Raw genomic sequence first — 72,089 nt, 5'->3', positions numbered from 1 at the left:
TGAAAACTGGTGGAAATCGTTTGTTATCTGTAAGAATTTCAGCAGTACCTCAAATTAGCTACAAACATAGTTGGATGTTAGTGGGGATTACGAGATTAAAGGGACAAGTATGCCATTTTTTCACCAATCAAACTTTAGTCTCAGAAACGGGAATTTTTTTAGCTAAGCCAATCAGTTATAGTGTTCAAAGTTCACCGTCGAAATTTGATCCTTCAAATCCATGTGTGTCCAGAATTGAATGTTAAAATGACGACTCATCAAGTAAACATACTCTGTGATATATAGAAAAGACATACATAAGAGTAAAGTATAGAGAGTAAAATTCCTAGTTTGAGGTATTTTTAATGGAATTGCACGATTTTCGTATATTTCTAGTACTTCTGAAGACAATTTACATATATTCTACCCCCCAAAATGGCGCATCTGCACCTTTAACACGGACAGATGAAAACGCCATCTGATTATTAACCTTAGAGTAATTCCAATGATGCACCTTGACCCGAGAGACATACTCCCCATGCCACCTATTTCTCATCCCGAAGCCATAATGACGCTCATAGAACTATTCAATCTAGATAGATAATGGTAGAATCTAGACGAGCATTCGGGAAGTAAATGAAGATATAATAAAATGTAAAATCCGTACAAGCGAGACAATTCCGTTAATCAAAATCTCGTCCAATTTATGGCAAAATGGAGAGTTAAAGCTGTAATTGTTATACATTGTGGGTGGGACAAGTAGCCAGCCAGACAAATTGATATAACAAACATCTTGCATCACTAAACTTCTTCCCTGAATAGAATCAGGAATGTTATGTAGATTATACAATTTCCGGTATCCGGTTTTTCTTTATAAATAGAAATTAGAATTATATGAGGCTTCTTTTATTGACGTCTTGGCTCTGAAAAGAACTCTGGCGTCTAAATCATTTTCTATGGTTTAAACAATAAGCATATGCAATTTTCAATATAGGCCTACATACAAATTTATGGACATTTATAAGGAAATTTAGGTATGGTGTAGACAAATCCAGTCTCCTTCATTAAAGGTATACTACCTCTTAGGATGACCAATAAAATGAAAGTTTTAAACTTCTAAAATGAGTCTTTGTTCATCAGACGACTTACCTGGTGTCATAACTATACAACAGAATCTCTCTATAATCTAATAAATCTATAAAACTAAGTAATAATTCATTAAACTAAGTAATTTTAAAACATGCTTTGAAGCACCATTTTGGGGGGTTGATTTTAATCTTGAATATATGTAAATAGTCTTCAGAAGTACTAAAAATGTACGAAAATCGCATAATTCCTTCAAAAATACTAACTAAGAATTTTACTCACTTTTTCTGTATATGTCTTTTCTGTTATATCACAGAGTATCTTAGATTGACGAGTCGTCTTTTTAACATTCAATCGCGGATAATTCTGGATACACATGGACTTCAAAGCTCAAATTTCGACGGTGAGCTGTGAACACTATAACTGATTAGCTTAGCTAAAAAATTCCCGTTTCTGTGACTAAGATACGATTGGTCCAAAAAATGGCGCACCTGTCCCTGACTTGATATATTGTGTTATATAGAGATTCTTTTCTTTTGTCATGGTACCTGGTTAGTCTGATGAATATATAGTTCGGTATGCTCCAGTCGATTCACAGAAAACTGCCATTGTACTAAGCAATCTGCTACCTAGACGGACATGATAGTTTGGTAAAATCTAGTCCCATTCTGACCATAGGAAATTGTTATTGTACTTTGCAATCTGCTAGATAGTTGGACATGATAGCCTGGTATGCTCCATTCCCATTCTGCCCACAGAAAAATATCATTGTACTAAGCAATCTGTTAGCTAGCTGAACCCGATAGTTTGGTATGCTCCAGTCACATTCCGACTATAGAAAACTATCATTACACTAGGCAATCTGCTAGCTAGTTGAACCCGATAGTTTGGTATGCTCCAGCCCCATTCTGGCCACAAAAACCTGTCAGTTTACCAAGCAAATTACTAACTTGACCGACACGATAGTTTGGTAAGCACCACTCCCATCCTGACCATGGAAAACTATCATTACACTAGGCAATCTGCTAGTTAAGGTAGTTGAACCCGATAGTCTGGTAAGCTTGGCCATAGAAAACTGTTATTGTACTAAACAAATTAGCTGGTTGGACATGGTAGTTTGGTATGCTCTAGGACCCCAGAAAACTGCCATTGACATTGTCCTAATACGTTACACACGATATGTTCGTTGGGGAAATCATGCAGGGTGGTGGTTACGGATTGGTTCGTGAAGCACGTACCGGACACCACACTGTACACCATACTTGACACTACATTGTACACCGTACTGGACACTACACAGTACACCGTACTGGACACTACACTGTACACTTTACCGGCCCTTGTCTGTACACCTTACCACGTCTATTCGCGGCTTTAAACAGCAGAGGAATACTTGCGTGCGACATAAAAACCTACTTTAAACCTAGATTAGGTTGCCGGGAGTAATCTGACAATGTTGATAAATGGACGACTTGAATAATGTTCTGTAATGGCCTTATAGCCTGTCTTGTATAATATAACATCAAAAATCATATCCGAATTCGTGACTATAATTTATATACACTCAACACGCAACATGAAAGCTAATCTACATAAATTCATATTCATACCAAATATCATCCGCAGAATATCAAGCAATATTAAGAACTTCGTCTTATACCTTTCTTGCATCATGGAAGTTCGTAAATGTAGCGATATGGTTAGCGATTATACGTAAGTGAATATAGCCAATCACAGTCCTCGACAGAATATCATCGCCACGATATCATACTACTAGGAACTTGGTCTTATACCTTGACTGCAATAATCACCTTTCTTGTATCACGGAATTTCATAAATGCAGCGATTTGGTTGGATTGTACGTTTACAAATACAGCCAATAAGAGCCCTCGACAGAAAGTCTGTAAATTGTAAGCAATAAAGTTTCTGTTGAGGACTCCAATTGACTGTATTCTGCGGCGAGCAATCCAATCAAATCGCTGTATTTTGTGATACAATAAAGGTGACTCATGCAGTCAAGGTATAGGACGAAGGTCGTAATAAATTGATATTGGGAAGATGACCGAATGTCAACAACGTTGTTAATTCACTAGTGTACATCTCCTGTTACTGGTTACAGACATAAAAATCTGATTTAAATTCACCATTATTAAAGGGATTGTAAAGAGGTTTTCTAACTTTTCTATGTGTATCTAGAAAACTGATAACATTGCACCATTCCAATATTCAATCAGACGTCTGTGGTTCCTACAATTCCACTAAAACTGGGTGTTTGATGACGTCATATACCGCCCAATAATATGCTTTTTACGATTAGTGACGTCACCAAACACTTAGTTAAAATGGAATTGCTGAAACCATAGACGTCTGATTGAAAATTGGAATGGTGCAAATTGATGCTATCATGCAGTGTCCCAGATACACGTACAAAATTTAGAAAAATCACTTAACAATCACTTTAAGACAAATACTTTTGAAATGAATGAAATTTCACTTTCCAAAAAGGACTTTAAACGTTGAGTTAAGCAAGCAAACACACGGAACAGAAACGTGAAGTCAACCATGATTATAGTTGAAGATATTCAAATACAAGAGCCATACGGTGCCAAAGGCATGGAATAATTACTGTTTCAAACTCCAGTAGGTCTTTCATAAAGTTAAAGGGACAGATTCGCCATTCGTTTGACCAATCGTACCGTAGCCTCAGAAACGGGAATTTTTCAGCAAAGATAATCACTAATAATGTTCCCAGCTCACCGTCGAAATTTTAGCCTTCAAATCCATGTGTATCCAGAATTATCCGCGTTCGAAAGTTAAAAAGACGACTCGTCTTTCCTTGAAACTGCCATTATATAGAAAAAACATATATATATATACGGAAGATAAAATCCTAATTTGAGATATTCTTGAACGAATTTGCAAACTTGTCCCTTTAAATCCTTATAACAACCTGTATTAAACAATGAATTCAAATCAGATTTTTTTTATGTGAATCTGTCCCTTTAAGTTAAATATTGGAATCATTTGACGTCTTAACTAGGGATATGGCACCAGCTGACAACTATAGCGAGGATGTTCCGGTAATAATTGAAGCTTGCCTGATACTTCAGTGATTAATTATTGATACCTTTGTGATTTCAATTCTGTTAATTACAGGAATACCGAGTGACCATAATTAAGGACAATTCGTGACCGGAATCTGGAGTCTGATCTTCTATTCATAGAATTACAGGCCTTACTTGTTTTTCAAGGAAATAGAGTTTTACACCCCACATAGGGTTTAATTTCAATTGACAAAACTGATTAGCAGTCTATCACAGCAGTCTAATTAAAATTACACAAAACTTTCGTTCCGTTTTTTTTATCAGTTTTTATTTTTAATATAGCCACTTCAATTAGGGTCTAACGACAGCCCTCTCAAACGTTTGTAAAATTAACATTAACTAATGAATTCCCAGGTAAAATTTCGAGCAGAAAAAAAACAAAGGCCTTAGAGACTACTTATGATGGTATAAAGTGGCAAAATCCCAAGGCAAAAAAGTAACATTAACCTATTATCCAAATCAGTCCAAAAGCCGAGGCTAAAATCTATCATAGATCAATTAAGATGGAAATGAATGTCTATCAAACAACCAATCACTTTTAGGATCCTTGTACCAGTTGGTCCTTGATCAAACCTCTTGGCAATTGATCTTTCCCGGATTATCCGTATCCATTTACAACTCGGACGACTAGATGAGTAGAGAATGATGACAAATTCAAGGTCAGCAGATTTTCACATACCGACCGGAATTAGAACCCACGACCACGATTAGTCCGCCGTAACTAAGCACATGGCGTCGTGTTAAGTTTTCAACGCTCTAAGGGACTGTACCACAGAACCTCTCAACATAAATGTAACTAATTCAAAAATCTAAAAAAAAGATCTTTTATTGATTCCTATTCAGTTCCCACTGTCAGTGATGCAGGTCGGAGGGGCCAGTCGTTCAGATGGGACAAAAACCAGGCCTCCGCGCGCTACAGGCTGTGCATGTTAAAGATCTTTCGATAGGTGAAAATTGAAAGAGAGTAGGTTAATGCCACTGCCCGGGAAAAATTTCCCTCATTGCACACTGTATGGCGTTGCCCGTCTCTAACATGGAGCAGAGACGTAGGTCGTATAACTGTATTCATTTCATTTCATTTTTACGGATTCCTGTTGGTTTCTTTTAATCTATAATCTCTAAAAACAAACATCTTAACTTAGATAAACCCTGAGCCCCTCGGGGATTAAACAAAACATTTTCTTGTGTCTTAAATTAATCTTTTTCAATAATGCTAGGATGAGTTGGGAAAATAAATATTATTTCAAACCAATAAGCCCAAAATAGGTATTGTTTAAAGTCTATGGAGATATAAAACAAACAAATTGAAAGTTTAATTAAAAATAAAATCCATAATTATAACAAGATTATCAATAAAGATTAGATAGAGACATCTATATATTTTGATATTAAAGGGGCAGATTCGCCATTTTTGGAGGTTGATTTGGGTCTTGAATATATATGTAAATAATCTTCATAAGTACTAGAAGACGACTCGTCATTTTAATTTTGAAATGCAGATAATTCTGGACACGCGTGGATATTTAGGCCCCAATTTCGACAGTGAGCTGTAAATACTATAACTGATTCGCCTAACTAAAATATTCCCCGGTCAAACGGATCGTTCGTAGTTTGTTGGTTTGTACTTATAAACTGTCAACCCGTCAGTCATTTAACTATGTTTGTCAGTTAAATCTAAAAGGTGTCTTTTGACAGGTTTGTTGGTTTGTAAATCCAACCTACCACTACGAATGATATCTTTTTCCACTGACACTAATTAATGTAAAAAATCTTAAATATAAAACTATGTGTGGCCAATAACACGTCAATTCTATTTTAAATCTCGTTAGTTTAGAGTAAATCAGGTTGAATTAAAAGAGATTGGCATCATAGGTTGCAATTTAGTAGAAAATCCCATAAACATAGTACTAATCACACTACTTATCGTTGATATAAAAAAAACAGTGTTGACTTATCTTAATTTAACGAGGAATGTTTGGCAGTAGTCCTTTTCGCTGAACGACAGTGGCGGGTTGTTGTTTGTTAACTTAAAATTACGAAAAACAACTTCGATAACTACAGAGTAAATAAATGTTTGGTTGAAATATTTTCAGATTTTTTTTTCTTTTACTCGGAAACGCACAAGAAACGTTAGCATTTATTCTCAATTTTCACGCCCGTGTTTTTAATGGATCAATTAACGAGTTGAAACAGCCTATACACTGGAATCAAATTAAAACTGTATCCCCGTTTGATGATTATATTTTAGCCAAATGAAATGAATGGAGTTTTACGTCCTACTTTTCTGCACCATGTTGGCTAATGAAGACGGACAACGCTATATGCAGAGTGCTATGAGGAAAATTTTGCAAGGACAGCGGCATTAGCCTGCTCTTTTTCGATTTCCAACTGTCAAGGGATCTTTAACGTACATAGCCTGTAGCACACGGGGCCTCAGTTTGTTGTCCCGTTTGAACGACTAAACGCTTTTTCCATGTCAGCCCATCTCACCTGCATAATAGTCTAGATTAGGATGACAGGAACTTAACGAATTCTTACTAGAAGTCTAATCAGTTGCTCAGACGTGATATACGAATGTGATATCGTCACAGTTCAGAGCCAGAAATTTAAGTTGTATATGGCCAGAATTTGATAACTTATCTCATCCTGCTTTCGTTCTCTTGACAAAAATTAGCTTAAAGGGATTGTAAAGAGGTTTTTAAAGTTTGTATGTGTATCTGAGACACTGATATCATCAATCTGTACTACTCCAATTTATGATCACACGTATGTGGTTCCTTTAATTCCACTAAATCTATGTTTGATTACATTACCAATCACAAAATTATATGTTTTATCACATAGACCTAAGGCCCTCCCTGATAAGTGACGTCATCAAACACTTAGTTTTAGTAGGAACCACAGACGTCTGATTGAAAATTGGGATGATGCAAATTGATGCTATCGGTGTCCCGTTACTCAATCCTTTTTTTTAAGAAAAAACTCTTTACAATCCCATTAACATCAAGCAAATTTGAATTTAGATGGAAACTATTAAAAAAAAATTGACTGTGCGACTGAGAGATAATGACCCACATTTAGAAAAACCATCTATTTCTGTCATATATCTCCAACCTTAGTATTAAAAATACAGTGATCACCACAAAAAAAAACAGGCAAACATCTCTCCAATTTAGAGATTAAAGGGGGGGATTCGCCATGTTGACAACGCTATCAATCTTAAAGACGAAGAAGATTTCGTGTTTAATTCGACAGATATACTGACCTTAATTGCAGTTTTAGTCTAGATTCAAATATTTGTGCACTTGTATCATTTCAAAGCATTCCTAATGCGTTTCGGATTAACTATAAAGACATCAAAACACCAAACTCCAAATAGTAATAGCCCACTATGGTACAGAGAAGTAGGCGTAAAACTAAATTTCATTTCATTAACAAATGAGGCACAAAATGTAGGACATAAAACTACATTTCATTTCATTAGCAAAAAAAGGTGAAAAAACACGGAACAAGAAGGAGGACATAAAACTCTATTCAATTACTCTAAAGATACAGAACAGTAGGACATAAATCTCTATTCAATTACTCTCAAAGAAAATACAGAACAGTAGGACATAAATCTATATTCAATTACTCTCAAAGAAAATACAGAACAGTAGGACATAAATCTCTATTCAATTATTCTCAAAGATAATACAGAACAGTAGGACATAAATCTCCATTCAATTACTTTCAAAGAAAATACAGAACAGTAGGAAATAAATCTCTATTCAATTAGTCGAATATGGTACAAAACAGTAGGACATAAATCTCTATTCAATTACTCTCAAAGATAATACAGAACAGTAGGACATAAATCTCTATTCAATTACTCTCAAAGATAATACAGAATAGGACATAAATCTCTATTCAATTACTCTCAAAGATAATACAGAACAGTAGGACATAAATCTCTAATCAATTACTCTTAAAGATAATACAGAACAGTAGGACATAAATCTCTATTCAATTACTCTCAAAGATAATACAGAACAGTAGGACATAAAACTCTATTCAATTAGTCGAATAAGGTACAGAACAGTAGGACATAAATCTCTATTCAATTACTCTTAAAGATAATACAGAACAGTAGGACATAAAACTCTATTCAATTAGTCGAATATGGTACAGAACAGTAGGACATAAATCTCTATTCAATTACACTAAAAAACCTCCTATTCCATTCGATTTAAGTTACTTGAATTTCGACACGATTGTCTAATCGGAATCACATCATCGCTTTTAACACTATTTCCTCATTTCATCATCATCACTCTTTCGTTTGCTTTTAATTTTCTCAAAAAAACCAAATTAATCTTCGAGATTTTCTGTCGGAAATTGATTTAGAATTCGCTTCACTTTTTGAGTTTTTTTTTTTAACGTGCAACAATTATATGTTCGTGAAAGGATAACGTGACGCACGTAAAAATTAAAATAAAAAAACAGTACAAATTGTATTGAAATGGTTTGGAAATTGATGCAAAGTCAGAATTTATCAAATGAAACGATCGGATTATTCTAAAATCAAAACAACAGCTGTATCGATGCTGGTTCAAGATAGCAGATAGAATGATAGAGACAGGTGTTAAATTAAAGGGAAAAAATGTGTGTGTATCGGAGACACTGATAACATCAATTTGCAATTTTCATCATGCGTTTTGTTAGATACGTGACATTTTGTTGATCGCTGCAAAACATACATACATATGCGAACTGAAATTATAATAAATAGATTTTATTACAATAGTTCATCAATATAATCAATCCCATAATTGAAATACCACTGGTTCTTACATGGAAATGACATACACGAACGCAGTTAACAGCCATTTTGAATTTCTCATAAGTCGAAAATTTTTTCAACTGAGCCTGTTAATCACACTGAAAGGTTTAGAAATGGATTTAAATGTAATTTGAAGGCTTTGTTGAAATATTATAGGCTTTATAGGCTTAAATCAATTCCCTAAAATGTCGAATCTGTCACGTTGACGTATACAGACTGTAGAACACAGGGACTAAAAAAGAGCGGTCAACGACAGGATAAGAAGGGTCACTGTCCGCCTGGATACTGCAAACTAAACTGCTTTGTTCCGCAGGTTATAAAATTGCTAATTCAGTCAGTTAGTCAGTACTAATAAAGAGGAATACTGTGTTCGTTCAACCGGAAGTTAATATTTGTACCTTGAGGAACCAAATAACATTTTCCTGGCTCATTATAAAAATACCATACTCAACCCACTGAAGGTTAGGATGAAGATCAAGGCGACAAAAAGTCTTGAAGCCATAAAACCATTCGTATCTTCATACAAAACGACTTTTTTTTATCAATGTTGTGTCTGATAACGGTAAAGCCAGAAAAGATTATTTTAAAGTTTAGTCAACGACCAGATAATAAACAGGATCCTTGAGAACCTAAACTGTCTTCCTTGTCAAGATCAACTGGTAAACAGTTTGCTAAAGGATCAGCTGATAAACAGGGTGCTTGAGAACCTAAACTGTCTTCCTTGTCAAGATCAACTGGTAAACAGTTTGCTAAAGGATCAGCTGATAAACAGGGTGCTTGATATTATAACTTTCGCTCAAGGACCAGTCGGTAGACAGATACTCAAAAACCTATGGTTTTATTCTAAATAAAATCATTGCCAAAAAGTTTGCTAAAGGATCAGCTGATAAATAGGATCCTTGAGAACTTAACTAGTTATTCTTATCAAATCATTGCAAGAAAATTTGCTGAAGGACCAGCGGGTAAACAGATACCCAAATACCCAAATTTATTCTAATACAATCAATGCCAAAACGTTTGCTAAAGGATCAGCTGATAAATAGGACCCTCAAAAAACTGTGGTTTTATTTTAATAAAATCATTGCCAAAGGATCAGTGGGTAAGTGCAAATGGTTTGCTAAGGATCAGCAGGTAAACATGATCGCCCAAAACCATTGTCCTTGGTCGTTATTCTTGTAAAACCATTGCCAGGATGTTTGGTCCTCAAGCACATTACTGGCAGTAGGGAAGATGTAAGAATGCACCATGCACTTCTATAATACCTTTTAATGCAATATGAATATCATTAATCCTGCTTACTGTCTTAAGCGAAACCTGAATTTAATGAAGGTTATTTTCGGTATTGAAACTTTTTCAATTTTCATCGCCTACGACGTTCCCTTCTAGCCATATTGATGGCTTGCGAAGGAATTGGATTAAAAGGAGTCAGGTTCGGGGTTGATTTGTCCCTGGAATATATGTAAACTCAATTACCTCTATAATCTAAAATATCCATAAAACTAAGTAACAATGCATTAAACTAAGTAATTAAGCTTACCAGCGTTTTTTTCGCCTTATATAGAGATTCTATTCTTTAGTCATGGTACCTGGTAAGTCGGTAAGTCCAACTGATGAATATATACTCTTATTGACCAAGTTTGAGACTTTAAATTGCATGTCCATTATAAGAGGTAGTATACCTTTAATGCGTAAATTGTAACATATTTTTTTCTAACATTTCATTACGGGTATTATAATGCATAATGGGGTGAAACGAGACAAAATGTAAATTGATAGAAAAAAATCATTAAACCTTACTAGTTATGTAATGAGATGGAAACTTAGACAGAGAACTGACCGACTCTTGATAAAATAGGCTGATTAGGATGAGAGGAATTGAATTATTATCACATCAAGCAAATAAACCAGAACATTGGGCCCGTCGGTGGATTTTCCACTCTTTTAACCTACTGCGCAAGTCGTCTGTATTGCAATAGAACATTAACTATTCTGCACTCTTTTATCCTCTGTAATAAAATGTAGTTTCATGAAGAGCTTACCGTCACTAATCGCGAAGGGCCTTATGTGATTAAGCAAATTTCGCGATCAAACACATAGTTTTAGAGGAATTTCAGGAATGGTGCAAATTAATGTTATTAGTGTCCCCGATACACTTAAAAAATTTAGAAAACCTCTTTAAAATCCCTTTACTATTTTACACTTTTTTCCTCTGTAATAAAATTCAGGTTCATTGCCTGTCGCTCTGCACCTGACGAGACTAATGAAATGTAACAGAGTTTTACGTACAACACTTTCACGATTTATTCGTACGTATTCTGAAAGTCAAACTTAAAGGGATTGTAAAATGATTTTCTGACTTTCTTATGTGTATCAGGGACACTGATAGCATTGATTTACACGATTCCAATTATCTATCAGACGTCTGTGGTTCCTGCATTTCCACTAAAACTTAATATTTGATGACGTCACTAATCACAAAATATCCTTTATCACATAAGGCTATTATGATAAGGTTTCGCGACGTCATCAAACACTTCGTTTTAGTGGAATTTCAAGAACCACAGACGTCTGATTGACAATAGGAAAGGTGCAAATTGATGCTATCAGTGTCCTCGATACACATAAAGTCAGAAAACCTCTTTAAACCCTTAAAGATATATGCCAAATCAGTTTTACGGCCTAAACTTATAATCTAATAGATGAAGTACGGTATACCTCAAGTAGTATAAGCGTTTATAATAAATTGAACAAGGCTAAATTACTAACTAGAACGGTAAAATCTACATTTCCACCTCCGGGCAACAATAGACAACATAATCATGAAAATTCTACCATAAATATCTCTGTAAATTGTCGATAGCTGCCAATCTTTATAATTGGTAGTAAATTTCGTGATTATAAAAGTGTAGATCGTATAAAGTCGCTCCTGAAAATATGCCCCAGAGTCGGAGACGACTGGAAACTTCCGGCACAGGGTAAAACGTTGGTTAGGCCTATTATCCAATTCCATGATAGCTGAGTGACCAAATTGACTATTTAAAGGGATTACAAAGAAAAAAAAGTATGTATATCGGAGACACTGATAGCATCAATTTGCACCATTCCAGTTTTGAATCAGGCATCTGTGGTTCCTGCAATTTCACAAAAATTTTGATGATGTCACTTATCCAGAAGGCTCTATTGTGATAAAACATAATTTGCTATTAGTGACGTCATCAAACACTTAGTTTTGATGAAATTTCAGAAACCACAGATGTCTGATTAAAACTTGGATTGGTGCAAATTGATTCTACCAGTGTCCCCAATACACATAAAAAATTTGGAAAATCTCTTTACAATCCCTTTAAAGTAGAGTGATCTTTCGTACTTTGACCTTATTTGTCTGTCATAGAATAAGTTGACCATTTATTCCAATTACCTCGTTTTTACTCTGTCTTTAACAACCGTTCCATCATATAACTGTCATAGTTGAAGTAAAATCTTAACCAAGTCGTTCAGTCAGTTGACCATTTATTCTAATGACCAGCTTGGTTATTCTTAGTGGCGGCGCAAGCCTCTCTCTCGAGATTGAGGTACAAAAAGGGGACAGTCTGACTCAATTTGGGAGGGGGGGATAAACCGGACAACTATCGAGGCTGAATTCGAAAAGTGGTAACTCTCTGGAGGCGTTATGGAGCGACTAAAAATTGAATTGATTTGATGCATTCATTCTGACGCAGATCTTGAGACAAAAACGTATAAAAATCATATTTTCAAATTTGTTACAAATAAATTGGGGTACAATTTGGGCGCAACTCATTTTTGTTAGAGCAACCGCCTCCCCTTGTACTCTCACTGGCGCCCGTCACAGTTTCTTCTAAACTATTTCCATCATTTTCTGTCACAGTTATCTGTCATAATTCAATCTTAAGACGAAAAACTAATCCAAAACATCTGACTCTATTCCAGCCCCTGATAGATAGGCCTACTTTGACATTTAAATCGGCCACTGTAGGCGGATTATGATGGTATGGTTGAACTTAAAAAATATCCACCTTTCCGAATATATCTACGTTTGGCGGATCATATTTGAATAAATAGGTTTAAATCCCCCGCTTTAAGTGTCCATAAAACTGGGCCTAATTTTTCTGTCTCTACACCAGCCGACAACTTTCGAAATAGCTATTAGAGGCTAAAATAGACGCAGATGTTTCGGTGTAACTAAAAAGACTAATCAACTAAAAAAGGACATGAATTACAAACCTCCTGAACTAAGCTTTAGCCTACATCATTACTCTCAAAACTTCTATTTGTTAAGTGTTGTTTTTAAAATGTTCAGCATCTGTAAAATATCGTAAGATTTCTTTTAGTGTTGTTGCATACAAAATGGAATAAGATGCTTAACAGGCCTCTGGCCAGACTTGATTGTTCGGAGGGGGCAAGTAAAATATCCGGAGGGGCAATGAAGCACGGAAATTGGTCGGTAGTCAGAATTTTTCTGGTGGGTAATCCATTCTTTCGGGGGAGGTGGAAGTGGTGAAAATTAATGCTATCCGCGACAAACATACAAAATTAAGAAAACCTTTTACAATCCCTTTAAATGGCGAGCATTTTAGTTTTAGCAAAATCTGAATATGAATAAGGCGTAGGCCTACAGAATGGAATAATTGAAGCCAACTGAGTCAATCTTGCTCACATTTCAACTGTCAACTGGAAATTGAAGCTTATGTTGAAAATTAGCGCATTAAATCCCTATGCTTTTAGGGCACTGTTGCAGTTTCGACCCCTTTCTCATCCCGTTGAGCTATCGATTTGGCCTAGAGGAAATTTTCTAATTAAAACTTTTACACTACTAACACTTTCCTCTCCGACAACTTATTCCATCCAACCAAACGATCAAATTTAATGGCGTCCATTTCTCTTACCTACTATATCATTCTAGTCTTTTATATTGGAGAGTTGACACGGGGACATAACTCTAACAATATACATGACTTAATACTTGAATAGGAACTAATGAAGTAATAAAACTCTCGGCTATTGAATTTAATTACATCTTATTCTTCCGTCCCACTGGACAATCTAAATTTATCCCGAATCACGGGAAAATTAGAATAAAAATCAGTACCGGTACATGAAAGACAATTTCGTCAATCGAAAATCTCGTTCAAAGAATGCCAAAATCGGGCGTAGAAGTTGTATAGCATTGAACTCCTCCAAAGTGAAGCACCGTACCATCAGGTGCTTCGAAAAGAGTAAGAATGTTATGCTTCGCTCTTGACACCCGCCGTTACTGGTCAACATCATGAGACGCAACCAGATCAATTCATCCCTGACCAAACAAATCAGCCAAAATACTAGAAGCAGATTTATTGGACTTATGAAGGAGTTCTCCATAACGACTATAATATTTCCTACATAACATTTGAAGTTTGTGTGTCAAGTAACCCTGTTTCAGCAATTCCAAAGTTAACACTCAATCACTAGCTAGAAAGTCCTCATAAATAGAACAAGCATAGAGTCCACCTAGCATAGCGGATGAGTTGTGAAATGTATTCTCCTTAAGCTGGTGATTGTGGTATGTTACTGCACATGAATGAGAAATTAACAATAGGAAAATCAAAGACGTCACATTTGTCAGAAAGTATAACACAAAGATCGTGGTAGTTGACAATTTCGAGTAGCAAATCCAAGTCGGACACCATTCTTTAACTAAATTTTATTTTCAATATAGCCACTTCAGTTGGGGTCTTAAGACGGCCTTCTTGATCGTTTGTTTAATGACACTGCCAATTGAATTCCTGCCCTCTCCAACGCTGGGATTTTGTGACGCTAACAAAAGGTGTATTCTGAGAAGCCTTAGACAAAGAATGCATCGTTTGTTCGAGTCACATTAAAAAAAAAAGCTAATAAAAACGGAACGAAAGTTTTGTCTAATTTTAATAAGACTGAGTAGGAAGCTTTAGTCATACAATCAGTTTGTCTTTAATTTCCAATAATATGGCTGAAGAAAGGAAACCATACAAAAGAGGTCTTACTAATAACACAAAACATCATCTGTGCCATAACTAGAAACTTTAATCAGAGTAAATTAAGTTTTATTATCCTATAGATTTTACACCGTAAGCTTCTCATATTACTTCTCGTCCTTATAGAGCGATGGCAGAACTTTCACGGTAGACCGTTTGTCAATATAGCTCAGAGATCCGGAACTAGCTTTGCTTCAAGTTACAGCTTAGTTCCTCAGTATTAATTTCCACTTCCTGCTTTGCAAGGCAAGGACATATGGGTACAAAATAAACGGGAAGTTAAAATGTTAACACATGAATACACGCCGTAAATAATGTTAGATTTTAACTGAAATGTTAAAGATGGTAAATAAGTCAATTATTGGTGAGATTTCACAGTTTAAATATGTGGCGATTTAAAATTGGAATTAGATTTCACCTGCGTCGTTTAATTCCCCACTTCAGTCCCCGAGCTCTTTATAAATTAGGAAAATGAAAGGTTTAATAGGCCATTTCTCACGATCCTCCTTCCGCTCTAAGCCCATAATTTCGAAACTTTTCTACCTAGAGGCCTGTTTATCATTATTACCAAAAGTAACGACTTCCTTTCTGATTGGTACTGATCGTTTTCCTTTTCTTGAACTGTGTGCAAACTGTGCGCAGGTGGGGCTAACTAGAGGATGACAACAAACAGAAGTTCCTTTTGGTCGAGACAAACACGAGAGTAACTGTTGTATTGGACTATTATAAGTACAACAGAACTTACAAATCCAGGAAGTCCAACTCATTAAAACAACTTTATGATTATTTTATTGTCTGCAAGACAGAGCTTTATCATCCAATCCGATTCATTTCCTGTCAATTGCATGATCCACACGTGATTATCAACATAGTGGAAAACGACCGACTGGAGATTTCTGTCTACGGGCACACTATATATATGTTTTGAGGGGATTTGCACCATTCCAATTTCAAATCAGACGTTTGTGGTTCCTGCAATTCCGCTAAAACCAAGTAATTTGGCGACGTCAATAATCGCATGGGCCTTATGTGACACATGCATATATATTTTGCTCAAAAATAATGTCTACAATCCGTTTAAAAACATTGTCTTGCTTGTACAGATTTTTATCAAAAAGTTATGGAAGGCGGCATACAAATCAAGGTTATTATTTGGGCTTGTATTATTAACTGGGGGATGTCAACTTTAAGCTTGATCACGACATTTAGTTTCGTCTGCTTTCCGACAATATTGGAAATTCAACACCCCTTTATCTGAACCTGTCTGTAAACTTGACTGATTATTGACATAAGTGGCATGGAAAAAAATACGATTGAAATCATGTCAGACCTAACAAAATTTTCTGCTAAAAATTCAAAGGTTTCTTTTAAACCAAACAAAATTTGGTTACTTTGTCCCCGGGCAAAGTTTTTAGTTTACAAGATTACGTCTATAAAAGTAATTTCTACAGAGTTTATAAGGTTATTTGGCATTTTGGTTTTTAGATAAATCTCGATCTTTTACATTTTACCATTAACTCTTTCCTTTTTTTATCATAATCTAAGAGCCAGATTAAACAAAATGATGATATCGTCTCGAAACGTCAGATCATTTTAAATCAGAATGGAAGCCAAGGGCATTGTTGACAGGCACGCGCTATATTTGCGTGTACGAACGGATAAACGACCTACGCTTTGTAGTAAATAGATTTCCACGGGTGAGTTTTAAATCCCAACCACCATACCGACCTACTGCCCCAACCGCTAATAAAACTTGCGCTACTATTAGTATTGTTTATTTCAAGGAGCTCAGATTTCATACTACGAAACGAAACTTTCCGTCAAGCAAAAATCGAGCCCTTAGAATGGAAAATTCCGGAGTAAAATTTGTATATTACTGGACTCCTCCAAAGAGAAGTATCATCAGGTGTTTCGAAAAAGAGTAAGCATGCTCAAATCCCTCGGTACAAATTTGCGCAAAAGAATGTGCCTTTAAAGCCGAGATGCTTAAGAATAATCAACACTAATCGTAAGTTATTAGCATCAACCGTAAAATAATTACTTCAAAATATACCCGAGGGGAGTGACGATTGATAAATACTACCCTGGGAGTCTGCACGATCTGGACGAAGGCCAACACTATCAGCCGTTGACATTCTATGAGGTTTCAGAGAAGATCGATGTCAAATCAACTGAAAACTTTATGCAGTCAATTTGACGAACGTTCAAGAGGTCTGTCGTTAGACGCTAACGGAAGTAGCTATATAAAAAATAAAAGCTAATAAAACGAAAGTTTGGTGCACTTTTAATTAGACTTAACTTTATGTTATTCTATTTTGTAGACCTCACGTCCCGATTGCTGCAAGGTATATAGATTTTTCGGATAACGTTGATAGACTGCAAATTTGGTAGCATTGTATATGGTTCGCCATCCGTTTGAACAATCGAACCTTAGTCTCAGAAACGGGATAAACTACTTAGTAATAGTGTTCACAGTTCAAATCAAAAGTATGTGTATCCAGAATTATCCGCGTTTGAATGTTAAAATGACGACTCGTCTTTTCTTGAAACACTGCCATCTATAGAAAAGACATACATGTATGTACAAATAGAAAGTGAAATTCATAGTTTGAGGAATATTTTGAAGAAATTATGCAATTTCGTACACTCCTAATACTTCTGAAGCCGATTTACAAAAAATTCAAGACTTAAATCAACCCCTGAAAATGGTGAATCTGTCCCGTTAAATGTTTAAAATCTTTACAACAAACATTCAATAGCAACCTCAAATAGCGAACAATGATTAATAATGGTTACAGACATAATTACAGCAAGTCTAGAGAATTATTGTATGTAAACTAACAATTCTATCTTTCCAGTCGTCTTCCATCTTCCATCGTCGAAATCCCATGTTCCGCTCATTACATGTCAGTTAGCCGTTGATCCAACCAGACTGAATGGAACGACTTAAAGGTAAACTACCTCTTTGAAAAACCCAAAAAATGAAATTTTAAACTTGGCCAAAATGAGTCTTTACCTTGTGTCATAACTATAAAACAGAATCTCTCTATAATCCTATGAATCTATAAAAATAAATAATAATTCATTAAACTAAGTAGTTAGAAGCGTGTTTCAATAATTATTTAGTTTAATGGATATATTGTCTTATATAGAGATTCTATTCTTAAGTCATGGCACCTGGTAAGTCCAACTGATGAATATATACACTTATTGACCGAAATTGAGACTTTCTGTCCATTCTAAGAGGTAGTCTACCTTTAATCTCCTCATCCGACAATAATGAGTAGATTGTATCCACGGCTTAGTGACAGACAAAGAACCCCTCTTCCTCGATGGTTTTCAACCTTTCTATTAGGAACCTTTATCGATTGGGTTACCCCCTTCCTCCTATAAATGCCCCCACCCCCTCTGATGGCTATTTTGAAAGTTGTCGGCTGGTGTAGGGACAGAAAAACTAGGACTATTTAGATACCTCGGATATGCAAAACCCAGATATATTTAGAAAGATTAATATTTTTGTAAATCAGCCATACCATCGAAAAATTTTGTTAAAGAAACTGACCTTTCGTCGGTCATTTAAAACTGCGTGCGCAGCCAAATTTAAAGGGTCACAGAGTCACGTGATGCTAACAAACCGAAAGTTAAGGTGAAGTCCAACACTAATTTATAGCCATCGAAGAGGTAATTTAATATTATATTATCCTCTGAGGTGTTGAAAACTCCCATTAAACAGGCCCTGTTTTTCTAACTCTACTCCAGTCGATAACTCTCAATATAACTATCAGAGGCAGGTACAGCAGGTACAGACAATAAGAAACTATTTTTCTTATCCGAAATCGTTCCAAACTGTAGTCAAAGACAATCAGCTTTCATAATAGATATATTCTCTTTCACAATATTCTAACATTAATTATCTATATATGAACTACACTTCATTAGATTTATTTAAAAAAGATCCAACATGGAATCAAGTACAACACATTATACTATCTTCAAATGGGGAGCTTAAAAAGTACAATTCTATAGTTCGGTTCCCTTATTTTCATTTATTTATATATATAATAACATTATTGGACGGCTAATACTTATATAAATCGAAAGCAGGGGTGTTCTAATGATTGGGAAAAATACCAGTTTGTCTCAGAAGTCAATAATTAACTCGTAATTTTCTAATTACAAAGAGATTCCAATGATCGAGCGGTCACTTAATAAAGATTATCAGGTCTCACAATTTCTATAAGGGGGGTAACTCTATTTGTGCCTTTTCACAGCCGATTATTACAAAAACAGCCCAAAACCATCGAAAATTTTCAAATTTCAATGGTTATGCTTCCAAAATAGGGAAAATGACGATGTTTTTCATTTTCTAAATACACAGTGTATTTAATACTTATCTTTTAAACATGGTTTGGCTAATAATTTTTTATACGAAATTATGGCAAGATTATCACGATCTATTTTAGTCAGTGAATAAACAAGGAATCTATTTTTAGCTTTTTCAATCGGATTTCAGTAAATTTGACCCCAAAGTTACTCACACAATCTTAGCACTGAAGAGTACTTGATTTAGTCGTTAGAAACATCAATTAATCAAACAATAAGCATGATTTGACCAAGAAAAAAATATGTAACGGCAACTTTAAGATGCAGTACAGCAAAACGTAGAACTCTAATCTATTGATCAAATTAAAGTCAGATGTAAAACTCCATTTCAATTCAATAGTGTGACGAGGTACAGAACAGTTAGATGTAAAACTACATTTCAATTCATTAGTCCGACAAGGTACAGAAAAGTCAGATGTAAAACTCCATTAGAGTCAGATGTAAAACTACATTTCAATTCATTAGTCCGACAAGGTACAGAAAAGTCAGATGTAAAACTCCATTAGAGTCAGATGTAAAACTACATTTCAATTCATTAGTCCGACAAGGTACAGAAAAGTCAGATGTAAAACTCCATTAGAGTCAGATGTAAAAGACCGTTTCAATTCATTAGTCCGACAAGGTACAGAAAAGTCAGATGTAAAACTCCATTAGAGTCAGATGTAAAACTACATTTCAATTCATTAGTCCGACAAGGTACAGAAAAGTCAGATGTAAAACTCCATTAGAGTCAGATGTAAAAGACCGTTTCAATTCATTAGTCCGACAAGGTACAGAAAAGTCAGATGTAAAACTCCATTAGAGTCAGATGTAAAAGACCGTTTCAATTCATTAGTCCGACAAGGTACAGAAAAGTCAGATGTAAAACTCCATTAGAGTCAGATGTAAAAGACCGTTTCAATTCATTAGTCCGACAAGGTACAGAAAAGTCAGATGTAAAACTCAGATTTTCTATTTCATTATAAAAAAATGTATGCTCAATAATTTATGAAGCAGACAGGTTTAAATTATCTCCAAATCTAAGTTCAATTCTATTTCGTTTTTCTTCAAACCTAACTATTATTTCGTTATTAACTAAATTTCTACATAAAAAATTCTGTCTTTGGTTCTATTCGATTTTAGGGAGGTTATTGGAAATTAAATGAATGGAGTTTTACGTCCTACTATTTATGCATCTAATATGGCTAATGAAGACGGACAACACCGTTCAGCTTGCTCTTTTCGATTTCCAACTGGCGAGGGATCTTTAACGTGTACGCAGCCTGCAGCACACGGGGCGTTATCAAACACTTATTTTTGTGGAATTACAGGAACCGCAGACTGGCAAATTGGAATAGTGCAAATTGATGCTATCAGTGTCCATGATACACATACAAAATTTAGAAAACCTCTTTACAATCCCTTTTAACCATGATGCATAATAGAGCTGCTTTGTTGTCAATCAGAGATTAGAAGCAAGGATCAAAGGTTTTTTGTCAAGGACCTTTTTACTATCTTTGACGTATCAAGCTGTCAATGTCATTGTATCGGAATGTCGAAGCTCACTGATTAATTTGTTACAGATGATAATATCCTTGTATCGGCTTGTTTTTATATTGAAATGAAGTAGTTCTAAACATTCTGTGAATATTAAACAGTAATCATTCTGGATAACATTAATGTCGAAATGCGCTTTAACATATCTTATAACACTTAAAGGGATTGTTAAGAGGTTTTCTAAAAATTTTCTGTGTATTGGGGACATTGATAGCACCGATTTGCACCATTCCAATTTTCAATCAGACGTCTGTGGTTCCTGAAACTTCACTAAAACTAAGTGTTTGGCTTTATGTGACAAAGCATATTTTGTGATAGTGACGTCATCAAACACTTGGTTTAGGTCCCTAATAGCAAATGTGATACAAGCATATTTTACTGACGTCATCAAATACTTTGTGGATTTGCAGGAACCACAGACGTCGGATTGGATATTGGAATGGTGCAAATTGATTCTTTCAGAGTCCCCGATACATCTAAGAAATATAGAAAACCTCTTTACAATCCCTTTAAACAGTGACCATTCTGGATAACATTAATGTCAAATTGCGCGTTAACATATCTTATTACAATTAAAGGGATCAAAATGTCTCAATATTTATCTTCCCGACGGCTGGAGATTATTCTAAGTAGGGGAATTACCATACTTTATAAAACTAAGTGATACAGTCGTCTAAATATTTGACTTATCAATAAAATTAGCTCAGTTTTCAGTTACTTGTTTTTAGCTCAGTTTTCAGTTACTTGTTTTTAGCTCAGTTTTCAGTTACTTGTTTTTAGCTCAGTTTTCAGTTACTTGTTTTTAGCTCAGTTTTCAGTTACTTGTTTAGGTGGTTGATTTGAGTCTTGAATATATTTAAATAGTCTTCAGAAGTTCCAGAACTGTGCGAAAATCCTTTATTGGATTGACTCTCTATCCGTTTGACCAATCGTACCTTACCCTCAGAAACGGCAATTCTTCAGTTAAGCTAATCAGTAATCACAGCTCACCATCGAAATTTGAGCCTTCAAATCCATGTTTTTTCTGCAATCATCCGCGTAAGAAAGTTAAAAAGACGACTCGTCATTTCTTGAGACTCGGCCAAATATATAGGAAAGAAATTAAATGAGAAATCGTGCGATTGTCGTACTTTTCTAGTACTTCTGATGACTATTTACATAGATTCAAGACACAATCAACCCCCGAAAACGGCGAACCTTTCCCTTTAAAATGGGAATTTCATTTAGAATTTAAACTCAGGCATCTTCACACTAACAAGCTATTACGAACATGTATATCAGGGTCATTGTTATTCATATCTTTTAACAAGATCTATTTCTGTTTGTCTCAATCGATTCCGATTCGGATGTACAGAAATTAACCTCGGCAAGATCGAAAGTCACGATTCGATGATTAGACAAATGTCAGTATAGATTTCATGGTCTGCTGTTTAATGTCATCGGAATAATTAGGGATGAAGTTTTACTGTTTTACCATGAGTACATAATAGACCGAAACATCTGCCTCTATTCCAGCTTCTGACAGTTATTTAGGAAGTTATCGACTGGTGTACAGACAGAAAAACTAAATAATGTTATGTGAAAAGGGTTTTTTTAACCGATTTATATAAATCTTATCCGCCAAATCTACATATATATATGTTTGGAAAGATTCTTACACTTAATGTCCCAAAATCTTACTTTATATCTCAAAATCTTACTCTATATCTCAAAATCTTACTCTATATATCAAAATCTTACTCTATATCCTAAAATATTACTCGATATCTCAAAATCTTACTCGATATCTCAAAATCTTACTCTATATCTCAAATCTTACTCTATGTTTCAAAATCTTACCCTATGTCCGAAAAGCTTACTCTATGTCCCAAAATATTACTCTTTGTCCCCAAACTATTACTCTATATCCCAAAATCTTACTCTATGTCTCAATATCTTACTCTATGTCCCACAATCTAACTCTATATCTCAAAATCTTACTGTATGTCCCAAAATCTTACTCTATATCTCAGAATCTTACTTTATGTCCCAAAATCGTACTCTTCATCCCAAAATCTTACTCTGCATCTCAAAATCTTACTCTATATCTCAAAATCTTACTTCTTACTCTATATCTCAAAACCTTACTCTATATCCCAAAATCTTATTCTATGTCCCCAAAATCTTACTGTATATCTCAAAATCTTACTTTATGTCCCAAAAACTTACTCTATGTTTTAAAATCTTACCATATATCTCAAAATCTTACTTTATGTCCCAAAATCTTACTCTATGTCCCAAATTATTACTCTTTATCCCAAAATCTTACTCTTTGTCTCAAAATCTTATTCTATATCTCAAAATCTTACTTTATGTCCCAAAATCTTACTCTATATCTCAGAATCTTACTCTATGTCCCAAAATCTTACTCTATATCACCAAATCTTACTCTATATCCCAAAATCTTACTCTATGTCACAAAATCGTACTCTATATCTCAATATCTTACTCAATATCTCAAAATCTTATTCTATATCTCAGAATCTTACTCTATGTCCCAAAATCTTACTCTATATCCCAAAATCTTATTCTATATCCCAAAATCTTACTCTATGTCCCAAAATATCACTCTATTTCTCAAAATCTTACTCTATGTCCCAAAATCGTATTCTTTATCTCAAAATCTTACTCTATGTCCCAGTACCCTACTCTATACCCCAAAAGTTCACACATTCAAATACATCAAGGATATCATAGTATTGGTAGGTCGTGCCACCTGGAGGCTGATTATAATCGAAAGTATTGCACATAATGAGTGCTTGAAATAACTGGAATGGAGTTTTACATCCTTTATTTCAACTCTAGATTCGCCTAATTACGATTGTCTGAGTACTTGAAAATATTGTTGAGAAAATAGCTTTGTATATAATGTTCCTGAGGAACAATAGGACAGAATTTTCAAAGTTTATGAATTGTGTGTTTTTTAAAGGGACAGATTCGTCATTTTCGGGCGTTGCGAATGGATGTAAATAATCTTCAAAGTAATAGAAATGTACGATAATCGCATATTTCCTTCAAAAATATCTCAAACTTTTCACTTTCTCTTTTCACGTCTATTCTTTGTATGACTGTATATCAAGAAAGGCGAGTCGTCATTTTAACTTTCAAACGCGTATAATTCTTAACGCTCATGGATTTGAAGGCTCAAATTTCGACGGTGAGCTGTGAACACTATTACTAATTAGCTCAGCTAAAAAATTCCGCTTCTGAGATTAATGTTCTAATGGTCCAACAGATGGCGACTCTGGCTCTTTAATTGATAACAGCGTTTATAAAATGTCAACTTCACAATATCATGGACACAAAGCCACTTGAAGGGTTTCTCAACATCCTGTTCCCATTAATAAATTGAAGGTAAACTTGATGGACAAATTCGCCGTAAGCTATGATAGCACGAGATCCTACTTTCAACTGATACGTCTTTCTCCCAGACCCAGGAAAGATTCAATAAAGAATTGATATTACCATTGGTGTTATTGTAGTAAGGATTTATAGGGGGAATTGGGGAACAGTGTGAATTTATAGGTGAAAGCCGGTAATGCAATCGATCAAGGACCTGAAAAGGGGTCATAGAGAGAAAAAGGTTGAAAACCCCCGAACTAGGATGAATAATGACATTATATTTACACAACCAAAATATAAGCTGTAAGTCTTGTTAAGAAGCCACTTACAACATTCAACACTTGCTACTAGATTACCTTGCTCGTCAAATTCTTTTTATTATATGATGTTTTATTTTCTCAAACGACTTCAGGTTGGAACATTAAGTGAGTGCGTGACAAGATGACCGCCTTCTAGAATTATGACAGTCATTCGAGTACCTACTTTCACTTCATTTCCATGATACTTGAATTAATGTAATGTGCACGACGTCTTGTCATTCAGCATTTGGCAGTAAAGGGTTGCATTTTGTTGCTGTAATTTCCTCCCGTAATTGTGTGTGTAGGTTGTCATTTCAAAGTCTGGCTTAAAGGGACAGTTCCGACGTTTTCGGGGGTTGATTCGGATCTTGAATATATTTATGTAAATAGTCTTCAGAGATACTGAGTCTCAAGAAATTACGAGTCATCATTTTAGCTTTCAAGCGCGGATAATTCTGGACATAGATGGATTTGAAGGCTCTAATTTAAACTCTCTAATTTCGACGGAAAGCTCTTAACACTATGACTAATTAGCTTTGCTTGAAAAATCCCGGTTCTGAAACTAAGATACGATTTGGAATTTGGATTTTTAAGAGATACCATTGGAAATAATAAACTCTTTAAAATCAAATGAATTCAACTTAATACGTGTTTCTGTTACAATTATAACAGAGATATTGATTTCAGAACGATCCCCTCTGTTTTCAAAACTCGCTTAAAAGTTTATTATTCCATGGTTTTTCTTACAGAGTCAAGGACAATAACGGCAACACTAAACCTTTTATGCAAATTTTTTTTCAATCTTTTCAGTTGATAATATAATCTATTATTCAATTTAATGGTGTCTTTATTATTTCAGAGATATCGATCAAAATATTACCAGAAGCTAGAACACCAAAGACAATATAAAGTCAACACAAAACCGTATCACAACGTCAGGTTTACCCACTACTTCAACAGGAATACCAAATGGAGTATAGTAGGCCTATAGTAGTAAAACAATGAACAATAGCTGCAAATTTCAACAACTGAGAGTTTTCTAGATGAATCTTATCATTTACAAACTAGTGGAACAGTGGTGTGACAAGCGGAGGTAAAAAAAAAACAGTTTTAAATCAGTCCCACGAGCTTGTTACTTATAGATTTTCATAAGAAATTTAATTTCCACAGCTGATAACTGCTGTATATTTTATATTATATAAGGATATAAGGATTAAAACAGGTTGGTTTCTTGACGAACTTGAAGAAGAGAAAAGTGCGCGCGATAGAAATATTAGAAAGTTTCAAGTGAAAAACAGAGTTATTTTGGTTCGAGTAAGAACGATCAGATAAAAAAGTCTTGTGGCAGTTTTTCAAAATCGGAAAATTTCTTCCCACAGGAAAACATGGAATACAAAGTGCTGTTTTCAGATAATCTGGTCGATATAACGGTGTGGAGCGAATAATTCATAAAAATATTGTGTTACTGTTAATAGGTAAAAGTGCATAAAAAAAATTGTTTTGCCCCGTGTAATGGTTAGAAAGAAAGTGAGCGAATCTTATTATATTTTGCTTGAGTGGTTTACATGATCATTACATTAAAAGGTGGTGTGCTTTTGAAGAAACAAAAAAAATAAGTTACAATTATCTTTGAGTAAAACCATCTGACGTTGGTTTTAAGTAGCGAGGAATATTCATTCACACAATCGTACTAAAATCGTTAAGAGAACTGTGTTACAGCCAAAGCAGAAAATTAAATGCTAATTTTTTTCGTAGAATCAACTCTTTCGACGTCGTATTCCTGCGATCTTACTTGTGATACAACCTCGACAAAAGGTAAAATAATCTTATAAGAATTTTTTTTTCTTTTTATATCGTCCGTCAATCTGCAGCTTATAGCGTTTGTGATTAAAAAAAATTTAATTCTTGCCAGACGAATAATCGGAAGTGTAATATTAATATTTGAATAGAAAGACATTACAGCGTTAATTTATCTCCTCGGCTACGACAAAAAGAAAATACCTTTCGAAGACAATTTGGCAGGTATTCACATGAGAGTAGAAAAATCTGCCATATAATCATCATAAATTGGAGACATTATTTCTGTCTGACCCAGTGAAATCTGTGATCATCTTCCTCTCGGGGTCGAATTACAGATTTACGGGAAATATCAAGACGGAAGAACAATTTTAACCAAAAAAGAACAATCAGATTGTGATTTGACGACGCAACGTAAACAGTAATTTTAGCTCAAAAACACTGCCAGATTGTGATCAGACGGCGCAATGGATACAGAAATTTAGGCAAATTAACACTATCAGATTGTGATCAGACAACACAACGGATACAGCAATTTTCGCTTATAAACACAACCAGATTGTGATAAGACGACGCAACGGATACAGCAATTTTAGCTTATAAACACAACCAGATTGTGATAAGACGACGCAACGGATACAGTAATTTTAGCCATATATCACAAGCAGATTGTGATCAAACGACGCAACGGATACGGTAATTTTAGCCAATAATCGCAAACAGATTGTGATCAAACGACGCAACGGACACAGCAATTTTGGCCAATAAACACAACCAGATTGTGATCAGACGATAAAGCGGATACGACAATTTTAGCCATTTATCACAAGCAGATTGAAATTAGACACTTTTGAGTCAAAACGATCAAATCCCCCAAGTCGTCTGTTCATGAGTGGCGCGAAGTTTGGATTAATTGCTAGAATAAATCTCTCACGCCCTTTATAGTGAAAGACCACAGTTGTCGATTGAGTTAGTGAAAATAATTGCCAATAAAATCGTCTGTGTAAGAATGATGGACAATTCAGACGACGTATCTGGTTTAATGCTTTTTTTAAAAGATGCACCTTGATAGGCTTCTAGCTTGATTTCCGGCGGTCAAAAGATCAAATCAAGATGGCAGACAATTTCACACAAGTACTGTCAATGCAGGATAACTCTACAGTACCGACACCGGAAGTACCGGAATCGTTAGAAATTACGCGTTACGTCGTCCAGAAATTGCTTGTGCCATTAATTAGCACGATAGGGTTGCTAGGCAACGGTTTAAATATATTAGTGTTACGTCATAAGCATATGAAAGGTATTTCAACCAATTTCTACCTCTTTATCTTGTGTGTAGCGGATGTGACGTATCTTATATTGACCCTGTGTTTATCATTTATTCATTGTCGGAACACATATCAACCAATCACTGCTTTCTATTTCATAGTGTATGCCAGACCTATCACAGATTTGGCGGGAAATGTAGCCGTCTGGATAACAGTCGCGTTCACTATAGAACGTTACATTGGCGTGAGTTCTCCTATCAAGGGAAAAGTGTGGTGTACGGTTCGGAAGGCTAAAATAATCTCTTTTATAACAATCTTGTTTTGTATCATTAATACATTTCCGGAGTTCTTCGAAACAAAAATCGTGAGTTTACAAAATGGCGGACATAGATGTGAGCCGACTATATTCAGTGGATATTCCAGCTATCAAATTGGGTACTATTGGTGGTTCGTTTCAATTTTTACTTTCATCCCATTTTCGTTCTTATTTGTCTTCAATGCCTTGTTAATACGTACTCTTTTAGAGGCGAGTAAGAACCGTAAACAACTGCTACATTGGGAGAGTAAAAAGGCCAGTGTTAAAAATCGGCGGGAACAACACAAGATGACGTTGATGTTGGTTACCATAGTAATCATATTTTTATTGTGTCAGTTACCATGGACAGTGTTACTGCTGTATAGAACGTACCTGTCGGAACGCGGTTTACCTCAGCCAATGAACGACATCCGCGTAGCAGGGAATATATGTAATCTACTGGTCCAATTGAATGCCTCGGTGAATTTTTATCTTTATTCCTTTTTTAGTAGGAAATTTCGACGAACATTGAGACGAATTCTATGTTTTATAAAACCAAAGCAAGAACATGGTACCATGGTGTGAATAAGTTTATATGGCGATGTTTTAAATGGGCATTCTGCTTTTTTGTTGACCAAATTTTTTTGCTCAGATTTATGAAAACTGTATACAAAAATCTAGGGAAAGTTGTTCCTTAACTTAATTAAAAATTTTAACAAAAAATAATTCTGCCGTTAATTTTTTAACGCCAAAACTAATTAATAGGTTCACATAAGTATTTTAACGTCGCTATGTATTTCGGCTTGTAGTTGGAAAACAGATGTTCGAATTTTAGCACAAAAAAGCCAAATTATAGAAAATGGGTCTCCTACTTATTCGGAAGGTTTCAACGAATAATATAGAATCGCCAAATTAATTAACCCTTTTAAAACTACTTCAAGTTGATTTTGTAGTGAATAACACATTTTCGCGTATAATTAACATCACTTTAAATAAATAATGAAAATTCAGAATGCCTCTTTAACAATGTGGTTAATCTGTTATCCGACAACAGCAATATAACACTCTTGCAGTACATGGAATGGATAAGACATTTCGCTGCATTTGCCAGTCAAATCTGGCTATGTCCGTAAAAGGTTGATTCTAATAGAATTTATTCAAGAAGTTCACGGGCGAAATAGACTTCAGTGTTGAGACTCTACTATACTGTACAAGAAATTGAAATGAATGGAGTTTTATGTCCTACTTTTCTGAACCATGTGTGCTAATTAAGACAGGCAATCAGGGTGCAATGAGGGAAATTTTGCCATGACAGCGGCATTACCCAGAGCACTAAGCACTCAAGGATATAGGCATGTGTAAACAGAACATCACAATTTCCATTGTAAAAAGGTTCTCTATATTTTATGTCTATCAGGAACACTTATAGATCATTTTGTACCATTCCAATTTTCAATCAGACATCTGTGGTTCCTGCAATTCCACTAAAACTAATTGTTTTACGCCGCGAAAGGCCTTTTGTGATAAAGCATATTGTGCGATTAGTCATCAAACATCTTGTTTTAGTGGAATTGCAGGAACCACAGACAGTCTGATTGAAAATTGAAATGGTGAAAATTGATGCAATCAGTGTGCCCGATACACATAAAAAATATAGAAAACAATTTAACAATCCCTTTAATTCGCGATGAAATTCATATTTATGTGATTATTTGCATGTGCGAATGTAATAATCGAGTTGAGTTCTTTATTGTCATTGGTTGTAATTTCCTGCCTTGTCACCTATATTAAAATTGAGTCTTGATTAAAAATAAAATGATTGATTATGAATAGATGTTTAGCCTTCTTAAAGATAAACAAAGGCTTAGTGACTTAGTTTTTAAAGACCTTATCCACGCCTAGCTTGGCAAAAACCTGAAGCAAGACACGTAGTCAAGTAGTCGGTCATTCCATTAAACTGGGCCACTGTTGTGTTCGCTTATCGCTACATGTGCGAAGCTTTCGATGGAATGGCGGACCAGTTTACCATTCCATCTTAAGCTAAATAGATAACGACTCGCCAAATCCCGCAGTCAATATTTTGACTGTTAGATTTATTACTGTAGCGATAAGCGAACACAATAGGTGTCCAGTTTAAACACGGAGTCGCAAGGCAAAACGTCAACTGTTAGAAAAATGGCGACGATGACTTTCGGATGCCAAGTAAATAGATATGTGAGATAGTTGGCTATCAAATTAGTGGCGGCGCTAGACTCCAGAAACTGAGGGTACACATTTGTGGCAGACTGACAAAATGGCGGATCTGTCATTCAGAGGATTCAAGATGTTGCAACTCTGTGGAAGCGACGTAAGGTAACCTATATACCTATATACCTATATACTTCGAAGGGCAATAATCGCGTTCTATAGTCTGGGCCCTATATACCTCATTTCAATTTAAAGTGATTGTAAAGAGGTTTTCTAAATTACGTTCTATGTGTATCAGGGACACCAATTCCACTAAAAGTGAACGTTTTATGACGTCACTATCGAAAAAGCTGCTATATATATACAATTTATATAAAAACCTTTGCGATTCTTGACGGTGACTGATAGCAACGATTTGCATATTTCAATTTTCAATCAGACAGCTGTGGTTCCTGCAATTCCACTAAAACAAAGCGTTTTATGACGTCAGTAATCGCACAATATGCTTTATCAGTGATACTATCATTTAAGGAATTTGCGATTAGTGACGTCATCAAATACTAAGATTTAGTGGAATTGCAGGAACCGCAGACGTCTGATTGAAAATTGGAATGGTGCAAATCGTTGCTATCAGTAACCGTAAACACAAATAATTTTTTGTAGAAACCTCTAAACAGCCTCGTTGTTTACTAACGTCATAAAACACTTAGATTTAGTGGAATTGCAGGAACCACAGGCGTCTGATTGAAAATTGGAATGTTGCAAATCGTTGCTATCAGTCATCCTTATTGGAAAAACTCTAAACAACCCTTTTAAGTTCCCCACTTTATATTATGATCAATAATTCATTTTTAAAGCATAAACGTTAAGTGAAAAATATGAAATAATTGAATTTCAAAATGATTTTTCTGAAGAAATCACATCTGCGTTAAATATGGCGCAGTCGTTAAAAAAAAAATCTAAAAAAAATTAGATTTAATGAAATTTCGTTAATGGATTTATTTCATTTTTGTCTTTGTAGCTAACTGTGTTGAAGTGTCCAATTGGGCCTATTTCGAAACATTTTCGTTGCAGACTCGCTCTAAAAAATTGAAATCTTCAACGAATGGACGAGTTAATTCAACTTTCAACAGACGTCTTTATAAAAGCATGCTGTTTAAAGAAAACACAGTCATGACGCTAATTCAATTCTACTTCTAAAGATAATATCATGATGCGGTCAAGTAATTAGATAGATATAACTAGAGATCTGCTTCTACCATCCTTGGATAAGGTCTATATCAACGGTGAAGAAATATGGTTTAAAGGAAATGCTTCTGAGGATGGCCAATATCCAATATGTCCATAAAACTATGTAATAATTCATAAAACTAAGTCATAATTCATTAAACTGAGTAATCTTGAAACGTACTAAGAAGTGATTTTCAATAATTAATGGATCATGTTATAATTATAGAGATTCTATTCTTTAGTCATGGTACCTGGTAAGTCCCATCTGATGAATATATACACTTATTGACCAAGTTTGAGACTAAAGGGTAGTATGCCTTTAAACCACCGTTTCTCAGAAGCGCGTTAAAGGAAAATTCATCTGAAAGTCGACTCGATTACGATCCTAACGATGTATAATATTCTCTGTTTTTATGGGGTTATTAGTGAAAGTGATTGTAAAAACATAATACAATTGAAATTACGAAAGCACCGGCTGAAAACTACTTATTACGCCGACTGCATGGATGGGCCTGCTCTGTCAAAATAATATATTGCCTCCAAAAACATCAGGAATAAGACGCCACAACACGTACATCATGACAAAAAATAAAACAATATAAACTGCATAGACTATACAGTCATGATGAGAACGGTACGACACGTCATGGCATGACGTTCTCCGACACGACAAATCGAAATTAAAAAAATAATCTCTTTCGTTTTTTGAAGTGTCGTTCCAATGTCGTCTAAATGTTTTTTTGCCGTTTCAGTCAATTTGGATGTGTATTAAAAAGTCGTATCGTGTCGTGTCATGTCGTACCGTGTTTTGTCGTTTCTGGTATACGAAGGCCTTTAATGTAGTATATTGTCCAAGTTCCAGGTTCGTGATTATCTAGATGTGCTAAATAAAGACTTTCGGCTAGTATCTAATTGTCAAGTAATCATCACTATATTTATCATAAAGCCCGGAAGGATCAAACGACTGGATCATAAAATTTCTATAACAGGTGATGAATCGGTATTAAATTTTTAATTATGTCTTGTTCTACAGCTCCTCGTTACAATAAACCTTCACATTAATCAATAATAATCATTAATAATCATAGAACAACAGTTATATACCTAACGGAAGGTACACTGGTTCTTCATTAAACCTATACGGTACTACGGTTCCGCTTTATTAGTGTTTAAAGGGAAATTCTGCTTTTTTCGTCGAAAGGTCGAAAGGTTTCAATAATATCGAGCCATTATAAAACCAAAAACTAGGCCAAACTGCTCAATTACTGGTACTCTCCGTTTTTAATAAACTCTTTTAAAACAAATTTAGTTTGATCAAGAAGAAAGGCTACATAGATATAAACATTTATACTTTATGTAAATATTTTCAGGTATAATTTACGACGTTTTTGAATATGAAAACTTTTTACTAAAAATCCGAATATCCCTTTAAATACTCCTAATCAACAAACTCGTTGAGGTTGATTGTAAAGAGGTTTTCTAAATTTTGTATGTGTATCGGGGACAGTGATAGCATCAATTTGTACCATTCCAGGTTTCAGTCAGACGTCTGTGGTTGCTGCAAGTCCACAAAAAATAAGCGTTTGATGACGGCACTAATCGCAAAATATGCTTTATCACATAAGGCTCTTAGCGTTTAGTTTGCAGGAACGACAGACGTCTGATTGAATATTGAAATGGTGCAAATTGATGCTATCAATTATCCCAATACTTGAAATTATCTTAACCACTTATTACGCAACAGTAAAATGTAGGCTATATCAAGTCATTAAAATTTATTTCAATTGTCAAAATCCACTTTTAATGTCCAGAGTATTCAATATTAATTTTCGCTTCACAGTATTAACTGATTAGTCGAGCAATGAAATATAGGGAGAAGAGAGATCAACAAATAGCTCCTTAGTCATTGTAAAATCATTACTTTCCGACCTTTTTCTGAACCATAATCATTGGGCATTTGTGCGTAGAACTGAAAGACTATCCGTTCGTTACGTTAATAAACTCAAACTGAAGAAAATCTACTAATAATGGTCTAACGAACTCGAAAAGTACTTTTAATCAAACAGAATAATAGATAGCTAAACCTAACGAAGTGTTATCAATGAATGACGTGTTTTCTAGAAGAAATGTACTTTAATTGAAAATTATAGAAAAAAAAGCATCTACTGATACTTAAAATCAAACTGTTCTTAGACAGTTCTTAGAAGTTTTGAGTTTTACAGGGATTGTAAAGAGGTTTTCTATTTATTTTTTTTATGTGCATTGAGAACTTGATAGCATCAATTTGTACCATTCTAATTTTCAATCAGACGTCTATGGTTCCTGCATAGCAAAGCCCATTATATAAGGCTTTGCTACATGTAAAATGTTTGATGACGTCACTAATCGTAAAATATGCTTTATCACATAAGGCCCTTATGATTAGTGACGTTATCAAACACATAGTTTTAGTGGAATTGCAGGAACCACAGACGTCTGATTAAAAATATAAATGGTGCAAATTCATGCTATCAGCGCCACCGATAAACATATACAACTTCTTTACAATCCCTTTAATAAAAATCCGTACTTTGACATTGTCGGTTGTATAAGATCCAGACGTTTGACTTAAACTATTAAATGAAATGGCATGAAATAAACAGTTTTAAAAATGTTCATATTTGGCTGAAAACCTATAGAATCAATCTTGAAAGATGTAGAAAGGAAACAGTTCAGACAACTGTAATATAATATACATCAAACGTATTCAAACAAAAGATTCACTCATTGCAGAAAGCCATAAATAAATTGAGAAATTGCCGTTTTTTCTTATGGCCCCGTCACACTGGTCCGCGATCATTTGCGATTTTACGGCGACTAATAAATGTACTTGGTCGCCGCGGAAAACGTGAAGAAAACGTGAAGAAGTCCCTTAAAATTATAAATTCTACAACTCAGGGCGTTTTTCTAATAAAATCTTTGGGCTTAGTGAACTTTATTTTTAGCGTTTATGGAGATATAACGACGCTTGTCTAAAGACATTCTTTATTCCCTGGCTATCTCAACGGCGGTTATTGGCGACAATGGCGCCGACCGTGCGATATCTGACACTTACTTCACGCTTATACCAGGCTTATGGCTGCCTTAACATGCTTTAAGTTAAATATCCGTTGCCGTAGTAGCTCAGTAAGGACGCCATTCTGGTGTGACGGGTCTGTTAGATATTTGTTACTCGATTACATTGCTGTAATGACCACATGAAATAAATACTCGCACTGCGGTGGTCTTAGCGTGTTCAACATGAATTTCCAAACATCAAAACGAATTAAAATTGATACCTTGCCTACACAGATTTTCTGCTGTGTTCTCTAATTGGTCTGCTACTTTCGATTTTTCTAGTATGATGCATAATATGTTGGTTGCTGTCATTTCTTCAGCTTGTTGTGAAATCTATTGTCATTATCATTCCGATTCCAAGTCGCCATATGATACATCTGAATTCAAAAATAAAATAAAGGTAATAAACGCTATGATCACCACTGGCTCAACTTGAAAAAAAGGGAGTCTGTGGAAATAAGTTGGTTGAGGCCCCTCCCCCGGATTTTAACATACGCGGTATAAAAGGGGGGTCATTTGCCAACCCCCCCCCACCCCACTCCTAAGAAAAGTGGTTTGCACCCCCAATTGTACCCCCACTTTATTTTCAACAAATCTAAATGTCCACTTTTTTTCTCCAAAATATGTTCCAGGATACACAAAATCAATTCATTTTTTCTCAAATTTTCTTGAGAGAACCCTCTAAGACGCTCTAGGAGCTCGGAAGGCTGGCACTATGATGTAACGCTCTTTCAAAGTCACAAGGCAAAGGATAACTTTGGATAGTTATAACAGTGGTGCCCGATGACAGTTGAAGGTGTTGTAAATTATGTGCATCGGGGACACTGATAGCATCAATTTGCACCCTTTTTCCAATTTTAAAGCAGACGTCTGCGATTCCTGCAATTCCATTAGAACTAAGTGTTTGATGACACTAATGGCCAACCTTTTGTGATAAAAGATTATATTGCGATTTGTGGCGTCATCAAACACATTTTTTGCGGAGTTGCAGGAAGCGCAAACGTCTGGTTATTGACCAGTAAAACAGTGCCACGAGGAAAGCTTTGTCTCCTTTTTTCCGATCATATGAGTGAGCAAAAAAAGTATTATTATTTCGACTTACTTGCATCACAAACATTGACGACTACAAATTGAGCAGACTGGTTACTTGGGGTTGCTCTCGATTGGTGAATTCTGCACGTTCCAGATTCATGGAATCAACCGGACGTTCAATGAAACAACCTGGAACAGACTTCAGAACGCTTTCCACGTCCAGACAGAATTAAGAATGGAAAAAAGGAAACAGATATGGATGTTTTGAATGTGACATTCCCTTTGATTGATGTCAGAATTGTGACAGACTGAACCTGTTCAGAACTCTCCAATCGAGCGCCACCCTGTTGTGTTTACTATTTCATCTGAACTCCAAACTGGACAAGGAGTTGAGACAACGTAATAAATAAAAATTACCAATAAAACAAAAATAATGATCAATGCAAAGTGTGCAGCTGCAAAAAATTTTAACTTAGCTACAAGATTTGAAGAAATAAAAGAATCTTATTATCTTATTTCCGGCATTGACTAATGGTCGGGTTCGCTTATGCCAATAGTATCTTATTCTCAGAACTGGAATTTTTTAGCTTAAGCTAATCACTAATAGTAATAGGCTACTAGTACTTCTGAAGACTATTTTATAAGACCCAATTAAACACTCAAAAATGGCGAAACTGTCCCTTTAAAAATGATTTGGTTATTAAAACGTTCAACAACAATTATATTATAATTATTATTCAGGCAATAAATATCACAGTTTACAAAAGATAGGTAGTCAAAATATTCATAAAGTGGACGGAAACAGCAGTAGACACTATTATTCAGAGTGGGATGACATGTTAAACAAAGAAACCAAATGAAAGGAAAAACAACTGGATCCAGTTTGTCTCCTCCTAGAGATTTCATAAGAAAAACAACTGTAAAAAGGTTCCACTAAAACTAAGTGTCACTAATTGCAAAATATGCATGTATCACATGAGTCCTTTTCCTATAAGTGACATCATCAAACACTTAGTTTTAATGGAATTGCAGGAACCACAGACGTCTGATTCAAACTTTGAATGGTACAAATTGATGCTGTCAGTGTCCCCGATACACATAAAAAAAACATTTAAAAAACCTCTTTAGAATCCTTTTAAGTTCTCTAGGATCCTTTCAACAAGATGGCCCTATGTCCACTTTCTTAGGGACACTCCTGTTAGCAGAGCTTATTATCAACAGTAAGATATAGATTAAGAACTTTAGAAAAGTGACCCTGTTAAAATTAACTAAAACTTTCCCTGTCAGTTCTTCATTTAAAATGATTATAAATATACATAATTATATGATAATATTATACAAACATCACTTTATATATACAATAGGACCCAATATATACATAGACATATAAAATAACATAATACAATAGGACACAGTATATACATATAAAATAACATAATACAACAGGACACATAGGCTACATATAAAATAACATAATACCATACAACAGGCAAATAGACTTTGGTGCTTATACTTATCCCATACTCTTTTCAAAGACCAGTTTCCTTAAAGCTATACTACCTCTTAGAATGGACATAACATTTAAAGTCTCAAACTTGGTCAATAAGTGCATACTTTCATCAGTTAGATTTACCAGGTGTCATGACTGGGGGTGTTTTGGGGTGTGGGACTAGGGTGTCAGGGGTTCGACCAACTGGTGTAGGAGAAGAATTTATTTTGATCTGAGAGAGCACCTCATCTCATCACATGCTGGAAATGTGGATGAAAAAATTTTTAGGGGTGTGAAAGGTCCAGGTGACTTCTCCAGGGGTGAAGGCTGAAAAAGGGCGGGAACCACTGTTCTAAGAGGAAGTAACCTTTAAAGTAGGGGTATGCATCAGCTATACTAAAACAAGAACTGTTACAAACCATGTATCTTACATATTAATCAATCAAATAACTAATAGCAACTAATGTAACTAATATTAGTTAAGATTTAAAATCTTTGGTTCCAGCTTTGATACTACCCTACATGATGATGTCTTGGTGACTTTAATCTTAACCAATCAAAACTATCGAAAGAGGTCAAAAAGGCTGCCTAAAGACTACATATAAAATGATATTTGATTGGATAGATCAATCAATAAATATGATAAACCTATCAGTGCTTGAAGTTTGAAAACCTTGAAAAAGTTTGAAAAAAATTCAAATCCCAAACAGAGATTTAAAGCGAAATTGTTGTCATGGAAACTCCAGATACTGATCTTAAAATGTCTGAAACATCATAACTTTGAAATTCTTGAAAAAGTATAAAACCAAGATGTTTGATTGGCCAATCATACTACGTAATTATTAAAGGTATACTACCTCTTAGAATGGACATGAAATTTAAAGTTTCAAACTTGGTTAATAAGTGTATATATTCATCAGTTAGACTTACCAGGTGTCAAGCCTAAAGAATAGAATCTCCATAATATATAATTAATATATCCATTAAACGAAGTAATTATTGAAAAAGGCTCGTTTCTGTTGTATAGTTATCTCACCAGGTAAGTCCACTGATGAACAAAGACTTATTTTAACCATCCTGAGAGGAAGTGTACCTTTTAACTCCATTATTTCTATAAATAGCGAGAAAAGGTTATATCGATATCAATCTATGTTATATTATGTTATATGACAGACAACAGACTTATTTTCAATAAATGCAATGAACAAAAACATAAATATGGTTGGCCTACAAGGCTGGATATAAAATGGCAGCCATTTATTTGACAACCCTCAACTTTCTATTGAACTCTTCCACACATGCATATGTCTATCAACATAATACTTAAGTGTGTGATTGGACAAGCTCATTTCTAAAATTAAAGGGATTGTAAAGATGTTTACTAAATTGTTTATGTGTATTGGGGGCACTGATATCATCAATTTACACCATTTCTATTTCCAATCATACGTCTTTGGTTCCTGTGTTTGATGACATCATTAATCATGAAGGGCCTTGTGTAACATAGCATATTTTGCAATTAGTGTTAGTGGAATTGTAGGAGTCACAGAAATTGAAAATTGGAATGGTGCAAATTGTTGCTATCAGTGTCCGCGATACACATAAAAAATTTAGAAAAACTTCCTTACAATACCTTTAACGAAACAACAAAACTGATTATGGTACAACTACAAGGCTGGATATTAAATGATTTCAATCATCTATTTGACACCCCTCAACTTTCTATTGAACTCTTCCACATGTGCATACTATCTATCAATATGAAACTGTATATCTACGATTGGATTAGTTCATTTCCAAATTTAAGGGGGGGTAGATGTCAAATTTAATCAAGTCTTGTTGGCAGTCAAACAAACACTATATCAACAAAGCTCAACACTGGATCTATTCTTCAAAGCTTTCATGGGTGTTCGTTTTCCGAGATTAGCATGAATCTGAGCTTGTAAAACTTTCTTATCAAATGTATCAGTGTCATATTTTTTACGTATTGAATCACGCAGTTCTTGTGTGACTTTTGCTGTTGCCCGCATCTGAAATGAAAAACACTGGCTAAGGACAAGGCATATCTTCAGTCCAACAACTGGGTGGTGCTTGATTGAAGAGATCTGAACAGGTTCTGTTTCTTCAAATTCTGTCCTCAATCTCAACGTTATGGAAGCAGACATGACATTCCAAATTTTCCCATTTGTTTCTTTATCCGTCATTTTGAAATCTGTCTGCACCTACTATTTATCCGGCACACGTTGAACACGTTTTGAACACTTATCCAACTTATTTTACTGAACGTCCGGTTGATTCCATGAATCCACCAATCGTGCTGCCCCCTACAACCCAGGCATCTGTTTTTGTCTTATTCTAAAATAAGGGGACTTAACTAAGAATATAGCATAATGCTTAGTGACAACGGATGCTTCTCTTCTAAAAAGGGGGGAGGGGTAACTAACCTGTTGTACAGCAAAGTCTTTTTCTCTCTGAATCAAATCACTCTTTCTATTTTTGTATTGTACATCTATTTTTGTACCGTGTCTCCACGCTTCTTCTTCTGCTTCAACTCTGAGATAAAAATAGTCACATAACTTAGATAGATTTCTTTAAGAGAGACACCACAAGGTTTCGTACCTCTTTATAGCAAGCAGATAAGTCTTGAGCACAACTAAAATAGATTTGTAACTAACACTTGCAACCTACGTTAAGCACTTGTTGAATAGGATACACTAAAATTAAGCCAATTAAGGTGCACAGATCTGATTGGATTAAACAACTAAATTTAAAATCGATTTTAGTGATTGACCAATCTGATTGGATTAAACAACTAAATTTAAAATCAGTTTAAGTGATTGACCAATCAGATTACTGACACACTATAATTATAAATTAAGTTTTCCAGAATAAGGCCCCTGATATTCAGATGGGGTATTAGAATTAGATTTAGGACCAGGCTGTCTATATTTTGGTACAGTGTGGTGCAGGGGCAGGGACATCGCAGAATTTTTGGCTATGTCCTGATCGACTCATTGAATAGATTTGGGTTTTTGTCTTGGTCAAAAACCAGCAACCCAAAAATTAGTTGGAGCAACTTCTATGAAAATCGACATTATGCGTCTGGTCCTAAACTTAGTTCCGATATCCCATCAGAATATTACTTTCCAGAGGTAACGAATACAGCATTATTCTATACCTTTGTCTATTCTGTTGATGTTCAAGTTCTTTACTTAATCTATTATTATGAGCTTTCAATGATTTTAACTGGTTGACTCTATTAACTACATTGTCAGCATATTTATCAGCCTGTAAATAAAAAATACATTATCAAGCTTATTTATCAGCCTGTAAATACAAAATACATTATCAGCTTATAAATAAAAAATACATTATCAGCTTATAAATAAAAAATACATTATCAGCTTATTTATCAGCCTGTAAATACAAAATACATTATCAAGCTTATTTATCAGCCTGTAAATACAAAATACATTATCAAGCTTATTTATCAGCCTGTAAATACAAAATACATTATCAAGCTTATTTATCAGCCTGTAAATACAAAATACATTATCAGCCTGTAAATAAAAAATACATTATCAGTGTATTTATCAGCCTGTAAATACAAAATGCATTATCAGCTTATTTATCAGCCTGTAAATAAAAAATACATTATCAGCTTATTTATCAGCCTGTAAATACAAAATACATTATCAGTGTATTTATCAGCCTGTAAATACAAAATACATTATCAGCCTGTAAATAAAAAATACATTATCAGTGTATTTATCAGCCTGTAAATACAAAATGCATTATCAGCGTAATATCAGCCTGTAAATACAAACTACATTATCAGCAAGTAAATACAAAATACATTATCAGCGTATCTATGTAACTACAAAATACATTATCAGCATATTTATCTAAATACAAAATACATTATCAGCGTATTTATGTAAATACAAAATACATTATCAGCGTATTTATGTCAATACAAAATACATTATCAGAATATTTATCAGCCTGTAAATACAAAATACATCATAACTTCCTACCTCTTTCCTTTCTTTAAGAGTTTGTTTTCTCCAGGATTCCAGTTCTTCTTCCATCTTCTGTATGGATTCTTGTGCTTTAGCATGTCGATTTTCTCTGGCCTCTCTGTAATTCATTAATAATAATTTTCATCTAAATTTCTTTCAAAAGATTTACAAAACAAAATTTAAAAAAAGTTGTATTTCAGATTATAATGATTCATGTTTAAAACCTAACACCCTTTTTTCGTCCAATCAGCTTTAGCTAAAATGGCTCATTGCATGGTTAAGAATTTCACATTTCAGCGAATGTTAGCTTCTTTTAATTAATCTAAGTGAAATTTCAGTGGTTATAGCTCATGGAGTAAAGTCTAAAGTTATGTTTCAAATTATGTTAACTTATGTAACATAGATACTGTGAGAGACTGATGATATATATCCGATTATGTTAATTTATTTCAATACATACAATAGATAATATTTATCAGATTATGTTAATTTATGGTAAATAAATACTGTAAGAGACTGATAATATATATCTGATTACGTTAATTTATGGTAAATAAATACTGTAAGAGACTGATAATATATATCAGATTATGTTAATTTATGGTAAATACATACTGTAAGAGACTGATAATATATATCAGATTGTGTTAATTTATGGTGAATACATACTGTAAGAGACTGATAATATATATCTGATTATGTTAATTTATGGTAAATACATACTGTAAGAGACTGATAATATGTATCAGATTGTGTTAATTTATGGTGAATACATACTGTAAGAGACTGATAATATATATCTGATTATGTTAATTTATGGTGAATAAATACTGTAAGAGACTGATAATATATATCAGATTGTGTTAATTTATGGTAAATACATACTGTAAGAGACTGATAATATATATCAGATTGTGTTAATTTATGGTGAATACATACTGTAAGAGACTGATAATATGTATCACATATGTTAATTTATTTTAAATACATACTGTAAGAGACTGATAGCTCGATATTGACTGTCTAGATATTTACTATAATTAGATTTAGCTCTGGAATGTCGTAAGTCATCCATCATCCTGGATTTATCGAGATCATCGCTGTAAATAAACAATCAACAACTAACAATAAACAACTGTAAATAAATAAACAATCAACAATGAACAGTAAACGTATTAAAGGAGAGTGTGTGCCAATTTCCGAATTACCAAAATCATGTCACGTGTTCCATTAAAACTAAGTGTTTGATGACGTAACTAATCACAAAGGGCCTTAGGTGATAAAGCATATTTTGCAATAAGTGACATCGTCATACTGCAGACATCTGATTGAAAATTGGAATGGTGCAAATCAATGCTATCAGTGTCACCTGTCCACCAGTACATGACTGTGGTATAAATCTCGATAGATTACAATGGAGATCATCAAAAAAGCTAATAAGCACATACTCCAACCCAATAGTCAACAATAAAAAATTGTATTAACTTCAATACAATGAACATTGAAATAACCCATTGATCACTGAGTGTTGTATAAAATACAATACAGAAATAAAAAGTAAACAAAAGATCAAAATGTTTCAGAATTAAAAATCTCAATGGGTAGAGGAAAATAAACAGAGAAATAATAACTTACACTAATTCATGTTCTAGAAGATTTTTCCTCGTTTTGTGAAATTTTCTTTCATTTCGGTTGTTCATCATTAAATTCTACAAAAAAAATTGAAATTGCTGAAATAACCCAATATAATTACACAGTATCAAGCAATTTGATTGGATAACTGCGGTCACGTGTATTCAGTTATATCTGTGTAAACAGAATGTAAAATAAAGCTCTGCCCCTTAACAGACTACTTTTATCATTGAGTTTGATTGACGTGGCCATTAAGCAGCGTCAATGTCGTTCCTTTGAACGTCACCAGAGCCGAAATCGACACCTCACTGAATAATAATGTTCAATAAAACAATTTATAACAGAATTCAGACCACGTTCCATGTATTTTGAAAAAATAGTAGGTGTTCACAGAATTCAAAATGGCGGAGAAGGAAAAGATGGTAATAGGTGATGACACCAGGGCAAATGTTTTCTAGACCTGCCCCTTCCATTATAAACGATACACTCACCTTGTTTCTATGTTCTAAACTATTATCTCTATAATTCTGTGATTTATTTAGGTGATGATTCTGTTTTCGTGTCAGTCTGTCAATATAGGCATCTGTTTCCATTTCTTTTAATTCTAGATTCTTTCTCTGTAACAGAAGAAATCAAATTTTACATCCATTTTTTTCACTTATCCGTTAATAAAAACTTGGCATTGGGATTTTTTGTCACGTGCAAACATCTATAATGCATTTTAATGTCATCACAGACAATGGGAAACCCAGAATTATGCTGCATTCAATACCTGCTTTGAAAATAGTGTTTACAACTTTACAATTCTCTACCTGTGTACGTCTTTTTAACTGGTTAAATACTTTTCTATCTGCTGCTTTCTGTTCCTGAAATAAATTGAAAATTAATGCATACCACCTTACGCTAACTTAACATTCCTTAGCAAGACCACAAGGCATAGTAATAGCTTTGTCAAATCCTAATAAGAGCACTTGGGAATCGCTCGATCAGAGAGTTCTGCAAGTTTGTAATTCATGGAATCAATCAATAAAACAAGTTGGAACAAAGTTCAGAACGCTTTCCACGCGTGCCAAAAAATAGAAGGTGCAGACAGAATTCAAAATGGCGGAGATGGGTTGATTTTGAATGTGACATATTCCATACCTTAAAATTCAGGGCAAAATTGGAACAGACAGAACCTGTTTAGAACTCTCCAATCGAGCTTTTTGTAATCAAAAAGAGTTACATACCTTTGTTAAATGTTGACGTAAAAAGGAAGATTTCCATTTAAGGTTTTTCTGTTTTAATCTTTCTTTTCTTAATTCTTCCTCTTCATTGTTTAAACTCTTCTTCATTTCCTGTTTAGATTTCTTAAAACAAACAAAATTCAAATTTAAGAAAGGAATCCTACAGTCAGAAGTCTTTGTTTCCTGCAATTCTACTAGAAATAAGTGTTTGATGACTAATCACTAATTTGCTTTCACATAAGGTACTTCGCGATTTATGATCGCATCAACCATTTAAGTTTTAGAGGAATTGCAGAAACCAGAGACGTCTGATTGAAAATTGGAATGATGCAAAAATTGCAAAAGTAAATATGATGGACAACAAATTCAGACTAAAAAAGGTACAAAGTTTACCAGTTTATTTTGATGTATTCTGCTTTCTTCAGCTAATAATTTTCTACGTCTGTTTTCAGCATCATTTCGCGATTTTTTCTCCAGTAGTCTTTCTTTATCCCAACCCAATATTGCCCTGTGTTGTAATCTTTTCAAAGCTTTATCTTCTTGGCGTTTTGCTTCCATAATATCTAATATCTTTTGATCCTGCAAGATGAGTCTTATTTTAGATGTTTTATTCAATAGCTTTTATATTTAATATAGCCACTTCAGTTAGGTTCTAATGAATCCTTCAGACTCCTTCTTAAAGGGATTGTAAAGAGGTTTCTAAATTTTTTATGCATATCTGGGACACTGAAAGCATCAATATACACCATTCTAATTTTCAATTAGATGTCTGTGATTCCTGCAATATCACATATATAGCCTTGTTCAGTTAGGGTCTAAATCTTGAACATTCGTCTTTTTGATGACACTGCCAACACTGAAATTTGGTGATGCCAACAAAAGGTGTATTCTGAGAAGCATTAGACACTGAATGCACCTTTTGTTCCTGTCACAAAATCTCAGCATTGGAGGTGAAAGTTTGGTCTAATTTTCACCTAACTGTGTCCAACTGCTCTCAGTATCATTATTTCAAATTCTGTTTTTTTTAAAAAAGAAAATGGTTACATACCCTTCGTGGAATACCAATCTCTGTGGAATAGTTTAGTCTAGAAGTCGAAACTGAGCGTTGGGGTCTATTTGTAGATAGTGAACGCTGAGCTCTTGTGGCTGAAAGTGAACGCTGAGCTCTTGTGGCTGAAAGTGAACGCTCTGGTCTTGTGGCTGAAAGTGAACGCTGTAATCTAGAAGCTGAATGTGAACGCCTATGTGTTGGATCCACTGAAGAGCATGATAGACTTCTGTTAACACTTGAACTTCGTTGTCTAGGGGAGGTAATTCCTACTCTATTTCTACTTCTGCTCTCCCTAAAAAAAAATAACAAATAAATTCTAAATATAAACTTTATGTACTGGTAATTCAAAATTGACAGTGAAATAATTTTGGATACTTTTTATAACCAACTGAAGTTTATAAAACCAAGATGACTCCCTCCATTGATATTAAAGGGATTGTAAAGAGGTTTCTAAAAATTCTATATGTATCAGAGACACTGACAACATCAATTTGCACTATTCAAATTTTCAATAACACTTCTGTGGTTCTTGCAATTCCACTTAAACTAAGTGTTCGATGACATCACTGATCGCAAAATATGCTACGTCAAATTAGACCCTTTGTGATAAGTGACATCATCAAACACTTCTTATTTGTGGAATTGCAGGAAAATTGGAATGGTGCAAATTGATGCTATCAGTGTCCCAATACACATAAAAAATTTAGAAAAGAACTCTTTATAATCCCTTTAATAAAATATTGGCCAAGTGACAGAACTTAGTCAGAATTCTTGTTCCATGAAGCTCTTGAACCACCAATAGGCTGATGAATCAACAAGTGGACAAGACTGATCTATTAAAAAAGGTGTTATATACCTGGTAGGTGATTTGCCTGTTTTTCTGGCCAATAAAACTTTACGTAATCTTATACTTTCTTCATGTAGTTCATTAGCTCTAGAAATATTACAAAAAGTTTTATCAGTCACATCCCTCAAAAATTACTTTCTATCTGTTTGAAATATCTGTCAGACATAGGGTTTCGATTTAGACAGAAATTTGTAGACGACATTACAAAATTTACAGAGCAGGTTTTTTCTTTTTACACCATTTGTCCAAGCAGTTCACACGAAATAAAAAACTAAAAAATGAGCACAACTAAAAAGAAAAGTTCATCCAAAACCTAAATTCTTGCTTCTTTGAAAAGTTTAATTTTCATTCTTCAAGCCCTGTTTCTACAATAAATCAGTCTAATCAAAATTAAACCAAACTTTCGCTCAATTTTTTATTAATTTAACAGGCTGCTGGGAGTTTGTGAGAGATTGGTTAAAGCAGATGTCATCACATTAGGTCAAAAGGTTATTTTGCTGTATGTTCAAGAGGCCCGTCTTTAGACCCTAACTGAAGTGGCTATATTACAAATGAGGGCTAATTAAAAAATCTAATATTAAAAACTGAACTCACCTAGCCTCTAGTTCATTATGTGTTAAACGTTTATGTCCTATACTAGTGGCCCATGCAGTTCTCTTTCTCTGTAGTTTCTCTGTACATAAATCATCATCTAAATATCAAAATAGTTCAAATTCTCTTTAACTTTAGGTGATAAGTGTTGATTAATCAAAATAATCAAAGAAGCATATAAATTATGAAATCAATAATGTGAAAGGCATAATAAACAATTTATTGATCAATAATATACGGAAGCTTCCGTAATAATGGAAGAGGCATAATATAAATAATTTAATTGATCAATAATCAGAAAGGAATAATAAATTATTAATCGATTAATAATCGGAGAGGCATAATAAATTATGTAATCAATAAATGATCGTAGAGGCAAAATAAATTATGTAGTAGATTAATGATGGGAGAGGCATAATCAATCATGTACCGGTAATCAATTAGAAATGGCATAATAAATCATTTAATTGATCAATAATGGGAAGGCATAATAAATCATGTATTAGATTAATAATCGGAGAGGCATAATAAATTATGTTATAGATTAATAATCAGAGAGGCATAATACATTATGTAATAGATTAATGATCAGAGAGGCATAATAAATTATGTAATCGATTAATAATCAGTGAGGCATAATAAATTATGTAATCAATTAATAATCAGTGAGGCATAATAAATTATGTAATCAATTAATAATCAGAGAGGCATAATAAATTATGTAATCAATTAATAATCAGTGAGGCATGATACATTATGTAATCAATTAATAATCAGTGAGGCATGATACATTATGTAATAGATTAATAAGCGAAGTGGCATAATAAATTATGTAATCAATCAATCATCAAAAACACATATCTAATGTGGCTCTTAAAAAACATACAAATGATTAAAGGATTTATAAATTAATTTCGTAGTTGTTTTGTTGATTATGATAGTTTTAATGCTGGTAATTATTTCAATTAATCGATTATCATTTTCTTCCAATTGCCCATCACTGGACTGGATCATTAAGCCTACCTGAATGAGATCTAGTAACTCTGATACATTTCTGTTTTCTACTGGATGTTCTAGCACTGGATGGTCTTTCTACAGAGTAGTTTCTACGTCTGGATGTACTCCAAACTCGAGTTGGACTTTTATTTCTATCTTCTATAATCCTACTCCTTTCTTTACGACACAATTGTAATTTTGCTATAATAAAAATATGTTCACAGTAATAAAAAAAAAAATCTTAAATCTATTTGTATATATTCTTGGGATAATAAATTCACTTTTAAAATTTACTGTTTAATTGGAAGAGGGTTAAAAGGATTGTAAATAAGATTTTTATGTGTATCTGAAAGCACTGAAAGCAAATCAGATGTCTGTGGTTTCTGCAATTCCACTAAAACTAAGTGTTTGATGATGTCTCTAATCATGTAGGCCTTATGTGATACAAACACTTATTTTTTGTGGTATTTCAGGAACCACAGACTTTTGACTGAAAATTGGAATGGTGCAAATTGATGCTATCAGTGTCTCTGACACACATAAAAAATTTAGAAAATCCCTTTACAATCCCTTTAATTTCGCTTTGCAAGCGATTATTTCAATGCACCATCCCTTTAACTAATTTTTGGTATAACCTACCCCTTCAGAGTGTCCCAATAATTAAATCATTAACATGAATCTTTCATTTATACTCACTCTGTCTGCATTGTTCCTGATCATCATAGATATTAAAAATGGTACGAAGTGGAATTTCTTCTGGCAGCAGTTCTTCCTGATACTCTGAGAGTGGTTTATACAGAAGATCTATTGGTTTAACACCAAGCTGAGAACACGCCTCTAAAGATCTGGGACTCGTTAATACATATTTACTCTCTTCATATTGATTATCTTCAAAATTATATAAATCCAACGAAGGCACTGGTCGAGACATGATACTAGCCAGTAGCTGATCTGAAAAACATTGCATTTTGATTAAGATAAAGATTACTTCAAACATCTGTTAAACAAAACTTTGATCTGAACTGGGATATCTCAACTAAAAAGTTAAAGGGAAATATTTGCCATTTTGGAGGTTTATTTGGGTCTTGAATATATACGTATGTAACCTTCTGAAGTAATGTAATTCCTTCCAAAATACCCCAAACTAGGAATTTCACTTTCTATCTCTATGTCTTTTCTATATATATGGCAGAGTCTCAAGAGAAGACGATGTCGTCTTTCTAACTTTTAACATGGAAAGTACTGGATAGCACATGCACATGGATTTGAAATCTCAAATTTGAGCTTTGAACACCATTACTGATTAGTTTGGCCAAAAATTCCTGTTTCTGAGATTATGGTATGATTATTCAAACGGATGGTGAAGGAATAAGCTTACAGTAATCTGATAAATATAACTTAGGACCCTGGTACTTAGTGCAGAACTCTCATTTTCAACCCATGTAATAGTTACAACCTTTCAAACAGCTACTTTTTCGCAAATTGAGCAACTAAAATGAATTGAATGGAGTGTTAACTCTACATCCTACTTTTCTGCACCATCAAGCAACAGAAATAAATGAGAATAATATCATTTTGGGTTTTCATCAGATTGTATAATTGGTAGCATAAATGAACATATCATTAATTAATAATTCTTTCTGTTGATGAGCATGTCTTGATTAAGGTGGCATAAAACCAAATAAGTCATAAAAATCATGGCCAAATTCATTAATATGTAGCATCCAATTGCCATTGTTCAGACCTACCTCAAGCCAAGCTGAAAAAAATTAAATGGTTAAACCCAAATCACAGATTAGCATCGCGGCTTGTTTGTGACAAGATTATACTTGTTTCGTCGGTTGCTTCTTTCATGAACTTTGTTTACACTTGCCAACCAAAGAAAAATGAAAATGTCAAGATGGCAGAGAGCAAATAGGCTTCTTTACAAGCTTGATATGGAAGATAAATCTGTTTGGGACTGAATGCAAGCAATGATTCAAATATTAAAGAAAATCTAATACCTTTACAGTCAAAAGATGTTTTAGTTTCTTTAAAATTCTAGCGTCTGTCCACCATTAATCCAACACGCCCTCTGACGGGTCCAATAAAAAGTTAGAATATAGAAAACGAAATTTTGACTTCCTTTTCTAAAATCTTTATAAAAGTGTTTCAAAATTTTTGGAGTATTTCTATGCCGGTCAAGATTTTGTTTTTTTATAAATATAAATGAATTATGAATCGAAATTTGAAATATTTTGTGTTTTTTTGTTTTTTGATCTAACTTTGTATATCTGCCATTTTATTCAACCCGACAGCCTTGACCTGTCAATGTAACATTTTTAAAACTTTGAAGTTGGCTTTTATCTAATGTTGTCATTTTCTATTCATCATGAAATACGTCAAAATTTTTAAATATTTGCAGTGTGCTTGAATATTGTAAAGAATGGCAGTCTCTGTAAATTCAAAGTTGACCTATTTTAGCTAGTGACCTTGACATCTGATGTAAACAAATGTGTCACGTGATCTGTTTGTTTTGAAGCTGTCAAAATAAAAATGGTAAGTATTGAAAACGTAGTTTTTGTTTGTTACCTCGTCTGTTTTAAGCTAAAAAAAATTCTGAGTTTATCGACATATCAACCCTTTCATTCTAGAAGACAATGCAATTGAAAATTCTATTCTGATCATTTGTGAGTGAGCTCATTGGGATAGGATAGTGGTACTATCTGCAGATTTTAAAGTTAAGGTAATGCATATTTGCTGTGTGTGTTTGTTTTTTTTTTTAATCCTTATTAAAAATTTATTTATTAGAAGCAGTGAAGTTGAGTGATGGTTTAAGACTCGCCAAAAACAGAACCAAAATGATTGATCAAGGCTTTTTGTTGGAGAAAGTCAAAATTGGTGATGTACAGCGAGTTATAAATGAATTAAACGATACTAACAATATTACAGTTGATAAGCTTCATAGTGCCTTATTCTGGGCCATCCGCTTTGGCCATTTTGAAATCGTCAAGTTGTTATTGGAACATAAGGCTGATGGAAACTACCACGATTTTAATGGATTCTCTCCCTTGATTTGGGCGGCCATTTATTCTCCAAATGTGGGCATTGTTGATCTACTGCTAGAAAATGGGGCAGACGTCAACCATGCATCAACTAAACGTAGACAGACGGCGCTTCATGCTGCAGCTATACGAGGACATCCAGAAATTTTGGAAACGTTACTGAAATATAATGCAGACGTGAATCCCTTTGATTATTTACATAAAACACCATTACTTCATGCCACAAGCAAAGGCCATGACATTTGTGTGAAAATTTTACTTCAACATAATTGTGAATTAGACATAGCTGGGGTAATACAGGGAGAAGCCATGACACCATTGCTTTGTGCTTTAAACAACAATAACCTCAAAATAGTTCGAATGTTAATCCTTGCTGGCGCCCATTTTCAAAAGTCTGCAATCTACCAGACTTTTACTATTGAGAAATTTTACGAAACTGTAGAAAAAGGGTTGAATCTGGCGGTAAGACCGATAGTTCTTCAGCAACAATGCCGGAATCGACTTCGCCAAGTCTTGAAGCCAGATTTTATCACGAAACTTCAAGAACTGTCAGGAATCATACCTCCACCAATGCAGGGCTATCTGTCACTCTCAGAATTTGACAGCTAATACTAACCAGCACTTGTAAATGAATAGTCCCATCGTATCACGATTACTGGTTTTGACAAGGTCATCAAATAACAAATACGGGTTTTGACATGGTCTAATTAACCGAGGAAGTATGGGGATGTTGTTTGGACACAATGGAACAGTCCTTGCTTCGTACCTAGGCGCATGCTTTCTATGAGTTAAATTCTCATTTCACCTTAACACCATGTCTGAGCAAAGCAAAAAGTTCTTTGAATTTTTTCTATACCTTTTTCAGCCTCAAAATAGTACTGTTAGTCTTAGAATGTCTTGGCGTTGACAAATATATCATTTTTTGTAAGTTGACATTGAAACTAAACACATTTCTCTCTTAGAAATTTCAACTCCCAAATTTTGGCTGAAAATTGTCCTTTGTAAAAACAAATTTTGATGAATTGTGTGTGCTCATGTTTATATTTTTATGAACTTAAAGACATTCTCAGACTATCAGTAGAGTTTTGAAGGTGCAATTCCAATTTCTATCAAAATGATGAAAAAAATACCCCAAAAAACCAAAATGTTTTACCACTCAGACAATAATGTCTTCAGGGATTATAATTAGTTTTTATCTTTACATTCACATCCTTCAATCCTGAATATTTCTTTTATAAAATTTTACATATTTCTCAGGGACAAACATTAAAGCTCTAGGGTTTTCCGAATTTTTTATGTGTAATTTCAATCAGTCCTCTGTGGTTCCTGCAATTCTACCATTCAATATCATTAGCAGCTTTTGTGATTAGTGACGTCATCAAATACTTAGTTTTAGTGGAATAGCAGGAACCACAGATGTCTGATTGAAAATTGGAATGGTGCAAATTGATACTATCAGTGTGCCTGAATTAAGAAAATCTCTTTACAATCCCTTTAAAAATTTTAGATGTTTAAACTAAGACAGGGATTGTTCAATCTGTTGTTGATTTTAAGTGCACTGTAAACATGTAAACAGAGGGACCGCTGTGGATCAGAAAGGTGTGTGTTATGTTATACATGTGTTATGTATAATATATTTTAAATGATCTGAGAGTGTTATGTTATATCATTGTTAGTCTTTCTATTTAGTTATATTAAAGTCTTTATAAGTTATATAACTAATGTCTAGTTCTGTTTTTATAAGTTATATAACTAATGTCTAGTTCTGTTTTTATAAGTTATATAACTAATGTCTAGTTCTGTTTTTATAAGTTATATAACTAATGTCTAGTTCTGTTTTTATAAGTTATATAACTAATGTTTTTTTTAGTCTTTCTATTTAGTTATATTAAAGTCTTTATTAGTTATATCACTAATGTTTGGCTTTGCCCGCCCTCAACCCCACTCCAATTTTCTAAATTTTGTTATCATTTTACATAGTGAGAGAATGACCTGTGAACCCCCTCCACACTCTCCCTCCCCCCTCCCCCCTCCACCCTCCGGGAAATTTTGCACGGCCCTCTCAACTAATGTTTCCTAGAACCTTTAAGTTGTGATTGACATTTACTATGCTATTTGTGAAAGAACAAACAGATAATTAATTAGTGTAAACTGACAGTATTATTATATAGTAATATCCAATCAATCATCGTCAGGTCGTCTGACATTTACTTGACTTCTTTATCTGGTTTTTAACGTTTTGTTATGTTGTCTGTTGACTTGGAATATAGCCCATGATCATTATTATAATCACAGCCCCTTATCAAAAAGGGATGGGACCATTGCACATGACGTATATAGATGTGAGGGGGATTAAACACAGTTCGGAGTACGAAAATCTTTTATTGAACAGAACATTTGATTGGTAGAACCCGAGATTCATAACAATCTCTTCAGATCGTAGATTGCAAGTGGAGTGAGATAGGATTTCCGTTTTTCAATATTTTCGGTGGTCTGTCTTCTCCAAATGTTGTTAAATTTGCCAATCAGTAGTAGTGTTCACAGTTCACCATCGAAATTTGATCCTTCAAATCCATGTGAGTCCAGAATTATCCGCGGTTGAATGTTAAAATGACGACTCGTCAATTGAAGATACTCTGTGATATAAGGAAAAGACATATTATAGAAATAGTGAGTAAAGTTCCTAGTTTGAGGTATTTTAAAAGAAACTATGGAATTATCGTACATTTCTAGTACTTCTGAAGACTATTTACATATATTCAAGGCTAAAATCAACCCACCCCCCTCCCCCACCCCAAAAAAATGTCGTATCTGTCCCTTTAAAGTGCACAAAAGCAAAAGCGCATGTAATTTTATGGTAACTGCAGCGTTATTACGATCAAAGAACTGAATATTTATCAATCAGTTTAAACTACTTTAATAATTTTGTATAGAAAGAGAATAGATATTACCCTGCCCTCAGCTAGAGATCTAACACTAACTAATGGAGTAATAGATAGTATCAAAGATAACACTAAACCAACCATTTATATGCTTTGTGTTATAATAGATTAATCCTAGTGGCTTGGAACCTGTTAGTGTTAGCATGTAGTGACAATGATAATCCGAATTTAAAGTACACAAGTTTGTGTTAAAAGAAATTTACACAAATCTTGTGTAGATTTTTCAACTTCAGTTTATTACGTATTTCACTTTCTAGTGTGGAGGGATATTGTCCAATCTTACAATGGCTTAAACAGTGGCGTATTTGAGAGTTTGAGAGGGGGACCATGCCAAATCCAAAGGGGAGCCGAGGTGTTCAATGCCCCCTCCCCTCCCTTCAATAAAATGAAGGTAATGAAATGGGTGGTAATCCTTGTTTTATGAACTTTCAGAACTTTCAGATGTTCGTAAACTGATGGGAGATGAATGTATGGTACATATAATACAAAAGCAAACTGTAGTCTCTGTCCGCCATGGTGTTCTAAAGTCCATTCAATGTCTATATTCCACCACTATGGTGTACTTAGTCCATCAACCAACCATGATTCGATGGCATACCGTAATGTTTTCAATTAATATAATGATATGTCCTGCATGGCGTACCATAGCCAGTCTAATGACTGTGGTCATATCAAGACGCACTGTAGCCAGCCTAATGACTGTGATGATATGACCCCTATATTGTAGCTAAATTAATGACTATGATGATATGGCCGCCATTGTGTACCGTTATATTTCTAATGATTGGCCATCATGGCGTACTGTAGTTGGCAAATTGACTATGATAAAATATCCGCCATGCACACGACAATGATAAGTCCTCCATGTCGTACTGTAGTTGGCGTACTGTAGTAGGTGTATTGACTTTCATGATCTGGCCGTCATGGCGTACCGTAATGTCTCTAATGACTATGATGATATGACCGCCATGCACACGACAATGATAAGTCCTCCATGGCGTACTGTAGTTGGCGTACTGTAGTAGGTGTATTGACTTTCATGATCTGGCCGTCATGGCGTACCGTAATGTCTGTAATGACTATGATGATATGACCTCCATGGCGTACTGTAGTCGGCGTATTGACTTTGATGATATTTCCGCCATAGAGATCCACGATGTTTCTAATGACTATCATTATATGGTCGCCATTGCGCACTGTATTTGTCAATGATAAAAATGTCCGCCATGGCAAACCTCAATGTTTCTTATGACTATGATAAGTCCACCATGGCGTACTGTAGTTGGCCTACTGTAGTCGCTGTATTGACTTACATGATATGGCCGCCATGATGTACCGTAATGTTTCTAATGGCTATGATTATATGGCCTCCATGGCGTACTGTAGTCGGCGTATTGACTATGATGATATTTCCGCCATGGCTAACCGTAATGTTTCTAATGACCATGATTCTATGACTGTAAAGAAGCTATGTTTAAATCAACCAGTCGAGGAATAATCAGGGTGAATTAATTCGATGAAATACCAGACTCGTCGTGTCTAATAATCTAGTAATTACCTCTATACGATGACAGATGAACACTGATTGTAATTATTTATGATACGACACGACTGTCTTGTCTTCGAGTCCATGAGGACCCGAACATGACTTTTTGTATCTGGCCTCCGATAGTTACTCCTACAGATATCAAGATATCTTATTAAAGAGATTGTAAAGAGATTTTCTAAATTTTTTATATGTATTGGGGACACTGATATCATCAATTTGCGCCATTCCAATTTTCGATCAGACATCTGTGGTTCCCGCAATTCCACTTTAACCAGTGTTTGATGACGTCATTGACGTGATGAAGGGGTGCAATGCCATCCCGAAAAAATGAATTCCCCCTGAAAAAAATCCGACAACCGACCAATTCTATTACTGCAACTAATCACTATACATCATTGCCCCTCTTGATATATTATCGCCCCTCCAAACAATCAAATCTGGCTAAGGGTGTGCTTCGCAATAAATTCATATCATAAAAGCCACGTCTTTGTGTATGTTAATATAGAAAGTGGTAGAAGCTAATATTGTCGTGCTGTCATTGAAGTTTGCATTAAGAGATCAGCTCGAGGGTTTTCAAATTATTGGACTTATCAACTCAGTGATGTATGTAAGAGGGGCTACCATGGAAAAAGCGTCTAGTCGTTCGGGTGTGGCAATAAACCGAGGCCAGTGTACTACAGGCTGTGTACGTTGAAGATCCCTCGTCAGTTGGATATCGAAAAAGAGCAGGCTAATGCCGCTGTCCTGGCAAAATGTCTCTCATTGCACCCTGCATGATGATGTCTGTCTTCATTAGCCCACATGGTGCAGAAAAGTAGGACATAAAACTCCATTCATTTCATTTAGTCAATATCTATATTCATGCAAAGGCACTGCTAATCATTTTCGTTGTGGATCCCTTTAGAACAAGACAATGTGTCGCTTTTGATGATACCTTACTTTTTCATTAATGTCTTGCATACGAATTGTCTATAACTATAACTCTAACTATAGCTAACTATAATTAGCTGACAGGCCAGTAAAAATTAAACCCAACATTTGTTTCGTTTTTTATTAGTTCATATTTTTTGTGTAGCCACTTCAGAGTAGGATCTAACAACCGGAATCTTGGACAATCGTCAAAATAACCTTTTGACCTAATCTGAGAACTTCTTTAACCAATTAAATTCATTCATTCTTTCACAAACGCCAACGCATAAACTTGATTGGTTAAAGCAGAATAGGTCAAAGGATTATTTTGACGAATGTTCAAGATTCCTGTCGTTTGAATCTACTCTGATGTGGCTACACGAAAAGTAAAAACTAAGAAAAAAACGAAACAAAAGTTGGATCAAATTCCAATTAGACTGATAAGTTGATTAGGCTACATGGTTCAATGACACCTGAGAACCTTTCATGATCGCCTTAGTACTGAAATAAAAGTCGCTAGCTAGAGCCAATTAAATTAATATTATTTGGCTTCGTTATTATTCTTTTTAACGGTCTCCATTGTAATCTAACGAGATTTATACCAAGGTCACGTACTGACGACGTTTCAAGCCAGCTATAGCAGACAATCACGCACCACTCTACCGCCAAACTGAATCACTTTTGCAAGCGAGTATCGGCAATCTCATAATCTCATTGGTTATATATCATTCTACTTTTGGTTTCGCTATCCCACAATTCATAGTCAATATTTAGACACAGATTCTGCAAAATGCGCTGTGATTGGTAGAAATGAATGTCAACAGTACACGTCACTGGTATAAATTTCATTAGATTACAATGGAGACCGACAAACAGAATAACAAAAGTAAATAGTAAAATTTGTGTTTCGAAGCTTGTTGACTTAAAGAGAAATTTATTGAAAACACAATGCAGCGTGACAAAGTTCTAAAACAATGTAAATGTTAACTCTCTTTATTTGCTATTTGTTTAGTTTTAAAACTAATTGGGTAATGTAGCCTTTATTGATTTCAAACTAGCTTTATCACTATATACAAACTTAATATATAGAGAGCTTGATTTTTTTTTCAATTTGGAACATCTTTTAAACTGCAGCATTGCATATTTCACAAAGTATTGTATGCTTTCATCTCTAATGTAGAAAAAGCGCATTATGGAATTTGAAATCTTGTCATGTAGTTGCGTATTTTTTCTAATAATGGATTTCGAATTTATGATGAAATTATGTCTCCTTTGCGTTTAAGTGAAATTTGATAACTCGTTCCCAGGCCCGTAACTAAATCAGTCTCTAAGAGCTATTGCCCAGACCCCCCCCGGCTAAAATTAAATCTATTTGAAACTTGATTACATTTTCGTTTTGTTATTATATTTCCAATGTAATCTAAAAAAAAAAAACGAAAAAACAATGTCGCGTTGGGCTACCGTTGACATTCATTTCAACCAATCACAGCGCTTCATGCAGGATGTCAAAATGTATCAAAATGTCGACTGTGCATTTTGGGATAGCGAAACCCAAAGTAGAGCGACGTGAACAATGAGATTATGAGACTGTCGGTATTTCCTTGTAAATGTGATAGGCGGGAGAGTGACAAGTGATTGTCTGCTATAAATAGCTTGAAACGTGACCACTACGTGGACGTGGTTTAAATCTCATTAGATTACAATGGAGACAGATATAAAAAAAATATTTATAACGTAACGAAATTTTAATTAGATTGCCTGAAATTTATCATGTCTTCTAATGCATTTCATCTTTATTATTGAACATGTTAAAGATTTATAGCGGGGGATCTGGTCTAAAAATAAAATAAAATAAAATAAATGAAATTAAAACCGAATGAAAATCACATAATATTTTATTTACACAGCCTTATAAATCTAATATAAAATATCATTATGAACGATGACGTCAAGTTATTTGGGGCGTTGATTATAACTAAACGAATATTGTCTCGAGGCCGAAAATGTATCTGTGTCATCGAGCATGCGCGTTCCCTGGTTTGTGCTAAACTTAGTAGTAAAGCGATATGATCGGTTCCGTAAGAGAACTGTGTCCGTTGATGACGCCGATCTACATTTATAAACCTCATGAAAATGTAAACGGAATCTTCGGGCTGTTAAAAAGTACAAGAAAAAATTGATGGCGTGATTCGAATCACAAAATATATAGGCTATCTGTCTGAATAAATACTTCTGTGCCATTTCATCACTAAAGCGACGAGGTAGCCACGATTGTCCAAGAAGAATGTAGATAGAGATAGGTGTAGTAAGGATCAAAAAGACTATAGACACGACAAGTAGCATTATAGTGACGTCGCGATGAGTTGTGGGAGATGTGGAACTGGTACTGGATGTTAAAGACTTGTGTTCTGTTGCTGACTTCCGGATACCCACGATTATCAAGACGTTAAACAGAAACAACAAGAAACAGGGTAGAAATGCGTACAAACTCGCGCTTATCCAGTGCCAGACTTCCATAAAGAAGAAATTGTGATATTTCTCGGAAATTTCACAGCTGCCGTAATATGACGTCATTGTCCACAGCAGGTGCAGGTATACTGCCGTGATAAGAACAAAGATGGCCGACATCGAGATGAACGACTTTTTCATATTCCAATTCATGCCAAGTTTTAGTGGATACCACACTGCTACAAATCTCTCCATTGCCATAGCAACCAGAATCCAACTAGCGTAAGTCAAAAACACATTCCCCAGAAACACAAATAATTTGCATTCCGTATCAGACATAGTTTTCAAATCGTAATCTTGTAAAATCAGGTGACACAACTTGATGACAAGTGTCAGATTGTCCACCACGGCTAGCAACGCCACGTAACACGTGATCGACGTCAGCGGTTTCATTCTTAAAATAGTAACAATGCTTGCGAGATTTCCGGGGAACCCCACTGCAAATATGACCCACATGTAATATTTCTTGATGGTGTCAGCGGCATGCATCATATTGTCATAATAATCACTCGTCACCGGAAAGAGTTCAGTCTCGTTCAATAGCGATAAGTTGAATGGTTCCATGACGTCACTCCCGTTCCTGAAATGATAAAGATTACAGTTAACTTTTTATTTTTATGATGATTTTGGAAAGATTTTGGTAGATTCATTAGACCGAATTATCAGTCTCTACTTCAGCTTCTGGTGGATATTTGGACGGTTGTCGGTTGGTTTCGGATTATGATGCACGTGTATCTTAAATGTTGACCCCATTAAGGTGATTTATCGTAGATTTTCTCACCCGAGGATAACTGAATGAAATATGAAATGAATGGAGTTTTACGTCCTACTTTTCAGCATCATGTGGGCTAATGAAGATGGGCAAAGCCATGCAGGGTGTAATGAGGGAAATTTTTCCAGGTCAGTGGCATTAACTCGCTCTTTTTTTATTTCCAACTGTCGAGGGATCTTTAACGTGCACAGCATGTAGCCTCAGTTTATTGTCCCATCCGAACGACTAGACGCTTTTTCCATGTCAGAGGAAATTGGACTGAAATCATTTGTATTTTGCTCTATTAATTGTATTTTGAGCAGTAAACATTTTCTCTGCTAAAAATTTGAAAGCAAATCCTTAGATCTTTAACAAGTGTCTCAAATTTTGGTGAAATTTCGTTTCCAAATAGATTATGGTTTTGCTTTTCTTATAAACCTTTTTGCTTATGTCGAGAAAGAAAATGAATAAAGGGATCGACATTACAAACCTAAGATTATAGGGAATCCTCTAACGCAGTGCTTTTCAACAAGGGAGGATTTTCATTGGAAGATCAACGAGTAGGATTTTATATCAATTCATGGTTAATCATTGAATATATAATTCAAGTGAAATGCGTTTCAAAATGACTGATTTATTTTGGGAAGGAATAAATTTAGAAGAACTCTTTTGGGGAGGCATGATCTCATTGATGTTGTCAAGCACTGCTCTGAGGGCACTAATTAGCCTTTACATCATTAGAGTGAAACATACAGTAATTTTGGTGGCGAAAGGTCTTTACCCTGGTTATCAGTTAATTTGTAAAACTCTACAACCCCGGGGCTTTGTTGAAAGGGTGGTGAACACTTATTTGACCAATCGTACCTTAGTCTCAGAACTGTCTAGCTAAGCTTATCAGTAATAGTATTCACAGCTCACCGTCGAAATTTGAGCCTTAAAATCCACATGTGTTCAGAATTATGCGCGTTTGAAAGTAATAATGACGACTCGTCTTTTCTCGAGACTACACCGTTTATAGAAAAGATATTATTATACAAAAAAGTGAAATTCCCAGTTAAATGTATATTTGAAGGGATTATGCGAATTTCGTGCAGTTTTAGTGCTTCTGTATACTATCTACATATATTCAAGACCCAAATTAACCCCCGAAAATATCGCAACTGTCCCTTTAAAAGATGATATATCGTAGTAAGGAAGTTTTTTATCAACTTATATACTTAATTGAAAAATTAAATGAAACTAAACCCTTTAACCAATATGGTGAAAGGCTCCAGTTCGCCATTTTTATGGGTTGAGCTTGGTTCTTGTAAATACGTAAATCGTATTTAAATCGTATTTAGAAGTACATGTACTAGAAATGTACAAAAATCGCACAATTCCTTCATTAAATACCCCAAACTAGGAATTTCTATTTCTATAGATGTCTTTTCTATATGCGGAGTCTCAAGAAAAGACGAATCGTGTTTTTAACTTTCAATCTCGAATAATTCTGACTTTTACTGACTAACTCAGTTAACGATTGGTCAAAGGGATGTCGAACCTGTCCCTTCAGAGACCCTATCCCAATAGCGAGGAAGAATAAGGCTGCATAACTTTTTTCGCAATATGGCGATTTGAAAAAAAAATTGTGGTTTATTTTCAGATACTTTTAAATTTTCCGATAATGCTCCTTTGAAGGTCGAGCTCTAATCGAGATGAGAACGGTCATTGGTCTTTTTGCCCATCAGGTTTACAATCATTTGTTTTTGCTAGCACTTCTTGGCACTTCAACGGTTGAAAGTCTAGTCCGAAATATCTGCCCCTTTTCTCTGATAGATATTATGACAGTTCCAAAATATCTATCAGGGGATAGAATAGAGGCAGATGCTTCGGTCTATTGGATGTCGAGGAGTCTCTAGCTGCCTTCATTGCGCACATCGTGCTGAAAAGAAGGTCGTTAACTCCCATTTCACTTCGTTTGTGTCGTTCTTTGCAAGTGGGCAGAACAAATTCCAGTTTTCAATGCAATTTTGATGTGGTAGGTAGGCGTAGGTCGAGTTTCTCTTTGTGAATGTGACCACCGCCTCCAAACCCTCCCGGCGGTAGAAACACCCACTCATGAGTTAAAATTGTCTGTCCCCTGCCTAGTTAAAACTCACCAAGTCCTTATAATCAGTTCGTAAACGTCTGATTTTATAATAGCTAGCCTTTTCCCTGCTGATTTCAACAAATTCCAATCTGTCCACCAAATCGTATTAAGCTGTCCAAGTTAATTAAATGAGACGTATGACCCCTCTCTATAATTGTGTCAAGTAAAAAGATGTTGTAATATATAGAATTATTTGAGAATTGTGCCAGTGAGCCTTTCAATTGGGGTGGGTTTTAAATCCCAACCGCCCTAAAGGCCAACCGCCCACCACTAAAATTAGTATTGTTTAATTGAAGGATCGCAGATTTCATACTACGAAACGAAACATTTCTATTGGAGAAAATTTTTGTGACGTTAATATTATGGAATCACAGATTTTGTATATATATATATATAATAATAATAATAATTTTATTTATTTGACCATAAGGCAAAAAGCCTATAGTTCACTAATATATATACAGTTCATAGTTTACAATATAATTATGTACAATATTCGATGTTTTATAATTAAACAAATAAAAATATATATATAAATCATTAAGTTAGTAGGTGAACTGATAAACGAATGTATCATATTTAAACTGCAATGCCATATTTGTTTAAAGCTGTATTTTCAAAATAATTAAAGTAAGAATAATTGTAACCCTTAGACACTCAACATTTCATTTCTTATGCCCATTGCTCTTTTTATATAAATAGCCAGGTTATACACAGTCAATTGATTTTCGGAACGAAATAACTGATGTAAATTTGTATCAGTTGGATGATTACAGTAATATGAGGGAATAAAATTACGTCTTAGATCAGATAACATTGGACATATCAAAATAAAATGTAATTCATTTTCAATAGCTTTATAATTACATAATTTGCATAATCTGTTTTGTCTTAATATACCATGCCGAAGACCATTTTCAATCTCAAGAATATGCGTTGAACATCTTAGGTTTGCTAAACTAAACCGTAACGACTAACACATGGAGCTATATAAATAAGGCTCACAATATATACTTGGTTTTATTTTACAATATAATTCACATTTTGGGGATTCGGACATGTAACTATGCCAATCTTGCAGAGAGATATCCCTTAGACGTTGTTTCAGGCTGAACAGATTTTTTAAAGATGAAACGAAACAAATCAATCTTTCTTTTATTGCAAGAGACTTTTTTTCTGATTTAAAGCATGATCCAAACAATTATAATCGAATTTCAATGCAAAATATAAAATAAATCCTTATAATATACAATACTTTTATTAGCGGTTAGAGCGGTAGGGCGTTTGGGATTTTAAACCCACCCTTACAATTGTTAATGTTATCTCTTTAAAAACATGACATATAACGACACGAAAAGCCTTTTAAGGCTATATTCTATACGAGTAGGTCTTCAATATGTCGCTTTGATATTTTTTTATCTATTTTGATCTCTGTATCTATCATGAAAAATTGCGCTCGTGGGTTTTGATTCTAGGACAGTTTGATGACCTGCTAGAAATGAAATGAAATTAATGGAGTTTTACGTCCTACTTTTCTACATCTATTTAGGCTAATGAAGACAGACAACACCATGCAGTGTGCAATGAGGGAAATTTTGCCAGGACAGCGGCATAAGTCTACTCTTTGTCGATTTCCAATCGTCGAGGGATCTTTAATGTACACTGTCTGTAGCACAAGGGGCCTCGGTTTATTGTCCCATCCGAACGACAAGTGCTTTTTCTATGTCAGCCCCTTTCACCTGCATCACTGACAGGGGGAAACCGGGTTGAAAATTCCGAAGGTATTTTCTCGACCTATGCCAGAATTGAACCCTGGACCTTCAGGTTAGCGAGAAAGATGATTCTGAACCTACTAGAAGACCTTGACCATTTGAATGAAATGGAGGTTTACGTCCGACTTTTTTCGGGGAAATTTATCAAAAAGGTTAATTTGGGAGCTATTTGTCTGATTTATTTGGTAAAGACAGACGGCAAGGGCAACAAAAAAATAATAATAATTTGCACCGTAAAATTTGTTTGCACCACTTCCGGTTTCGATGTTAGTACTTCCGGTTAATTTGCAAATTTTGCGATTAGTAGCCTAAACGTAGTCAACCACAGATGTCTGATTGGAAATTGGTGCTGTCAGTGTCCCCAATACACATACAAAATTTAGAAACCTTCTTAGAATCATTGGAATCAAGGTAAAACTCTTCTGATCGCGGTCGAAAGGTTTCAGAATGAATTATAAAGTAGTGTTGTTACTTACTTTACATTTTAATCTGACACATTTTTTATAAAGATTTTCCATCGTACCACTTTCTTTCATAAAAAAATTATAAATTACATTTAATTGTTTCCGATGGGAATTATCGAAACGTGACTTTGAGTTTGAAGCTAAACCTACAGCCTTCAGAAATTAGAACTGTTAAACGTAATGTGACCGATTTTAGCTTAAAGGGACAGTAGCACCATTTTGGAGGGTTAATTTTGGTCTTGAATATATGTAAATAGTCTTCAGAAGTACTAGAAATGTACGAAAATCTTATAATTCATCAAAAATATCTGAAGCTAAGAATTTTATTCACTATTTCAAATTGACCAGTTTTATGCGCCGCCATCGACTATGACTCGTTATGGCTCTCCATAATTCGCTATGTAATGACCAATTTGAAGCGCCGCCATTGATTGAGACCGTTATGGCTCTCCATAATGCACTATGCAATGACCAATTTGAAGCGCCGCCATTGATTGAGACCGTTATGGCTCTCCATAATGGACTATGCAATGACCAATTTTATACACCGCCACCGAATGTGGGTGTTATGGCTCTCCATAATTCGCTATGCAATGACCAATTTGAAGCGCCGCCATTGATTGAGACCGTTATGGCTCTCCATAATGGACTATGCAATGACCAATTTTATACACCGCCACCGAATGTGGATGTTATGGCTCTCCATAATTCGCTATGCAATGACCAATTTGAAGCGCCGCCATTGCCATTGACTGTGACTGTTATGGCACTCCATAATGCACTATACACACGATCACTCATTATCGCACAATAAATGTTTTCCATGGTAAACCTTTTTCTCATATTTACCAGCTGAGTGAACTTGAATTCTCTTTGATTACCTTAGTTAACTCAACTATCTCCATCACATTCTACTATTGAATTTCTCTTCTGTCGTATTGTCCAAACTAATTATGTTTTATTCGATGATACATTAGATTTTTTTTAGCGAAAACCTAATTTATAAAAATCATTTGAATTCTGTCAAATTTACAGCGGTAAGAAGTAAATGCAAAACAGGACATGAATAGGACAAAACAAAGATTTAATGAGACAGATTCGCCATCCGTTTCACCAATCGTACGCTAAGCTAATCAGTAATAGTGTTCACAGGTTAACCATCAAAATGTGAGCCTTCAAATCCATGTGTCCAGAATTATCCGTGTTTGAAAGTTACAATGACGACTCGTCTTTTTTCGACACTCTGCAGTATCTATACAAATATAGCATAATTCATAGTTTGTGGTATTTTGAAGGAATTGTGTGATTTTTGAATATTTCTAGTACTTCTGAAGACTATTTACAAATAATATTCAAGACCCAACCCCTGGAAAATAACAAACCTGTCCCTATAACTTCGTGTATTTGTTTTCCGCAGGTTACTGCACTAACTGAGACTAGTCGAGGTACAGATTCAAAATGGTTGTTAACTACGTTCGTGTGTGTTACGGGTTCAATCAATCCCTATAGTATTTGAACCCCCGACCAGAGAAAGTTCAGACATGGAATCTAGAGGTTTATATGATGATCTTTTTACACGAAGTCGGCTGTATTATTAAAGACAAGCTGTTATAATCTGACATTGACCTGTCAGTATTATCCTATCATGTCTAATAGGGTCACATGTCCGATTCCGTCCACTCTGCATTCATGAGATGATCGAGAAGTTTAATTGAAGAACTTGTCAAGTTGCTGATTGGCCTGACATGTTTTGCTCGTAATGCTGAGTTAATTTACTAGCAGATGTACAGTAGGAAACACGTTATTAGGGATCTTGATTTGTAAAAGCGAGCCGCCATGTACGGTGCAGAATTATCGATAGTTATTGTCTGAGCAAATTAAGAAGTTTTCCGATATTTTTTCGATATTTTTTTAAGAGAATTGGAAAATCAACCTCAAAATAGTACTGTTAGCCTTAGAATGTAATTCTTTTGTAAGTTTGGTGTAGCGTGGATTTCATTGGCGGGGTACCATTCGAGCACCTCGGCTCCCTTTACGGATTTTAGAAAAAAATTTCTGATCTTGGAAGGTGGATCTAATGTGATTTTGGCAATGAAATTTTTTGGCACGAGGAGTGCTATGCACCCCCCTTCCCTCCCCCCTCTCCATAAATACGCTATGTAATATAGAACAAAAATAAACCTGAATTTTTGGTCCACTTAGAATGTTTTAAATATTTCTTATGAGCAATCGGAAGATTACCATTAAATTTTATAAAAGGTTTGCAAAAGAAGGAAAGTAATGTAATCTTCTTTTCGGTGCCCAGGGATTTCAATCTGACGAAGTTAAAAGTAAAAAAAGTCTGGCCTATACTAGAGAATAACACCTTCTCTATCCCACGGAGATAAGTGAGCCCAAAAAAGGTTTGTACTTTCGATCGATCACGTTCATTAATGGTAATATAACCGGGAAGATGAATGTCGTAATTTTGGTTGGGTGTAAAAAGGGTTTTGGAAAATTTCGCTGAGCAGTCCGAAACAGATCAGTTTGATTAAAATTAGACCAAACTTTTCGCTCCGTTTTTTATTAGCTTTTATTTTTAATATAACCATTTCAGTTAGGGTCAAACGACATCCCTCTTGAACGTCTTGACGTAACTCGATGACATCTGCTTTAACCAATCCAATTTCTACCCTCTCCAGCGCTGGCATTTGTTTGTTTTGTTTATCAAGGTTAGGTCAAAAAGTTAATTTGACGAACCTCCAAGAGGGCTGTCGTTAGACCCTATCTGAAGTGTCTGTTTTACAAATAAAAGCTAATATTCACGTATTAACGTATTATCTCCCGGAATCATTCTCACTCGCAGATATTAATCCCTAGAAGTTACGATAGTGATAACTTCCTTAACCCTAGCGACAGCGTTAGATCGTTCAAAGCGGTAAAACCTAAAACCTCATATTTTATTTCTAAACCTCTATTTGAGATAACTTGAGCAAAAATTCACATAATCTTCATCTTTTAAAGAGTTAACATATTTAAAATAAATTTTAGAAAATCGTAAAAAAAAAATACTAAAAACAAATTTTAGAAAATTGTAAAAATACTAAATAAATTTTTTAGAAAATTGTAAAAATACTAAAAACAAATTTTAGAAAATTGCAAAAATATTAAAAACAAATTTTAGAAAATTGTTAAAATACTAAAATGATTTTTTAGAAAATTGTAAAAAAATACTAAAAAATTAAAAAACCACAGCCCACTAACCTTGTCTAGTGTATCACATTAAAAGTTAAATCAGAAATACTAAAAAAAAATCATGAGGAAAACAGAGCACGTAATAATTCCATACAGAATCCTGGAAGTCTGCGAATTAAATCTCGATCTATCAATGATATTGTCATTCAGCATTCCACGTGACAAATAGAATAAAATCCTGTGGCGTGCTTCAGGACTACTTCAGGCGGCTTTATGCGGCCTTTCCTGTTATCAATCGTCAAGCAACATCCTTCTATCTTCTTGCCTTGTCTTGATTTACAATATCCATAGTTATCCTTCTGAGTCACCAATTTTTCGAAAATTTTCTTGGGAAAACGCCTCTCGGACATTCCGCAAGAGGCCTGCTACTATGACGCCTCCTCAGTTTTGCTTCATTTTTAATTCACCCTCGACAGTTGTCCCCCATATAGTTAATCCTCCCCTTATTTCTATCCCCCGATCTGCGAGGGTTTTGCCGAGTTAGGTGTGAATAGATATGTCCGGTGTCGTGTATGATGTGAGTTACGGGTCCGGACACGATGCGGACACGATTTGTTTCTACTATTTTCTTCTGTATCAATAATCCCGGATCGTATACCGCACCGGACACCGTACATCGCCCCACACACCAGTTGCGTATGGTCGCAAAGAATAAGATTAAGAATAACAGGTCATAAATTTCGAACGTTACTCTCATGCACTTGAGTTGTAAGCTGCGTTCGAAACTCATGACTGCTATCATTATTCGCGCAACCCTACGCAACTGGTAATGAGTCAATACCTCTAAGTCATTCATTCATTTTCTTACACTTACTACACTCGGAAGTGTAGTTTTAGCTTTGTGAAAAAGGTTATTGGAACACCAGACTCGGCCCTCTTACCTAATATATCCTAAAAACGTTGTAAGCTGCGTTCGAAACTCATGGCCGTTATCATTATTCGCAACCCTACGCAACTGGCAGATTTACGTCCGAGAAGGGGGGGGGGGGGGGGGGGGGGGGGAAATAATTGAGGTTGCCCGAATTTCTAACCTAGTTATGAGATTTTTGCCCGAAAAAACATGTTTCGGGGCTCCGCCACAGAGTGCTTGCGGTATTTTCACAGTAGACCGTTTGTATCTGAGTATAATGATTACAGATAATTAGAATAGCAAGCGAAAATAATGGATGTTTTCTGAGTATTAAATCTCCTATTAGAATGAAATCAGAAAATACTGAGTTATAAATAATGAAATGATGTATGGCATCAAAAACCAATGAATATTTTCCTCATCATATCATATCAAGTTAAAGGGATATATTCGCGTTATTTTCTACTGGAATAGACTAAAACTTGTCATGAAATGGAGTGTTACGTCGCCTAATTGGGTTAATGAAGATAGGCAACGCCATGTGGTGTTCAATGAGAGAAATTTTTGCCAGGACAGTGGCATTAGCCTACTCTTTTCAATTTTCAACTGTCGAGGGATCTTTGACGTGCACAGCCTGTAGCACACGGGACCTCGGTTTATTGTCGCACCCGAACAACTAGAAGCTTTTTCCATGTCTTACCTGCATCCTTATTATATGGAAAAGGGACGTTAAGTTAAAGAGACAGATTCCATCAGTGCACAGATGAGTGGGACATGAAACTCGATTTAATTCCATTTGTCTAATAAGGTACAGAACAGTAGGACATAAAACTCGATTTAATTCCATTTGTCTAATAAGGTACAGAACAGTAGGACATAAAACTCGATTTAATTCCATTAGTCTAGTAAGGTACAGAACAGTAGGACATAAAACTCAATTTAATTCCATTAGTCTAATAAGGTATAGAACAGTAGGACATAAAACTCGATTTAATTCCATTAGTCTAGTAAGGTACAAAACAGTAGGACATAAAACTCAATTTAATTCCATTAGTCTAATAAGGTATACAACAGTAGGACATAAAACTCGATTTAATTCCATTAGTCTAATAAGGTATAGAACAGTAGGACATAAAACTCGATTTAATTCCATTAGTCTAGTAAGGTACAGAACAGTAGGACATAAAACTCGATTTAATTCCATAAGCTCAATAAGGGACAGAGTATAAGGCTATATGATTTCAATAGCACAATAACTAACGGAACAGCAGGACGTAAAAGTCCATTTGAGACTATTACAGTATTAAGTTTAAGCCAGAAACTATATATGATCATTTAGGTTCTAAATAAGAGATATCGAATAAGATATCTACCCAGAGCAAGATTTAAAACAAAAACGAAAATGATTTTATCTGAAAACCTTATCGGCAGTAACCGGAGTATCGTCAACTTAATAAAGAGACGAAGACTTTTAATTTTGATCTGTTCTATAACTTATGGCAGGTCTTCTAAATACTAACATCTCGAAACCTCTCATTTTGAGAGAGGGGATCTTGGAATCGTAGGAAAGAGATTGTGAAGACGCTTTCTAAAATTTTTTATGTGTATCAAGAACACTGATAGCATCAAATTGCATCATTCGAATTTTCAATCAGACGTCTGTGTTTCCTGCAATTTCACAAAAACTAAATATGGAAGCCGGCTGCGGCCATATCTACTCTCGACTTCTCGCCCGCGAGGAAAAAGGCGAGGATGAAAAAGGCGAGAAAGCGAGGAAAAAGGCGAGAAAGCGAGGAAAGGGGCGAGAAAGCGAGGAAAAAGGCGAGAAAGCGATGAAAAAAGCGAGGAAAAAGGCGAGGAAAAGGGTGAGGAAAAAGGCGAAGAAAAAGGCGAGGAAACGAGGGTAAAAAAAGGGCGAGGAAAAAGGAGAGAAAGAGAGAGTAAAAAAGGCGAGAAAGCGAGGAAAATGCGAGAAAGCGAGCTCGCCTTTTTCCTTGCTTTCTCCCCCTTTTCCTCGCCTTTTTTTACCCTCGCTTTCTCAACTTTTCCCTCGTTTTGTCGTCTCTCGACTTCTCCTGTGTGAGAATTCTTGAAGAATTCAGTCAAAACGCTTTGAGTACTTTAGCGCCTTTGGCTTTGAAGAGTCTCCAAAGTTCAACAACTCTTGTTTAGTTTCTTGAGAAGCTTATTAATTAGCACCTACTACAAGGCTATTTTTATCAACGTGGCCTTAGGTAAACGACAAAGATGTTTGTCAACATAGCTCTACAATAAAGAAAATCACGTTCGTATATAAAAACTCTTGTGATGTTAGTTGAAGTACATACGCTGTGAGTGTATTCAAGGCTATATACTAGAGTTGCGTTTATGTACTTTAGTTTTATAGGTCTATGAATGCACTTTCCTGGTAAAATATCCCTCATTGCACACGCATTTATTTGAAGCGAATGAAAAAATGTAAAGACGTTGCTAAAGAAATGTGTTAAAGGGACAGATTCGCCATCTGTTGGTTTTTTGTAGCAAAGCTAACCAGTAATAGAGTTCACAGTTCATCGTCTAGAATCATCCGTGTTAGAAAGTGAAAAAGACGACTCGTCTTTTTTGAGACTCTGTCATGTATAGAAAAGACATAAATAGAAATAGGAAATTAAATTTCTATTTCCATGTGTACTTTTGCGTCAGTCCACGTGAGGTGACCACTCTGACTAATCTGATTAAGATACGGTCTGTATTTCGTCGTGTTATATATCTGATACGTATCATATATTTATTATAAATCTTCAGACATTTGATACATTGATAAGTTCAGATTAAGAAGACAAATTAACTCAAAATAGAGCTGATTTAAAGGGATTGTAAAGAGGTTTTCTAAAAAAATTTTTAGGTATATCGGGGACAATGATAGCATCAATTTGCACTATTCCTATTTTCAATCAGACATCTGTGGTTCCTGATATTCCACTAAAACTAAGTGTTTCATGACGACATTAGTTGCTCAATAATATGCTTTATCGACCTTTGCAAATAGTGACGTCCTCAAACATTTAGTTTTAGTGGAATTGCAGAAACCACAGACGTCTGATTTATAATTGGAATGGTGTAAATTGATGCTGTCATTGTCCTTAATACACATAGAAAACCTTTTTACAATCCCTTTAATTAGAAAAAATTGCCATTTTGACATTGTTGTACAGAAATAAGGGTAAATAATATAGCCGACACACACTCATGGATAAGTTTCATTATAACATGTTTGGGGAGTTTTTACTATGGATGACCTAGAGCTAGAGGGGGTTGACGGTTAATTAGCTTAGATCTGATCTCAAATACAGTCATGTTCCATTATCACGCAGCTAATGGCGGCGCCAGCCTTCCGAGACTGGGGGTACACATAAGGGACAGACTGACTCAATGGGGGGATAACTGTCGGCAACTCTGTGGGGGCATTTTGTCGCAAACCTCTCATGAGAGGGTTCTCCCAAGAAATTGTTTGAAAAATGGAATTGCTATGGTTTATTGACACATATTTGGGGGGAAAAACGCATAAAAATCACATTTTGAAATTTGTTAAAAATAAAAGTGGGGGTACAATAATTGGGATTGCAAACCACTTTTCTAGGGGCAAATGCAACCCTTCCCACTCCCATATATCCCCACTGCCACCGCCACTGCACCCAGCTATTGTGGTTTCAAATGGCCGTAATGATTTGAGGTAAGTAAGTAGGTAGGTAGATGACAAGTTAACGTTTGCTTCCAGCGGATGCTGATATCACAAACAAGGTAGTTGTTGGTAGATGACAAGTTAACGTTTGCTTCCGGCGGATGCTGATATCACAAACTATGTAGTTGATGGTAGTGGTAGTAGTTGGTAGTTGGATTGGTTCAAATTGGATGATTCTGTGTTGTGGGTATGGTTGTTGATTCTTCGTTAGATCTGGTCGGGTCGAATGACATGGCGGTGAAACTCGGCCCTGGATGGTGTGGCGTGAGTTACTCGATCTCCTTCATTCTTCCAAACTCATTCTGATCATGGTATTTCTTGTTGATTGGTAGTCGAATGGTAGTCGGTTGGTTTGGTTTGGTTTGGTTTGGTTTGGTTAGATTATCTGTTATCTGTTGGAAAACTAGAAGACCTGAAAAAAAGAGAAAAAAAAGTGAGAAAAGAGGGAAGAAAAAAAATAGGGAAATAGGGAAAAGCTTTCAACAAAAGGGGGGAAGATGTTCTCTGCTGTTTCTACAATGAAACTTGTTAAATTGATTGGATATAATTAAAAAGCGTTAAGAAACTTTGAGTAATGATTTGATTGGTGTGTTTATTTATATAACAGCCTATAGGACTATTCATGCCACCATTCCACAATTCTCAATCCAATGTGACAGACAGTGGAATCATTGGTTGACTGTTTGCCATTGTAGTTTCAATAAACTAGCGCTTGGATGACGTGTTCTAAATCTCTCATAGCCTCTCCAATTATTCTCGTCACTTTCCGTAACGCTTAAAGATATACTACCTCTTAGAGTGGACATCAAGTCTCAAACTTGGTCAATAAGTATATATATTCATCAGTTAGACTTACCAGA

The 72,089-nt window shown here is 34.9% G+C and overlaps 2 protein-coding genes across 2 annotated transcripts; one reads left to right on the top strand and one right to left on the bottom strand.

The window, feature by feature from the left end:
- Positions 1 to 27,508: 27,508 nt before the first annotated feature.
- LOTGIDRAFT_172301 (hypothetical protein) lies at positions 27,509 to 28,543 on the top strand (the record flags this gene model as incomplete). Its single annotated transcript, XM_009049170.1, has 1 exon — positions 27,509 to 28,543. The coding sequence occupies one exon, from the start codon at positions 27,509 to 27,511 to the stop codon at positions 28,541 to 28,543; it is 1,035 nt and encodes a 344-aa protein (XP_009047418.1).
- Positions 28,544 to 38,854: 10,311 nt separating this feature from the next.
- LOTGIDRAFT_238101 (hypothetical protein) lies at positions 38,855 to 49,406 on the bottom strand (the record flags this gene model as incomplete). The annotated part of the gene is made up of 16 exons (XM_009049169.1): positions 49,361 to 49,406; positions 48,054 to 48,308; positions 47,385 to 47,558; positions 46,365 to 46,461; positions 45,780 to 45,857; positions 44,921 to 45,215; positions 44,266 to 44,451; positions 43,876 to 43,995; positions 43,459 to 43,512; positions 43,138 to 43,263; positions 42,650 to 42,723; positions 42,007 to 42,114; positions 41,030 to 41,132; positions 40,171 to 40,280; positions 39,437 to 39,545; positions 38,855 to 39,022 (listed from the first exon to the last, which is right to left on the bottom strand). Exons 2-16 carry the CDS (start codon positions 48,286 to 48,288, stop codon positions 38,855 to 38,857), a joined length of 2,037 nt encoding a protein of 678 aa, XP_009047417.1. The 5' UTR covers positions 48,289 to 48,308; positions 49,361 to 49,406.
- Positions 49,407 to 72,089: the final 22,683 nt, after the last annotated feature.

The sequence above is a fragment of the Lottia gigantea genome, assembly GCF_000327385.1.
Source record: "Lottia gigantea unplaced genomic scaffold LOTGIsca_130, whole genome shotgun sequence".
In the NCBI taxonomy this organism is placed as follows: domain Eukaryota; kingdom Metazoa; phylum Mollusca; class Gastropoda; family Lottiidae; genus Lottia; species Lottia gigantea.
The sequence above is the reverse complement of the archived record's forward strand: the minus strand, read 5'-3'. Positions and strand labels throughout refer to the sequence as shown.